Below are 68767 nucleotides of genomic sequence, written 5' to 3'. Positions count from 1 at the left end.
CATCCTCCAACAGAGATCGGATAAAATGATACCGGTGACCAATGTGCTTGGTCCTAGAATGAAAGGCGGAATTCTTAGCAAAATGTATAGCACTCTGACTGTCACTGTGTAACACACTTCTCTCTTGCTTCATCCAAAGCTCTTCCATCAATCCACAGAACCAAATCATCTCTTTGCTTGCCTGTAGCGGCCACATACTCTGCTTCTGTGGTAGACAAAGCAACGATCTTCTCAGAATCGAGAAATCCAATTCATCTTGTAGTTAGTGTTGTCAAATGGGCGGGCGGCGGCCCTAAAAACTTACAACCCTCACAAATTGAAATTTGGGCTGGCCGCCCTCATTAGTGTTGAGGGCGGGCCAAAACGGGCTAATAGAAAATATATGAAGTTTTGCCGCCGCCCCCATATAAATTTATATTAGAGAGTTAGGGGGGGCGGGTTAGCTTTTTTTACTCACTATAATCTTTGGGTGTGGTTAGCAAAAGACGACGAGGACTTCGGACTCAAACAAATTCAAGAAATAAAAACGTACATGTCCAATTAGTACAAGTGTACAACACATTTGAAAAGAACACTAGTGTGTCAGATGCTCAAACTTAGCCACCAACCCCCACCACATCCTAAACTTTCTTTTATTTGTGGACTACAGTTACGAAAGACTGTATGTCACATTGCACGTAACAATACTCTACTTCCGCTTCAATGAACCTACATAATGAATTTGTGGGCGTGCACCAAAAACATGTCGATCCACACGCCATCAACTTATCGTTCAATTCATCGCTTCAACCGAAAGGCTTTCATCCATGACAGTTGGGGACTATTGCTTGGAGGATGTCCAAAAAATACTCGGGAGAGTCGAGAGTGTAGCCCATAGAGGAGCACCACAGCAATTTTGTGAGATTGTTTTTGATATTTAAGTCTCGATGAGTTACCTACTCACCTCTCATAGTTTTGTCGGCTTGTCGCAATATTCCCAATCCACACTCCCCCTGTCAGAAACATAGAAAATTAGGTGCTCCCCATCAGCATCGAACACATAAAAACCAATATATAAAGAGGCTTGGTACAGAACAATTTAAAACAAACTAATATTCCTGTAATTTAGCAAAACCGGGCTAATATTAGGCCATTCAAATTTCTGAAAATGGTGTTGAGGAAGAATCCGTGAGCCGGGATAAACTATTTGGGCTTCCATGTTGAACAATTTTCACTCCTTACGGGTAAAGAATTATCGTTAAATAAAGCAAACGGATAATAAGATACATTCCGAAGTTTCGACAACATTAGAATTGATACACATAATAATATCTAGGAAGTACAAGTAACAAGTATCTCTAGTAAGTTAAATTTTATATGGTAGTACAACGATAAGACTACTCTATTCCATTTTCAGGATACCCTCTAACTTGATTTCAGAACTTTGTTGCTCCTCAATGGGTGACAAGTCCGACAAAAGGCTTACCAAAGCCTCGTCTGCAACTATTTGATGTTGCTGGGAAACAACAGGATGAGCTTCTACAAAATTATCTGATGGCTTGCTCAAAGAGACACTTTTGTAATAGAAAAATTTTGTAAGCAAAACACATTGGAATTGTAAGAAAGAACCTATCAATGGCAGACGATGTCCTATCAGCAGAGCGAAAAGCGTGCATATTAACCATAATAAGGGGTAACATGGGTACATACCATTTGGCTCGCCCAACATGAAGATAACCAAAGACTGCAGAAGTGCAAATACACAAAACTTCATGAGACTAGCGGTCTTCACTCAATATTGAAATATCGATCTTATCCCATACTACAATACAAACACTTAGACCCAAAATAGAGTGTTGATTTATGGTTACAAATACATGTATAATGTTTGGGATCCAACCATACAAAATGAGGAACAAATACATAGTTTAAGTCTCAAGTGGTTTATGGCCCCATCCACTGTCATGATTCAGCAATCAGGTCATGACTTCAAGGCATACCTGAACATGCAGCACAACGAGTCAACGACAATATACATGCCTTTTAAGAAAAATGTGGTATGTAACCAACTTGTTACAATAAACTTCATACACATTAACAAATAAGATAACTTGCATGCACCTTTTCGAGTTCAAGTGTTCTTCAAGTGAGTGACGGTGCTACTTTGGAAATGAAAGATAACCGCATAAGAAGAAAACTAATATATGGTTAGACAAGCTTGTAGACCTGAAAAGCTAATTGATCCGCCAAATTAAGTCAAAAGCCATAATGCACTCAAAGAATCTTGCGTGTAAAATACACCGATTTGAGCGACCAACGGATGGCATAAACCAATTGTATCACTACCAAATATGCAAAATTTACATTGCAAGTCTAAAAATGTGAAGGCAATCTCAAGTATCGGGACAAGGAAATTAAGCTACATAAGTACATAACTAAGCAAAATAACATAGAAATCATTGTACACCATCAACTATTCTTGAAAGGTAACACCGAAGTCACCGACCCACCATAGCACTACACAAATATATGACTGAATATGCAATGTGATACCTATACCACCACAATCAGCAAACATAAAATTAAACTTAGTAAGACATAGTAATACCTAAAGAATAATAATTATTATAAAAAGATATTGAAAAACTAATCGTGCCCCTTCCAATAAATGGCCTAGTCACTAGTCAGACCATTCATCTCCCCACTAAAAATTTATCCAAAATTACCAACAAGTCTGAATTATGAAAATGAAGCATGTACTTAATACTTGTTCGATAATGGAACACAAAATGTAACCAAAATTTTATTCCCCTTGTCCAAAATAGACATCGAGTTACAACTCGAGATCCTGCATCAGCTCTTCCATCACCTTCACACCATGATCTTGGAGCCTTTCTTCAGCTTGAAACCAATCCTTCAAGCACATCAAAGCCTCAATAGTCTCCGGCAACAAAGAGCTGCGGTACTTGCTGACCACCCTTGCACTAGTGCTAAAAGCTGATTCCGATGGAACTATAGAAACAGGTGAAGTTAGTAAATCTCGAGCCATTGCCCGCATTGGATGGATAAGTACCTTCCTGAGTTTTCCACCAATCCAAAACATTAAATGGTGGCTCTTTGTCGACTTTAATGACTGGCTGCTCCAAATAATGTTGCAAATCAGACTTGTTAGTATTACTAGAAGATGCTCTCCGCTGTAACAACAAGTCAAATACAATGTCATCATCATCACCAGAATTAGGTATCGGCTGATTCAAACCAAATTCAGTATTACCCATTTTCTTTTCATATTCTTCAAAGAGCTCAGCCAATTTGGTTTTATAAGTCTTCATTTTCAATTGATTAAATGTAAGTTCTGAGTTTGGTACAACTTGAGGCTCAGATTCATAATTCAGGTCCACACACAACTCAAGAATCGTAAACTTGTATCGGGGATCCATGCATGAAGGCAACCCAAGAACCAAAGGAACATCTTTCCAATATCTATCATATTTTTTTCTCATGCTAGTATACATAGGTTTGAAAGCAGGTTCACTATCACATTTTTTCAAGACCAACAAGATTTTACTCAACTGATAACAAAAGGCACTAGATGTAACATACCGACTCCCTGAAAACAACTTAGTCGCATCCTGGTAAACCTTGAAAAGATCTCTAATAGCAACATCATTTTTCCAATCAGCAAGAGTAGGAGTATTTGCATACTCCTCACCATAAAAGAAGAGATCAATAACTTTTTGGTACAGTATTGCATCTCTCAACATTATAAAGGTGGAATTCCACCGAGTCGGAATGTCAACGGGCAATCTTTTTGTCTTCATGTTCAAAGATTTACAGTTCTCAAAAAACTTTTCCAGTTTACCTTGAGAAGACTTGAGATGCTTCACACTCTCTCTAATGTTATTAAGGGACACCTCAACATGCTTTAATCCTGCTTTTACTATCAGATTCATGACATGTGTTGTACAACGAAGATGACACAGCTCTCTACTTAATGTAGCATCACCAAAAAATTTATCTTTCAACTGAGACGCATTATCCAAAGTTATAGTTCCTATCCTATCACATATCCCCCAACTCAACAAGTTGGCATACATTGCATCACTAATCGCTCTTCCAGTGTGAGGTGCAGGAAGCACGGGGAAGCTATAAGGACTCGTTTATGAAGTTTCCAGTCTTTAGTTATAAAGTGGGTAGTTATACACATATATCCTAGCTTCTGATTTGACGTCCACAAATCTGATGTTAAACAAGCTTTACCAGGAACACTTCTCAAGATATCTTTCAAAGCAATCCGTTCTTCTTGAAAACTCAACATCACATCACTTCTCATTGTTGAACGACAAGGAGGTTTAAACTGCAGACCAAATGCCATCTTAATCCATCTATGAAAGGTTGGTTTCTCAACTTTCACAAATGGTAATTCCTCAACGACAAAATACCTAACAGTTTCTCGATGGGCAATTATCTGATTAAACTTAAAGGAATAAACCACACCATTCTCAGTTCTACCAATTATTGTTTGACCCTTCTCAGTTGAAGTTCTAATAACACAAGATTCTGCATGCCTACGAAGGTGACTAGTCCCTCCCCTACCCCCAGTAGAAAGAGGAGTTTCACAAATTTTACAAACAACACTATATTAAACAGACCCATCAGGTTTTTTTACTTCACTACCATCGTCATTCTTATCAGCCTTAACATTAAAATGGTTCCAAACAGAAGATCTTGGGCGTTTTTTACTAATGGATACTGAAGTAACTGTACTAGTAGGGGGTTGAGAACCAACTGGCTCTACAGCAACTGAAGGTTCAACTGGAGATTCTACCTCAGAATCACAATCCAATATGTTATCCATCTAGTAAAGAAAATATAACAAGCTGAAGGAAGCAAACCTAAGGAAATAATAATTTGTAACGCAGCGTTGCAGCGTCAACTCTGCATTTAAAAACAAATGAGTATATAATAGAATATTAGTATTTATTTTGATCAATGAGAGAAGTAACTAATTTGAGGACAGTATTGAAAATCATTTTACCTTGACAAAGACACTTTGATGTGATTCAAGGACTTCTTATAGCTTGGTTCTCCACCACTACCAAAACAACAACCTGGACCATAAACAAAAAAATACAAAAAAGGGTAAGGAAAAGAAAACATATGAAGCTTAAACTTGACTTGATTGACTTGATTGGGCTGTAAAATCTTTGCCCACAACTTCAACAGTTACATAACTTCCTATAAAGATGGAATTTTGTTTAGAAATATTTAGTGAAAGATGCGAAAATCTAAAGTAAAGAGATATCTCTTTGCAAGTTATAAAAAGTAATTGTATTTATTGCTCCCCCAAAATAAAGGAACGTGAGAGATGAAGAAGCCCACAACTTCAACAGTTACATAACTTCCTATAAAGATGGAATTTCATTTAGAAAGATTTAGTGAAAGATGGAAATCTAAAGTAAAGAGATATCTCTTTGCAAGTTATAAAAAGTAATTGTATTTATTGCTCCCCCAAACTAAAGGAACGTGAGAGATGAATAATCGAGTGGCCAAGAAATACAAAAGTGGAAAATCTAACACAAAACAACAGGTGACAGAGAGACCATTGCCCGATCTCCCACTAGATATCATGGAAAACATCATGAGACGTCTATACTATGCAGATCACGTTTGTGCACTTGCAGTTTGTAAAGGACGGCGTTCAATGTATGGCGTTCCACCATTGCAAATTAATGTTATCAATTAATTAATGAGGTTTAAAACATAAAATAATTGAAGTATAAAAAGAATGAAAACTAATCTTGAGAGATTTAACCTGTCGGCAACCATGGTGAAAATGAGGGGCTGGGAAAATGAGGGGCTGGGAAAATAGGGTTTGTTGTTTATTACTTTTTATATTAAGTACAATGACAACTTTACCTAATTTCTAAAAGGGTAGATATTATAACCTAAGGGTATTTTAAGTAAAACAAAATTTTAATATGGTAATAAGGTAAATAGGTAATTATAGATGAGGGCTTACTGCGGGCCTGAATGAGGGCCTAATTAGGGTCGGGTTGTGGGTCGGGCTTAAGATTTGAAGTCTAGGTCCTTACCCTCCCCTCATATGTTTGAGGGCCGGGCCGGCCCTACCCTCAAATCAATGTGGGCTTTGTTTTGAGGGCTTTTTCAGCCCATGGGCCGGGTCGGGCGGAGGGCTTGAGGGCTGTTTTGACAGCACTAACTGCATTAGCACCTACTGTAAAGATATAACCAGTAGTGTTTCTTCTGCGATCTACCTCACCTGCAAAATCGTCATCCACATACCCTTATAGGTTCACAACACCCCTTCCATAACATAGGCATTTATCTGTAGTACCTCTCAGATATCTCAATATCCACTTCACGGCTTCCCAATGTTGCTTGCCAGGATTAGACATAAATCTACTGACAACTCCCACTGCTTGGGCTATATCCGGACGCGTGCAAACCATGACATACATAAGACTTCCAATGGCAGAGGCGTATAGTACCTTAGCCATGAAGTTGCTTTCCTCAACAGTCTTGGGAGAGTGTTCCTTAGACAACTTGAAGTGGACTGCCAAAGGTGTGCAAACTGGTTTCGCACCACCCATGTTGAACCTCTTCAATACCTTCTCAACATACTCAGCTTGAGACAACTCCAGAATACCTTTATGCCTATCTCTTCTGATCCTCATCCCTAGAATCTGTTTCGCTGCACCCAAGTCCTTCATAGAGAACTCACTTGCCAACTTCTCTTTCAATTTCCCAATTTCTGACATATCAGAACTCGCTACTAACATATCATCAACATATAGCAATAGGATGCGAAATTTGGAGTCGAACCTCTTGAAGTAGCAACAATGGTCGGCGTTGCACTTATAGTAGCCATTTCCTTGCATGAAGTTATCAAACTTCTGTACCCTTTGCCTAGGGGCTTGTTTCAAACCATATAAGCTCTTTCTGAGCCTGCATACCATATTCTCTTTACCCTTCTTGATGAAATCCTCCGATTGGTGCATGTAAATTTCCTCAACTAGGTCACCATGGAGGAAGGCGTTTTAACATCCAACCGCTCAAGATACAAATCTTCATTTGCAACAACAACTTAACACCGACCGAATAGTATTCGGGCCACCACTGGGGAGAATATCTCTGTAAAGTCAACGCCTGCTTTTTGCTAAAAACCCTTGACTACTAGCCTCGCTTTGTATCTCTGGGAACCATCGTGTTCCTCTTTGACTCTAAACACCTATTTGTTCTGTAGAGCCTTCTTGCCCATGGGTAGTTTGGCTAACTCCCACGTGCCATTAGAGATGAGGGACTTCATCTCATCTTGCATAGCAAGCTCCCACTTACTTGCATCACTCGCCTCCAATGCTTCATCATAGCATTAAGGCTCGCCACCATCAGTAAGTAGCAAGTAATTCACATAGGTGGAGGGTGGATATCTCGTATTCGGTACATGTGGCCTGGATGTCTTCCTTGGGGTACGAGGTGGAGATGGACTCGGTGGTGTAGTATCCTCATTATTCTCTGAGTCACTACAACTGTCATCCTCTGACTGTGGGGCTCCCACTATACCACGACTTACATCGAAGTCTTCCAACTCAACATACTCTATGCTGCTCTCTGTACCCGATTCCTTGGTTTGTGCTTCATCTCTTTCCTTGTACATCACCTTCTCATTAAACACAACATCTCTACTATGAATGATTTTCTGATTTTGATCATCCCAAAAGCGATACCCAAAATCATCACTGCCATAGCCGATGAAGGTGCATTTTAGTGACTTAGCATCAAGCTTGCTTCTAGCTTGGTCACTAATGTGGACATAGGACACACAACAAACACCTTTAAATGGGAAAAGTTCACATCCTTCCCGCTCCACACTTCCTCTGGAATCTTAAAGTCCAAAGGTATTAATGGTCCTCTATTGATCAGGTAAGCTGCTGTGCTAACACTTTCTGCCTGAGTAGGCTGGGCAAGCCTGCTAGTGTACGCATACACCTAGCTCTCTCTGTCAGTGTTCTATTCATTTGCTCTGCAACCCCATTCTGCTGAGGTGTCCCTGGCAAAGTCTTTTCCATCTTGATGCCATTGCCAGCACAATACTTCTTAAAACCTGAATCCTCATACTCTCCACCGTTGTTGGATCTCAGCTTCTTTACTTTCAAGCTTGTCTCATTCTCAACCATGGCCTTCCAAGTCTTGAACACTTCAAATACTTCTGACTTGTGTCTCAAGAAATAGACCCACACCTTCCTAGTATGGTCATTAATGAAAGTCACAAAATATAACTTTCCGCCAAGTGAAGAGACATTTGCTAGCCCTCAGACATTTGTATGAATCAACTCAAGCCTTCTAGCTTTCGGAGTCTGATCCATTCTCTGAAAACTCACCCGCTTCTGCTTTCCAAATACGCAGTTCTCACAGAAGTCAATTTTAGTAGACTGTAACTTTGGGAGTTTACCAGAAGAGTGAAGGATTTTCATTCCTTTCTCACTCATGTGACCAAGTCTGCGGTGCCAAACATTCGGATCCTCTTTGCCATGTACCACGGCAATCGACTCACACCCATGTGTAGTCATGTAGAGAGTACAATCTTTTTTACCATTTGCAACAATTATTGAACCCTTCGAGACCTTCCAAGTGTTACTGGTGAAGACTGTAACAAATCCTTCACTTGCCAAATGCCCCACAGAAATCAAATTCTTCCTCAAATCCGGAACGTGTCTGACGTCCCTCAATAACCATGATGAGCCATTCATCTTGACATGCACGTCACCCTTGCCGACAATGTCACAAGGTTGTTCATCGCCGAGAAAGACTATTCCAAGGTCACCTTCGGCGTAGTTCTCAAAGAACTCTCGATGTGAGATAGCATGAAAAGATGTGTCGGAATCAAGTACCCAAGACTTCTTCTTTTGCTCCATCGAACATATCAAGGCATCATCTACCATCTCAACAACATTAACTTCTTGATTCTTTTTCTTGTTCTTATTAATGTTGTTGTTGTTTCTTGGTGCCGGGCAATTGGGACTATAGTGGTTAGGCCTACCACAGTTGTAGCATACAACTTCACTTAAGTCTCGAGGTTTGTGTTCAACGGCTTTGCAATTGGGGGGCTTGAGATTTCGATCTCCCCCTCCACTTTTTTTTACTACGACTCCTGTTTGACTTTCTTCCCCTACTTTCAGTGCTCAATGCCGACCCTAAAGTTTGACCCGAAGATGAAGGACAATCCTGTCTTCGGATTTCCTCGGTTAGTACCATACTAACTACGTGCTCAAACTTCAACTTGGTCATTCCTGCAGAGCTACTAATAGCCGCCATAGTCGCCTTCCAACTTGGAGGCAATTGTCCAAGTATCGCCAAAGCTAGCACCTCATCACTAAATGTAATCTCAACCGACTCCAATTGGTCCTTAGTTTGGTTGAATTCATTTAGGTGATCCTTGAAGGAGGTCCCCTTCAACATTCTCATACTAAATAGCTTGGTGATCAAATAGACTTTGTTCGCGGCCGAGGGTTGTTCATACATCGTAGTAAGTGCCTCCATGAGTGACTTCGCTGTCTTCTCGGTTTTAATATTGAAGGCTAGTGATTTTGAGAGACTCAATCGGATTGTGGCCAATGCCTTTCTATCTTGCAAATCCCATTTGTCTTGCGGAATCTCATCATGCTTCCCACTTATCAATGTTTTCATCAAATCCTTTTGATAGAGTACGTCCTCGATTTGCATCTTCCAATAGCTGAAATTTGTTATGTCAAACTTCTCTATCTTGTAGCTTTCCTTTTCGGTTGTCATGACTTCCACTTGAACCAACACAATGGTGGAGACTCTCTCAGAGGAATTTCTTCAAACACCTAGCTCTCAATGTTAAAGGTGGATTCTTTCCTCACACACCTTGTTCCAATAATTCAAAACTGAGCTCCGATACCACTTGTTGGGAGAATTCACTAGAAAGTCACACCTCAATATAGCTACTTTCTATCCCAAATGATTTTAACTTGGAGATCACACCAAGAAAATCACCCACTCAAAACTTTGGTAGTTATCACAACAAACTCAAACAAGCAAAGCCACTAATTTATCATCACCCATAACAAGCAAACAATAAATAAGGAAGTAAATAATGCAAAGAGACACAAAGATTTAGGTAATTTGGTAAATGTTACCTACATCCACACAAAGAGGAGTTTCCTTTATAGTAAAGATTGGAGAGTTTACAAGAGGTAACAAGAATCAAGAACAAGAGGCCTCACTCAAACCTTAGCTCAATAGAGCTCCCACAATACTCAAGAAATGAATCTCTCAAAAGTTGTCTCAAAATCCTATTCTATTTCCTTTATATAGGTACACATAGAAAAATGTGAGAAAATGGGCTTTGGGCTGAAATTTTGAAAATCAGTGAAAATTTCGGAAGGCATGAGCGCAGGTCGCGCCTCGGCCAAGGCTAATCCGAGCATGGGTCGCGCCCATCTCCAGTAACTTCAGCGCGGGTTGCACTCCCCTCTCCAAGCAGAAAAATCATGAACGCGGCATACGGACACCGGAGCAAAGCTCGACGGTTCCACAACCCAACAAATATATGGTAGCTTTTATGTCAAAAGGAACTCTTGTAGATGCTCTCAAGTTCCAAGCACTCCAAATAAACTGTGCTATACAAAGTAGACCTACTTTTACATATGGGTAATTTCCCAATTAGTAACCCATAATGTCAATGTGTTCCCAAGTAGTAACCCATTTCCAATTTTGACTTTTCAACGCGGTTTTTGACAATTTTGCCCTTCAAATAAAAACAAAATACTTTTCTCTCTCCTTTTACAATATCTCACCTCTTACACTTTTCTCTCTCCTTGTCCCCATGATGTTGACGTATTTGAGTTTGTTTTTAAAAAAACAGTACTATCTCTCCTCTTACACTTTTCTCTCTCCTCTTCCACTCAATCATTGATTTTTGAGTGTTTTTTTTTAAATTTCTTAACTAATTAAAATGACTAAAAATATAATAGATAAAAATAATTAATAAATAATAAAACAATAAATTTAACACAATCCATCTTCATTCATATAACAAAATTCATATTCCTTGCAAAATAATAAAAGATACCTCATAATAAAATTAACAAAATATATATTCCATTAAAATGATAAAATTTATATTATTTTCAAATTTATTACATCAATCCAACAAAATCGAAATTCTAAGTCATGAAGTAGTTTCATCAGTAGATGGGATAATTTTTAGTCAATGTACAACGCACATCAGTAAAGTTGCTAATATACAATGCACATGAGTTTGTCAGTCCCTCACTTATAAGATGAAAATAGACAAATGAATTTGGCGGGAAAACTATTAAGCAGGAATAATTGAGCGGAAAAACTGTTAGCGAGAAAACAAATATGATGAGTAAAGTTCTTCGATATACGATTGCATGTGAGTTTGTCAGTCTCTCACTTGTAGGACAATGATGTCATCATAAACCCAAACCCACTGTTCTTTTCCTCTTAATGGCATCCACTTCTTCCTATATGTATCCATCATCGTTTCCTTTGTGTACCAATGCATGCAAAAGTCATATGCACATATCTTACCGTCATCGATTGCCTTCATAGCATGGCTACAAGGAAGACCAACCTGCTGAAAGAAACCGTAAATGCAAGTCTTCTCCAAAAGGTCTACGGTGCCAGTACAATCCACTGATTGCATAGAGTAATCACTTGCCCTTACCACTGTGAAAGGTCTACTCGTATATCTCGACGAGATGAGCACATCCTCGGCTGATTTGGTCAGTTTTGTCTTCAGCTTTGACGCCATCACCCGGTAGTCATAGAAATGTTTCATTATGTTCAACCTGATACCATTGACAAAATGAGATGTCACTTGCATAGCTCTCTCTGGAAGTATCATATTATTCCAGCTCTATGTGATTTGTGTAACAAATGCCATACCTTCTCCTTTTAGCAAAAGCACAACACCACGACTCTTTTGGAATCTTAACAATCTTTGCATAACATTTGTTGTCATAACAATACATTTGGCTCATTAGTCTTACAAATTCTGCTTGTTCGTAAGCTTCAGCTGCTCTCTTCACCTTCCCTTTTGTCTATTGCTTAGTCACACAGTTTGAAATGTGTTGTGCACAAAAGCAATGAACCACATTAGGAAGTATTTTAGGCACGACCTAAAGAATGCTTGCATGCCTATCAGAGAGAAGAACAAAATTTAGCTTAGTCCCAACAACAAGGTCTCTCAACTTTTCCAGAAACCAATCCCATTGGTCATAGTTTTCCTTCGGGACTATAGCAAATGCAATTGGAAGCACGTGGTTATCACCATCCGCCGCGATAGCAGTTAGTATAACTGACTTGTACCTACCTGTCATGAAAGTGCCATCAATCATAATCCATGGGCGAAGATATCTTTTTGTAAGCTTTCGGACGGTGGCCAGAGCTAGCTAACAAACAAACGTTCAAACTTGTGGTCATGGGCGGACGACGTTAATAGCTCGGTGAAACAATCTGAATGCACTATTTTAAGTTCTTTACAATAAGGGTTTATTAGTGAAAACCCCCCATTTTATGACATGCTTTTGTGTTTACCCCCAAATTTTGAATCATCACAAAAGTCCCCACTCGATCCCGGCCCCGTTCGGAAATCATCCATATTTGCTCTATTGGCTAAAATGCCCTTGGGGGTAAACACAAATGTATGTCACCAAATGATCATATCCCAAATGAAATTTCAAAATCTTTTAACATCAAAATTCGATAATTGAGTCGACTCGGGACCAAAGACAATCACTTAGTTTTCCAATAGTGATTCCAAAGTGTAGGTCATCAAAAAGCTACCAATTAGGGCTACCAATTATTAGGCGGGCACAACCTTAGGGCCGGCTCACGGTGAAGCGGGGAGGTACCGGAGTTTCTTTGAACGCTTTATTCACATCATTACTTTCGTGATTGATGGCCTAGTATGCTTACTTCATTGGTTTCACGTCCCAAGAAGGTGGTATACTTGAAGGTTCTTCTTGCGACCTTAACAAGAACCGGTTGATCTCCTCTTATGTTACTTCTGCTTAGTTTAGTTAGTCACGGTGTCTACTCATTCTAGCTTACTTAATTATAAGTGATGAATTAGTCACTCTTTCACGTTAATTTGCTTACTTAATTATGTTAGTGGGTTGGAATGATGTTACCATAAGCCTAAAGCGGCTTTAAAATCTGTATTTATTTGTTATATTTCTTGGTCTAGGTTTGAAATCAACATGCATATAATGCCAGTAAGATCTGCTTGAGCAAAATCAACTAGTGTATTCAAGGGTAAATTCCCATGCCTCGGGGTTATAAGGCGTAGGCAAAAGATACTCCAGATTATACTTGAAGTCATTTCATTGGCCTATTTATTTGGAAATGGTGCAAACGATATGAAAATGATTGTTCAGGTTTATAGTTATTCTCCCAATAATAGGAACTCAATTATATATCACACAAAATTTATGGTGCATATGGACATATGGTGATGAACGCTTTGGAATCACTATTGGAAAACCGAGTGATCAGGCCGGTTTCTTTGGTTTTGGGTTTTAATTGGGGGAAGATGATGTCGACTCAATTATCGGAATTTTGATGTTAAAAGATTTTGAAATTTCATTTGGGATATGATCATTTGGTGACATACATTTGTGTTTACCCCAAGGGCATTTTAGCCAATAGAGCAAATATGGATGATTTACGAACGGGGCCAAAGACGGAGAGGGGGGACTTTTTGATGATTCAAAATTTGGGGGTAAACACAAAAAGTATGTCATAAAATGGGGGGTTTTCACTAATAAACCCTTACAATAATTTGGCAACATTTGGTACGACTCACTGAAGTATTCCCTTATCTGCATGAAAAAAAGCCAAACTAACATAGGTTAGTAGTTGCTATTGTTGTTTCGTTCATCTTGATGATATAGCTAAGGTCTGTTACCTTTATGTATTGCAATTTCTTTTTTCCAAGCAACTTTATATCGACACATTTGTATGCGGTGTGCACTCTTCACCTCAACTGCAAATGTTTCGGAGCCATATCAATATTGTCCCTAAGTTTTGATTTCACAACTTCTAAAACCCATTTTGCAATTGCTTGATGTTGTGAATATATTCCTTAGTATGTAGCTCGCTCACAGTTTAACAAATTACAACGTAGAGAAACTTAAAAATAAAATAAAATAAGAATAATAAAATTAACGAAGTTGGTTCCAAAACCATAAAAGTTACTGACATATGTTTTAAAAGTAACTACTAGATACATACAATAGATCCAAGAGATACTTGACCCAAATTGTACTTAAGAACTACGAGTTCAACATTCAACCAATATCACTGATTACAGGTAAATAAATTACAACTTAGAGAAACTTAATAAAAAAGAATAATAACAAAATAATCATCGATATCACTATTTTAGTACCTAAAATATTAAAAGTTACTGACAGATGCTTTAAAAGTAACTACCTAAATATGTACATTAGATCTAAGAGATACTTAGCACAAAATGTACTAAAAGAAACATGAGTTCTGCCTTTAACCAATATCATCGATCACAGGTTAATAAATTACAACTTAGAGAAACTTACTTGAAAAATATAAAAAAATAAAAATAAATAACTTACATCATTTGAGTACCCAAAATCATAAAAATTGCTGATAGATGTTTCAAAAGTAACTACTAAATATGTGCATTATATCAAAGAGATATTTAGCTCAAAATGTACTAAAAAAACACAAGTTCAGCATTCAACCAATATCATCAATCACAAATCAATAAATTAAAATTTGTAGAAACTTAATTGAAAAAAAATATAAAATAAAATTATCACCACCATTTCAGTATCCAAAATAATAAAAGTTGTTGAAAGATATTTCAAAAGTAACTACTAAATATGTGCACTAAATCCAAAAGATACATACCCAGCCCTAGCCTAAAATGTACTAAAAAAACATGAGTTCAACATTCAACCAATATCATTTGGAGAAACTTAATAAAGAAAAAATAATATAAAATAAAATAATAGTCACCATTTCAGTACCCAAAATCATAAAAGTTGGTGAGATATGTTTCAAAAGTAACTATCATATATGTACATAAGGTCCAAAATATACTTAGCCCAAAATGTACTTAAATAACACGAGTTCGACATTCAACTAGTATTTTCTATATGTGACAAATATATTTATTATTTTATAACTCGATCACAAATCAATAAATTAAAACTCAGAGATATTTATGCTAAAAAAACAAGCATTTTAAAAAATATATATATATTTGGTATGTAAGAAATAATATTTATAAGTGACAAACAGATTCGTCATTATGTAGCTGATATATTGTTTGAAAGTAACTACAAAATTCATACATTATAGGCAAGAAATTTTTTACACAAAATGTATTGAAAAAAAACACAAGTTCGTTTTTCAGGTTCTTCTAAAACACCTGCTCCACAATCAAATATCCAACACTATTGTCAATTCAACTTATCACATTGGAATTTTTTCTCCATTAGATAATTTACCTTTCAATTTTGAACGTCTTCAAACTACTAAATGAAAAAAGAGAGATTGGGAATACCTTTTGACAAAGTTGTTACTTGACAACTTACCTTTCTTACGTCTTAGAACTATGATAAGGTTTTAGCGTATCCAAACACACAAAGGTAAAACCTTTTTCATTTGTTGTACAACTTTTAAGTGTAGCTAAACTAAATGATGAGTTTTACATCTTGTTGAACTGATTTTTTCATATCTCTAACAAAAATGGATTTTTGTAGATTAATGATGAAGATACAAGCAACCAAACTAAAATATGAAGTTGATATTTGTTTATTCCGTGTGAATTATATATGAACAAAAACTTTAAAATGGATAATATAATTGGTTGTAAGAGATAAATGTAGGATAATGAAAATGGTAAATGGGGAAAAGTGAATAACAAGAGAATTGAAGGATTAAGAAAAAAAAAATTGAAAAAAAAATATAAGAAATTATGTGGAAATGAGTCGAGTAATAAGAAATGTAAGAAGAAAATGAGATATCTTCTTTGTTTTCCCCCCTTAACTATTTTCCCCTTAATTATTCCCTCCCCAACTATTTTCCCCAATTTATTATGTCTTTTGTCACCTTACAAGTGAGAGACTCCATTGACTCACATGCAATGTATATCGCGCAATTTTACTAGTGTTAATTGTTTTATCGCTAACATTTTTCCACTCAATTATTTCCCCTTCAACATTTTCCGCCAAATTCAGGTTGTCTATTTTCATCTTATAAGTGAGGGACCGACAAACTCATCAAGGCGTTGTATATCGACAACTTCCATTGTTATACATTGACTAATTATTATTTCATCTACTGATGAAACTACTTCATGATTTAGAATTTCGGTTTTGTTGGATTTTGATGTAATAAATTTGAAAAGAATATGAATTTTATCATTTTAATGGAATATATCTTTTGTTCATTTTATTATGAGGTATCTTTTATTATTTTGCAAAGAATATGAATTTTGTTATTTGAATGAAGATGGATTGTGTTAAATTTATTGTTTTATTATTTATTAATTATTTTTATATATTATATTTTTAGTCATTTTAATTACTTAAGAAATAAAAAAAAAATACTAAAAAATCAATGATTGAGTGTAAGAGGAGAGAGAGTACTGTTTTGTTTAAAAACAAAACTCAAATACGTCAACATCATGGGACAATGAGAGAGAAAAGTGTAAGAGGTGAGAGAAAAGTGTTTTGTTTTTATTTAAAGGGCAAAATTGTCAAAAACCGCGTTGAAAAGTCAAAATTGGAAGTGAGTTACTACTTGGGAACACATTGACATTATGGATTACTAATTGGGAAATTACCCTTTACATATTGTATTTCTAAGGTGCAAAGGTTATAATTCCCCTTGCGCGTGCCAAAGAATCTGCGTTTTGTTTTTGTACATAATCTTGCTACTGTCTAAAGTAGCGGCCGCTCCATGAATTAATAAACTTTAGCACAAAACAAAATACAAAATTACACTTGACAAACGATAATCATATTTTTATGAAGTATACAGAATCAATTTTCTGTACTTTCTTATTTGTTAGGGCATCTCCAATGGAGGGTGTAAACCGTATAGAGTGTAAAGTTTACACTCTAAACATAAAAAAACTATTTCCAATGGAAGGTGTAAACCGTAGATAATAGACTATTAACTAATAGAATGGGTGGGGAATTCCCCATCCGGCTATTAGTTGATAAATAGCTCGGGCGACACTCAACATGACGTTTCAATAAACTTTATTTCCGCACGTCACTCAAACACACGTGTGTCTTGCATAAAAAAAAACCTGGAGAGAGAATAAAGCAAATGGAGAATTCATCTTCTTCCTCAACCCGTCAAGACAGAAAAGCATCAAGTAAAAACTGAACCAAACCCTGACTTAAACTAGAAGAGCGTGGTTAGTTTACTGAGATGGGAAGTGTGGATAGCTATATCTGTTTTCCGATGCTTCAAAATGCTAGAAATTTGAAAAACAGAAAGAGTTCATTCCATTTGTGATTGTGATGGTCACTTGATATCCCTTTACTTCATCAAACTTGATCTTCTTTGGAATAAAGAATGCTACCAACCTATAAAACAAGACATTCTAGTGGCTAAGATGAAAATGATACCATCAAGAGTCGTATAAAAAGCAAAAATTGAGAACTAATTATACTAAACACGGATGTTCTTTGTTTGTCTATTTGGATTTTTTTCCCCCCAATTGGAGAGGAACTCCAAACAATTGCAAGACAATCCATCATCTGAGACCTTATATGTGCTCTTTGGCAAGAATCGGAAAGAACCCAACTCTTTTTAGTCCAAAAACAAGAGATGGGGCTGACTGATTTTGGTGGGGGCGACATATAAGACGACGTCTACAACCAAAATTAAGTGAGACGTCATTTAGAGTGACGTCCGTTTTCAAAATAACAACTTCTAAATTTTATCGCATTGGAGCTGTTCGAATGTGTAAATTTTCACACCATCTATTAGTGTAGACTGACAGTTATAAAATCCTAGTGGCTCCAACGTGGAGCAGATGTGGAGGTGTAAATATCCACCCCCATTGGAGATGCCCTTAGCAATTGGGATTAGTTATTATTATCTTTAACATCGAATGATGTGTCCCACTCTGCAACGCATAACTAGTAGAAGGTTACTTTGGTCACTGGGTGATCGAAAGTTACTACTTCGAGACATTGTCTTTGGAAGCGAGTAGATTCAAAATAGGTCCTGGCATTGATCTTCACATTTGGCTACTGAATTCCGAGGCAAGATTGCCTTTGAATGTGTATTTTTTATTTTGAGTTTTTGAAACACTATGTATCACACTCACTTTACTCTATATTCAGCCAGTACCATATCAACTGAAATTAACTGGTTCTATTATGAAGTACAGAGCAAGGACCAATATATCGCCGATATATATTGGTATTTTGGTACACTGATATCGATATTTCCAATATATATCCACCGAATATAGAACCTTTTTTCCGATATATATCGAAATTTATGATATAAAACTTTATATCACCGATATAATCAATATATCCGATATTTATAATATATATCAGTTGACTTTTTAACCATTTTTTAATATAAATCCGATATTTCCAATATATTTTCGATATATTTTCGATATTATATTTCCGATATTTTAAATAGTTTGGACTGGTCACCAAAAAAATAGATATATCCGATATATATTGGTTTTTACGTACACCGATATATTCATCGATATCGATATTTTAGGCCTTGGTACAGAATAGTTAAAATCAACTGAAATCAATTGGTCAAAAGTCGTTTTAGTTCTCATGGCTCTATTATGAAGTACAGAGTAGTTAAAAACAGACCCTTAATCAAACTAGTAGGGTTGGTCATCAAGCTACTCGTGTCGAGCATTAGGGTGCTCAAGCTCGGTTTGTGTATCTCTCGAGTTGAGCGCAAGTTTTGTTTGAGTTTTATTTCATGCTTAAGCTCGAATCATCGAGTATTCGAGTAGCTCAACGAGTCTAGATTCCTATTTTTCTAGACTACAAATTTGAATTCGATCATAGGCTCTAGAACTTGATTTGACTTGTATTATGTATAGATTCGACTTCAACCACAAATTAGAGATAATTGAACACAAATAGACTATAAATTTTACCTCAAGACCAAAATAACTTGCTAAACTCATTTAAATAAAATACTAAAATGCAACTACAATTTACTAATACCACAATAACCACTATCAAACAACTGTTTCAAGGTGTGCACGTTACAAATACAATCAATATGTGTTGAGTAATTATAATCTAACAAATCAGCATAAATAATTATCCCAAATAAGTGTTAACATAACTACGTAAAATGCGAACTGGGAGTATCTCGCGAGCATCTCGAGTTCGAGCTTGAGTTTTAAAATGTGCTCAAACTCGACTCATTTTATTGAATGAGCGAGTTTGAGACGAGCCTTCGATGAGCCGAGCTACTCATGAACAGCTCGACTCGATGACTAGCCCTACAATCCCGTAGTACCAAGTGGGTGTGAGCATGTAATCTAAGTGGCGAATATTAAACTTTATTTCTATTACAAACAGTCGCACATTGCAATATTCAACTCCCCTTCGCTTGATTAGTACACAACGTGTGAAGGTGTGTTTAGTATACTAAAAGGTTTTACCTGCAGTGTATCCTTATCCTGGTCAACTGTATGTGTCTTTAGCAGATGCTAAAACTAGATTATAGTTGACATTACGAATTCCAGAGTTCAGAAACCACCTCATTTTCCTTCCATTTATATCACTCTTGTATAAGAGTATCGTCACCTTTCCCAAATCTCTCAATCATTTCTTTCTTCCTTGACGAGATGAACAACACCATTAACGCTGGTGGAGTGCTCTCAGAAAGGATCAATGGCGTTGGCTATTTCTTTGGAGTGACAGTTGGCATCATCGGCCTCATCGCTACAATGGCCCTTGCCTCTTTTTTCTGCAATCGCGTCCTCACGAGACCATCCCCGCCTCAACAGAGCTCTAGAGACGCACAAAGTAATTTATCCATAGCAGTTGAAATAGGCCTTGATGAGACCACACTCCAGAGCTATCCTACTCTTCTCTATTCAGAAGCTAAGTTCAAAAACAAAGAAACTACTTCATGTTGCTCCATTTGCTTGTCCGATTACAAGGACACTGACGTACTCCGCGTCCTACCTGACTGTGGACATGTGTTCCATGGGAGGTGTGTGGACCCTTGGTTGCGACTGCATCCCACATGTCCTGTCTGTCGAAAATCTCCATTACCGACCCCCCTCTCAACTCCTTTGGTCGACGTAGTCCCCTTGGCATACCAGCAGGTATGAAAAACTTGTACAAGGATAGGAACCTGAAGAACTAGGTTAATATATGTTCAATTTTTTCCATCTGTAAATTAGCAATCCCATAAGGGCACCATCTTTTTGTAAAGCTCTCTATATCGAAAATTTACATATTATGAAGTTCAGATTTACTAAATCGACCAACTGCTAGATTCTAAGGCAAAATCATCAGGGGTAGACTATTTGGCCACGTAGAATATGCTAGATTGCTTGTCAATATGTTCAAAGGAGAAGCCACATCAGTTCTAGAAGGACCAGATCAATTAATAAAATAAGAAAAGTAAAATTAGTAGTCTAGACTCTACACCCTTTTGTTCTGAAAGAAAGTTCGATGGTAGACTTGTCTTACATAAGGTATAGAAAGTCCTGGGGAGCGATACTAAGACAAAAACATTTGGAGAAAAAAACAAGAACATAAAAAACTAATTGATCGTTAAAGTATTTATACACTTGTGATTTAGGATTACTAGTCCTCTTTCTACCCATAATTCCTTCTTTTGTGCTACATTATTATTTTCAAAGTAGAATTATTATTTATTTGGAATTTAGAATATTTAAGTATTTTCTATTTAGAGTTTAATTAGCTTTAGAAGTGTAGGTTAGATATAGAAGTTTAGGTTTCTTGGTTATTAAGTATGACTTATCTATGTAAGGAGGCCATTATAGTTTAGTGCAGGATTTCAATTATCAAACTATCAAATCTCCAAAATTTAATATATTTTTCTCTCACAACTTCTACTATTCTTTTATTCAATCTTCTTCCTCCTTAAATCAACCCTCCCTTTTGAAGATCTCCGCATTTTTTCTTCTAAATCTCGTTCATTCTGCATCAACTTGTTTTTCTCTTAGTTGGTTTAAGCAGTAACCACTCAACAAGTGTGTTGTTATTTTGTACCTCCTCTGGATGAAATACTCTTGAATATTGCTGAGGAGGACAAAGCACGGAAGGTCTATGTAAGAGCTCCAAACCTTTAATATAGGTTGGGGTCACCTTAACCCTAAGCTTCATTCAAAAATAAAAATAAATGATACACTTGTTTGAAGAACAATTAAATACCTTTCTCCGCCAGTTCAGTTAAGATATAGTTTACTTTGTACACAAATCCAACAATTACCAACTAAACAACTCTAGACAAACCACATGTTTAGAGGACAAGCATCAGGAACTGTATACAAACAAATCTTGCTACAGTCAAAGCGAGATGGCAGGTTTGTACAAATGGAAATAGAATGTAAAATATGGTATTCGTAATGTCAAAGTGAACTCTCGAAGATGCTCTCGAGTTCCAGTCACTTCAGATAAACCGTGCAAAGCAATCCTTAACTTCAGATACAATGAAAACCATGTTGAGCAGAGTTTCCATGATGCAAATATTATACCTGTGGAAGACACGGTTCCAACTTCCCTTGGAGAAACCGAAGTATCTGTTGAAATGAACATGTTTGTTTGCCTCTTGATTTAGTACATAATCTTGCTACAGTCAAAAGTCGTCTGAGCTCTTTTGAATTGTAACTATTTTCAACATCTGGGTCTATCATTCTAGACACAGAATGTGCTAAATCAGGCCCTTGAACCCATAGTACTAAGTCAGTACCTTCTTTCTCAGATTGACCAGTGATTAGCTCAAGAATAAGCACACCAAGCTGGAAGACGACATCTTTGCCTTCTTGATCAATGCAACCTGCAAGGAGAAGGATTGAGAATGAAGAATTGCTATGAGATACACAGGGGGGATCACTTGGATGAATTACTGCGAGTGACAGCAAGGACTGTGCAAATATTACCCCTGGCACGTGAGTTGAGCGATGAGGCAATATGGCTTTCAGTAGAACAAAGAAGGCCCACTTCAGAAATCTGTGACAAGCTAGGAGCTGTTATTTTTCGAGAACTAATGTTATTGGCAGCAAAATGTTTCTTTTAAACAATACATCAGCTGGAACCTTCAGTCATTCAAATGTTCAAAACCTATGGTGCACACACAAATGAGCCTCACCTTGGCGACAAACTTCTCGTCCAACAACACATTACTTGAATTGATGGACACATGAGACATGGGTGGCTCACAGAAAAATTGCAGATACTCCTGCAGATTACATAAGGCAACAGCAAAGATATTATGGATCACAACGTGCTCAAACATGGACTCTTTTCTTCAGATAATGAAGTTGCAGTTCCTAATCACAGAACTTACTGGTCATCAGTCATTACAACAGAAGTATCAATATTAAAAATTTCAACATTAGGAAACACACTTAATACCAGAAATAACAAAGTTAGAAACATAATGAATAAATAGTAGCGCTTCCTGTATTGTAACTCCATTAAAAGGTTAGCAAATGTCATAAGGGAAGTCTAGACAATTAACTTCCAAATTCAAGTCATTTTGCATACAGTTAAAAGTGCTCAAAAGTCAAAAAGATCAATCTAAATCTCCTATTTTTTTTTGCTAATGTGGTGTTCACCGCACTTCGGGTGGTCCTAGTAGCCTCCGTCCTGCCCGCCCACCAGGAATTTCTCAGGGTAAGCCAGGGAGTTGGCTATTGCTCCCGCCTCTTAATTAGTCACTTTCCGTAACAACTTGTTTGGGATACTTAAACAGGCTCCGCAGATGTGCATTTACTGGAAAGTGTAGACTGCCATATGGGTGCACCTAACAGGCTAAAAGCTTAAATAATCTCACAAGTGGCCCAACAACTTGGTAATATTAAATAAACAAGCAATCCACTGTTAATATATAATTATATTGCATCGAAAAAAAAAAGTTAATATATAATTATACGAGATATTTAGTATGTATTTTATTGGAGAACCGGAGGTCCGGATGGAGAAGAAACAATAATGTTGCTTACATCAATAACTAGTGAAGTGTTCTGTAAAAACCTGGTTCAGGTAATTTTACTCATCCCAGTTCATCAGAATTTTAAGTTTCCCTTTCAAAACTAATTTCAGCATTTAATTGTAACTCAAATAGGTTTATTGACTTCCAATAATACAACAAAGTTCTGGAAATGTAGCACAGGCAGTAAAGAAAAACACTTTTAGACTCCAACAAGTCAGTGTTAGACAGCATCAAGTACTAAATAGAGTTTCTACATATGAACTTCACTACCATAAAAGACACTATACACTATCGTTTTTGGGAAGGCAAGTCTTCCGCATACACCTAAGCAAGCAGGCATTTCAGAGAACATGTGCATTAAGATAATATTGCGAGTCAACCACCTACCAAAGCAGCTGCTACACCTATGGCGATTTCCATCCTAGTCCTCCAACTCAAGGGAGTCTTGAGTGGGTCTGCCCAAAATCCACTCCATCAGATTCTTTACCATATGTTGAATATATAACAGCAAGGTTCATGTTTGGAACAATACCATTAAGGTGATCCTTTAAGCTTCCATTTTCTGAGTTCTCAAACACGAGAAACCTAGAAATGTTGAAAAGTATACACTATATTAGAAATTTTAGAAAAGCAACATGCACAAGGCAAAAGCATTTCAGATTTTCAGACTGGATTCACTACCAATGAAGGCCAAAAATGGTATGTTTTAATCTGATGTTTTTTTAATCAAATGATCCTAAAAAATGTCATATTCTTTCAATGATAATTTTGACAATATACACCAAAATCCAAAATAATTGAAAATATCACACTTTAAAACTCATTTTTCCCGATTCCATGGAAGTAAATATAATTCCGGAAATTATAAAACCTTGGCTTCCGAAGCGAACTCATACGTAAATGAGGGGTTGGAGGCATCGCTTGCATTCTCAATTTCAAACACATACAAATGACTGGCATCCAATTCAACGTCTCTGACCCCTCACTTGCGCAGCGTAGCTTTTGTTATAAAGTAAAAAGAAATAAAAGTTAACCTCTCAGGTCCCATTGAAAAGCCTCTAAGTGCAACCAGGTGGCGATGGTGCAAATCAGCCAAGAGTTTCACTTCTCTATAGAAGACATGATGAAAATCTTTCATTTCTTTCACAATAGCGACAAAACCATCTTGAAATTGAGCTTTGTAAACAGCACCATGGATATGATTACCGATGATTCTGCTGAATCCTCCAGTTGCTCTCTTTATCTCCTCGTACGAGAAGCGCCTAAAGAAAGGCAATGAGCCTAGAAGAGATAGGTACAACAAAGTTAAATGACCAAGATTTGAAGTGTTAGATCTAATAAGAGAGTGAGTGAAAACTGAAAAGAGATGATGACCTGTCTTGCGAGTGAAGTCGATGTGATCGGAAGACGAAGAGCATGAACTAAGAAAACGACGATGCATGTTCCCAAGATGATTACTATTCCAATTCTTCACTGTTGTTTGTTTTGCAGGTTTTCAGATAATATAAAATCATAAACACTCCATCAGTTCAACTTTTACTTTCGTCTTTGTAAAAAGCTTGAAAAGATGAAAATTCAAACTGTGAAAAAAGAAGATGGCGCTCGTTGCTGGGCTTCTGGGTCTAGTCCGGCCCAGATATCATCTGTTTTCAACTTCATTATGGGAGAAATGATGGCCTTCTCTTTTTTTCGACTAGTAATTTGTACTCAATCACTCTTGATGGTATGTAAAAACCAATGAAATCATATATCAATATACTCAGAATACACTCAATATACGTACCATTGTATCAATTACCAAATAGTCAATACACAGTGAATATACCATAAAACAAAACAGTAAAAATACAAAATATTTTTCTCCATAGCCGCCACATCCCCCCACCAGTCTAACTGTTGTTCGCTTTGAGTAGTTAGCACTAACTTCCATATTCATATTCTCATCCTCAAAAATCGCAATTGTTTGTGGTTCAAACCCACTACTCTTTGGAAATGCGATGGTAACCAGTCCTCCACCACTTTGCCATCAATATCACCATTAACAAAGGGTAGTTGTAATTTAAATTTTCTTATATTTTTGTTTTATGATATTTCCTCTTAACCTTTTTTTTTTTTTCATCTCATTTTGATTGATTTTGTCCTTGATTTAGTTTTCTATTCAACTCATCCTCTCATTGTTTGCGGAATTCATCCTCTCATTGTTTGCGGAATTCATCGACAAGGTAATTAACTAATCATTTGGTTTATCTTTATTTGTTTCTATTTTGTTTCTCTCAAGTCTCAACTGCCTTTTGTTAATTTAATAGTAGAGAACAAGTTTTTAAGTTATCTTTTGGCATATACATGAAGTAGGGGTGCAAACGGATAGGTTCGGATGAAAATTTATACCGATATCCGAATCCGACGGATATTAAAAAATTTATCCAAATCCGATTTCGGATATCCGAAACGGATATCGGATAATATCCGATCCGAAAATTAAAATTAATTAAAATTTTATTTGCTTTAAATAATTCATTTTACCACTATAAAAACTAGTATAATAATAAATATATATATTTGTTATTTATTATTATTATTTTATTATTATAGTTTTATATTATTAGTTTATGATTTTATATAATATTTTATACAATAAAAAATAAATAAATAAATTATATATAATAACTATTAATTTTTTAAATCGGATCGGATATTATCGGATGTGGATATGGCAGTATCCGAATCCGTATCCGAAACCAGTTCGGACATAAAAAAAATATTCGAATTTGAATCCGAATCCAAAATTTTTGGATAATATCCAATTTTTCGAATATGAATTCGAATCGAATTCGAATATTTGGATATCCACTTGCACCCCTAACATGAAGCATAAAGTATTATTTAAGGTATGGGTGTAATACGGGGCGGGCTGCATTAACATGTACTAGCAAGCCATGGACCCAATAGAACTCTAAAAAGCAGGGCAACATAACAATGTATAGAGCAAGTCGACCTACTTTGTACCAAGTGAAATTCAAACTTTCAAACAAAAACTTGTGTCCAATGAAAATATATAGAGCAAATCATATGTATTCTCTAACCATGACGCCCAAGTGCCCAACTAGAAGCATCTAGTCATCAAGGCATTAGTTTCAAACACGAAGGTAAATGGGGCAGAGAAATTGTAGATAAAAAAAAGGTAAGAAAGAGTTGCCTAACCTGTTTTGTATTCCTGAAGCACAGTACAGACTTCCCTTCCACCTGCCCAGTACGAAGAAGATGCCTAGTAGTCCACCTATAGGGAAAACCAAACCTTAAAAGTCAACAAATAATGATAAATTGCAAAGAGATGGCCACGTGTCCTCGTAAAGTCAGTATAGCGCGTCATAAAGAACAATGAAGGCCAGTGCTCTATTGCACCGTAATATATGTAAAATATTAATTCCATGACTAACTTAGTGCAAGCTGTGAATGAAACATAACTTATGTACCTGTGCACTTAGGAAATGTGTCGAAGTCAATTACATTGTCTCAAAGTCCACATTTCATTACTTATGAGACATATATCTCAACATCCAAAAATCAAAGAACAATAATAAAGAATCCCACTTGTCATGTTATGGTTCTGTACTGTAATGACCCGGAATTTTACCTACGGATAAACTGGTCATTTTATGTGTTAGTTCAGTGCCACTCAAAGTAATTGCGTATTATATGGTGAGGTTTAACATTTATCATTTGGTGGGTTTGGTTAATTGATATGTGTTTTTCATTGATGGTTAATTTTATGTTGGGCCTATTGTATTTTGGGCCATTATTTATATTACTAGTTTAAATTATGTGGGCTGAGAACTGTTTTGGGCATATCTCTGGGCTTCTTATATTATTGGGTATGTTTTATATTTTTGGCCCGTATTATTAGTTGGCATGCACGGCTACTTTTGGATGAGGATTATGGGGAGAACGACACCTATTAAAAAAGGGGAGAAAAGAGGAGCTGAGGAAAAATGGACGCCTCTTTTTTTTTTCCCATCACCTTACCTTAGATTAATTATCACTTCTTAGTTAAACAATCACACGTATAATACATCTAGATACTAAGAAGAACTCCTAGAAGAATGGGATTGCTCGGATTCATGAGAGTGTTTTGATGGCTGAAATACATGAAGGGGAAGGTTAGGTCCAGTAGAGTAGATTGTTACCTGTCTTTGTTTTAGCTAGTGAGGGGATTGGATTGTTGTGGAAATAGCTTGCAGAAGGAAACAAAAGAGGGGAACATGCTCAATAGTAACAGAAAGGGGAGGATATGGACGAAAAAGAAAAGTCAGGGGATGAAGAAGCCAAAAAGAACCATGGCAGCATCAATTTTCACCACCTTATTTGAAAGTAAAGGTTTTTTATATGGATCTTTGTTTTGTTAATTAGGAAGTAAAGCATGTATGGATCTGATCAAAAAGGAGAAAGGGGGTCTTAAATAGTGAGTTTCTGGAATATTAGTATTGGAATGAACTTTGGTGCTGTACATACTTGTCTTGATGCTCATTTGATAAGGCAAATTCTTGAGTGGGCCAGTCACAAAGAACAAGTGCAGTTCTACTTGCGGCGTCTCAAAGGGATTTTGAGGGGTTCTTAATAGACATTAAGAATTCACACTTAAATCTTATCAGGTAACCTCTATCTTTTAGTAGTAGAACACATATAGCCATAAGCCATCAGGTGGTATGCAACTATAGAACTTACAACACGTACAGCTTAGGAATCAGATGATAACTCACCATATAATTTATAAATTAGAAAAACCGTTGGTCTTGTATGTATTTTGTTTCCATCTGCATGTTATTCCTATAACTAATCTATGATTGAATTTAATATAATCCCTTTAGATATTGTATGCATATGGAGATTTTTTGGTTTTGGAGTCTAGTAAGATGATATATTATTGCTCGTTAAGAGTTTTAGAATACATGATGTCTCAGTCTGCCAGGCCGCGCAAAGCCAATTATAAGCCGTATTCCAGACCATTAGCTAGTCAGTGACAGGCCGCTACAGGCCACTGGCAAGGCTGCACCATGTCACAATAGGCTATCTGGTTAAGCCTTTACAGGCCACAGGCCAAGCCACTGCAGGCCATTTCCGGCCAGACTGCTATACTCTTACCTATTTAATTAATTATCGTTTGATTTTCTCGTGTAACTATATTTTAGTAGAATAGTAAGGAACTAATATTATTTTGGTGGTATTGAGATTTTGTTCGTTTGCTTGAGAATTCGGGAAAAACCTTGAACGAGTAGAAGGGACATACAAGGTAGAATACCGATTTAAGGTTGGGAATCGGTTAATTAGTGGATGTTATATAATTAGAATATGAGTGCGGAATCCATACCACCTTCCTCATCGGAAATGACTTAATTCATTCCTATAGAACTACCTTATCAATAGGAGAACTATGATTGACTTGATCCCTAAATGGGTACATAAGCAGCCACCCGGCTCAGCCGCTTTCATAGGAAAACCCACACCCTTTGTAACAAGGAAACCGGTTATTCTATCTATGTTACTACTATTTAATTTGGTTTTAACATATGATTCTACATGTTAAGCACGATCTTAATCTCGTAGTACGTAATATCTAACAATAGTTATTAATGTTGATTGTTTAAGTGTGTTCTTAAATATTTGTTCAATTAAGTTAGTACACGGGGGATTTTATAAGAAAAATGGTAAGCCAAACATTGCGAGGTAGCTGAAAGGTAAGCTGTTAAATAAATCTTGTCAGCTGTTAATAAATTTAATTCACATTGATTATTATATACTGGCTAACCATCTAATGTTGCGTGTTAGAGAGTGTTCACAGGGACGAACATGCTCTTTATAAGACAGAGAAGGCATACGTGCTTGTTAAGAAAATTTTAACATGCAGCGCATTCTGATTGCTACAGCGGTTCCTTTAGCTATGTCTTTTAGTTCTAAATTGATTTCTTTTAAGTTGTTTTGTATTAATTTAGTTATAATGTTAGTTGTTTGTAATTATAAATCCATATTAGAATGAATTCATTATTTAGAAATTATGATGTTAATTAGCGTCCAAGGGTGAAAGACCAATCTAGGGTAAAAGATCGGTTTCGAGCGCTGTAGCTACTTGATTTAATTGACATTTGTCGAGATGGTTAATTAGCCGGTGCCACGAATCAATATATCTTTTAGTAGTTGGATTACGGCTGAGGTATTTTTTTATATATTAAATGGAAGTATATTATTTGAATTTCAGGTTACGACAGATTTTAAATTTATGAAATGTTGGAAATAAAGATGTAATTCTGTCAAATTTTTTTTGAATGCGATGTTCAAAAGGTGTTTTGTATTTTAGTTCTAGTTGGTCTCATGTAAGTCAAATCCGCTCACGTCTTGGTTTATTAGACGGTTGAATATTTGGATCGAGTTATTTTATCTAAATATTCAATTGTTTGAAAAATTGGGACGCTACATGTATACTTAATTAACACATGTTAAGACTCAACTAGATTTTCTACTACATAATTTTGGCTTAAAAAAAAATATTTTGATTAGAAAAAATTATTCTAAACAGATCCAATAATAAATGATGAAAATATATACAAGTAGGTTGCACTAGTATATGAGTATACAACTGTACTTAAGCTGCATAACTTTAATCAAAACAAAAAAGAAAGTATTGTGTATAGGAAAACCAAAGCTTACTAACATAGGAGTCACACCTTCATAAGGGTGGAATTTGAGCCGAGGGTTCGAGAGCTCGGCTTGGGCTCGGCTCGTTTAAGTTCGGTTCGAGCTCGCTCGTTTACTATATGAGCCGAGCTCGAGTTCAAATAAAAGCTCGTGTAACAAATAAACTTAATGAAGTTCAGCTCGTTTAGTTCAAATAGCATATTTATAGTGTAAAATAACCGAGGGCTCGGAGTTCGAATAACATATTTAAGCTCGGCTCATTTAAGTTCGGCTCGAGCTCGCTCGTTTACTATATGAGCCGAGCTCGAGCTCAATTTAAAGCTCGTGTAATTAGCGAGCCGAGCTTGAGCATGGTAAAGCTCGGCTTGTTTACCTCGAATTCCACCCTTACACCTTCACATCCAACTTTATATATAATTAACCGACTGCGAGCAAGCATACAATAGTACTACACACGTGGAGACAATTCTAACAGGCACAAAAGTACTCTGGAGTTGATTCCATACTCACACAAGGTGACTCTATAAAAGATACTTTGTGTCAGGTCGCCCAGCTAGATGACAACATAATCATATATTTCCTGTTCTAGTTTGAATCACACAAAAGGACTCTTAATTTCAAATGAAATGAAGTAGTACCAAGTAAATTGTATATTCAAGATAAAAATTGCACCTTCATGCAACAAAGTTAGAGCATTCCCAATGCATGTCAATGTTATTCATATCCATGTAGGCTCAATTTCTCCTATTTTTCACCGTTTTGGTGAAAAGCAAGATGAAGCTGTCCAATGCAAAGGTGAATATTAATTTCGGACGGGATATTTGATTCCGTCTGAATGTAAAAATCGAAAAAACGCGTCGGACGGAATGAAACGTTACGCGAGACGGAATAAAACATTATGTCCGAAAAAAAAATTGATTTTTCTTAAAAAAAACATACGAGACGGAATCCAATTTTCCATCCGAAGTTCACAATTCAGCTACTATCTCGGTTGAAGGTTTCACCATCGTTTTGACTTGGGAAAATAGTCACATTAATATTCACCTTTGCATTGGGCAAATGTTTTGAACCATAAAAAGGTGAATAGTCACATTCCCACTATATCCCACGTGCATTGGGAATGCTCTTAAGCCCACAAGATGCTAACTGGATCAATATTACCAGTGTGAAACCAAGACCGGGACTGAAATCAATTGCCATGGGGCCATAAACCATGTAACATAGTAACATAGGACCTGGAATCTCAAAGAAATTGGACATACACATTCAAGTTTAAAATTGTCAAATGAATATTGGCTTACTTTCAGTTCCACATAAATAAGAATAAACAGATAAAGAAGCATGCAGAGATAAAGAAGCATGCAGTACGTACTTTGCAAAAGGATTGGGTGGGGGCAAGGTACCTGTTGATGGTTTGGAGATGCCCTTCCACCAATCTCGTACATCTCCCAGTGTGTGTACTTCATTGTTTTCACAGGGAAAAGCCCATATCTACACCTACAATAGTTTGTTGAACTGTCACTATTCATTCGGAAGTGAAACAGGATTTGGTCATTCATAACATAACATAACATAGCATAGAAACCGATAGAATTTTGTTAATCTAATCCGTTTACCTTGCATGTTTCGGATGGGGGCCAGCTCCAACATGGTTATATCTTAAGTTAGGGTTGCTTTAGCATCCCTCATAAAACTCGTGCCAAAAGAAAAAAACAGATAAAAAAAAGCAATGAAACTAAGGTATTATCACTAACCAAACGAATATCATAATCATTAAAAGCAATATCCTATAGAATATAAGAAAATCAATTTGGATTATCAAGAAAAACATGCGTGAATTATAATTTTCAGCAACAAAAATTGGTTAATGGCAAATCCTAGTCTGTTCGGTGATCTCAAATCTGTACCTAACAAGTAGAAACTAAAGCTAAGAAACCACACAATCTCAGCTCCTGTATAATTAGAAACTGAAATAAAAAACTTGAACGTAAACATATATATCGCAAGAAAAATATGTGGAACTCATGTCAGAAAGCTTTGCTGCAATTAGGAGAGATGAAAGAAGTTTCACATTGTGAGGCCTAAAGTAATATGCCAATGACTTTATATTTATAGAGGTCCTCCAATTTTTGTTCACTCGAATACAATCAAACTTGGGCTCATATTCAGTCACAATGGCGACTAAATCTCATTCCACCAAATGGCTTTAATTCATCCACCAAGATGAATGAGAAATCAGCCCATCACCTGCAGCAAGACCAGTCCCTACTTTGTCAATTCACGTACACTTAATGCTATCAAAACCTAAACAATAAATGCTTAGGGCATCTCCAATGGGGGGTGTAAAATTACACCTCCATCTAGGCTCTACGTAGGTGCCATTAGGATTTTACACCTCTAATTGTATAGTATTGTATAGCTTATAAATATCCACACTCTATACTCTCCAATGGAAGAGTGTAAAAAAAAATAGATTTTAAACTCGGACGTCACTCCAAGTGACGTCCCTCTTTAATTTAAACTGGGACGTCACTTGGAACGTCACTTGGAGTGACGTCCGAGTTAAAAAATTACTTTAGAATTAGAAAGGGACGTTACTCCAAGTGACGTCCGAAAATTATTTCACTTAGACGTCAGTTCGAGTGTCACCCGGGTTTTTTATTAACTAATAGCGAGAGGGGGAATTCCCCACCCTCTCTATTAGCTAATACACTATTACCTACGGTATAACACCCCCATTGGAGAGAGTTTTTTTATATTTGGAGTGTAAAATTTCCACTCTATACGGTTTACACCCCCGATTAGTGTGTAAAATTTCCTCTCTATCCACTCTAATACTATATATTGGACACCTATAACACACATCTAGCTTGATTAAAAAAACTGAAGTTCACCTAATTAGGGGCAACACTTAATTAGATCTAGTCCAAACTATATATATACAAAGGTACAAGCGAGATCTATAACATGCAATGATTTCATGTCTATCTTAATTCACCGAGTCGTAATGTATCATAGTAAAAGAAAACAAGTAAGATAATAGTCCATTATTCTAAACTAGCTTCACAAGGGATTGAAAAATGAGAAGAGATCACCTGCGGAAAGTGAAGAAAAAAAAACCCCCCCTTCACAGTCAAGTACATGATGAAACCAAAAGTCTTCCCTCGCAGTCTAGGCTATTTAGCAAAACAAAGGAGAAGGGTCTAGGCCATTTAGCAAAAAAAACTTCAACATAATTTGCTTGTGCAAACAAAGGTAAAGTCATAACCCTTGGTTGCAGCAAGAGTGCACTCCTATCTAAAGGGGCAATGCAAGAACAAGTTACTATATTCTCTAACAACATATATTACACAACGATCATATTGGATATAATTATTACCTCCATGAATTAGATCATCAACCATCATCGTCCACCCAAGCACGAATGTCCAAAAGAAAATCTTCAATTTTAAAGAATCTGATTTTAGAGGGGGGATCAGACTTACCACGTAAAACAGAAAATGGTTAATGACTTCACTCTGCTTGGATGTGCGTCATATTGATACAACAATAAAGAATGAAGCATTCACCTTGATGTTCAACCAATTAGCTTAATTAAATTTCATTGGAACTCCTATGCAATGATGTACTCTAAATAGAATTTGCCCAAGAATCAACTAAATTTCATTTTTTAACATAGCAAGGATTTACTAATAACACAATAATCACGTTATACAATTGCATCAGCAAGCACAAAGCCAAATCCGAATTGTAGTTCTCAAGTTTTGATTACCATTTACTGATCTGTCAAGTGTTCGATTTCCTAAACTGAATTCATGCCCACCTAAAGCAACAACAACTTGGGGGCAGAATCCATATAAGATTTAAACAATTGTGACCCTTACAAAGGATCTAATAAACCAGGAAGTTGTTCTTAAGTACTTGGGTTAATTAAATATGTGAACATGGTTTGCAAGTGAGTTCCTTAGCAACCACTAGTTGAGTATCTCAAAAGTAGTAAGTTTTACCACTGCCAAACCCAAAACAAAAATATGTAGCAGTAATTGAAAGCTTTAAAATTATTCCATGAGCTATTGGTGGAGGATATTACTTTGAAGATACTAAAATCAAAATAGTATCAAGATACTAGATTCAAGCATATAAGCTAACAAAAAAAGGTACCTTCAAACCAAGCAAAAACGTAATAGTATCGATATACCAATCAACTGCATAGAATCAACAACGACCTTGACAGCGATATAAGCATTTTAGATATGCACTAACGGAACGACCCACTTTTGTGAAACTAAAGTTTCCATAAAAACACCAACTTTTCGATCAAAACGTTCAAATTAGGGATAACTAGGTTCAAATTTAATATCAAAATGTTAAAAAATGAGACTGATAATAAGACGATAAAATACTCACTACTTTGCAACAAGTCTGGCAAAAACTGAACCAGTATTAAGTGATGTTGATGTAGATTGTGGGAGTTTAGTTTAATGAGTTGAAGTTCATCCAAAATCTTAAGTTGGAAAAAAAAAAATGGTTGATGGCTAAAAACAAGAACTTCTAACTTCTCCTATTCATGTTCTAGACTCTAAAATGGTTGAAACAAATTGTCTAGGAAGATAGAACTAACATTGAAAACATTGAAGTTGGTTACTTGGATTAAAACATGAAATGAAAAGAGGAAGACAAAGAGATGACTTTGTTAACAAGTTTGTCATCAATCAAACTTGTTTCTAAACTTTCCTTGTCATTTCAATCAAAAGAAAACAAGTTACAACACTATTGAAATGACAAGAAAAGTTTAGAAACAACACTATAAGAAAGCTGACTTTTAGCCACGGACCAAAACCGTAGGTAAAGGGCTTTAGCACGGCTATTGGCTGTTGCAATTCAGTGGGGTTCAAACGTAATGGCCGTGGGAATAGCCGTAGCAACTACAATAGTTCTTGACCGTGGCATAAGCTATGGCAAGTGCCATTGAGAAGGACCGTGGCATAATCCGTAGCAATTATTTTTGTGAGAGATAAAAGCTGTGGCATAATCCGTAGTAAAAGTATCCTCGCCACACACATTTTTTTGCATTATCTACGGACATTGGCCGTGGCTAAAACGTTTTAGAATTAAAAAAAAATGAAAAAAAAAATATATATACTAGTTTTATCAACTTTTGCCTTTCAATCCAACTAATAATCCATCCATCCTAATAACAATATTACAAAGAAACCACATTTCCAATCAAAATTCCTTTGTCGAAAAACAGATAAAGAGATGAATATTCATACAAGTAAAAAACAAAAAAAAAGTCTGTAGCATTTATTACCACAAGCTCAATATAAGATGAATTTTCCAAATATTTTTCAATATATTTCATCACCCCGCACAAATAATAATGCTTTAGTTCACCTCGTGCATGTTTCTCCGTTACGTTTTATCATTCTCTTGCACTTGAATACTTTCGAAAATGATTTGAAGTCCTAGCTTCACAGAACTCTAGCTTTATTAATAACCTTTTCATGAGCATCCACCTGCACAAATACCTATATACAAATGAATCACAAGAAAATGATATTAAAGTCAAAATCCCATAAGTCTAAAAGTTAGAACCTAGCTAAATGGAAAAAAACTGTAGCACATAGCAAGAGCATTTCTATGTGCTATAATTAAAACTTAAATTACCATCTTACTTTGTTTCCACTAACTTGGGCTTGACATCTACTCTGCATAACTCGTTGAACTTGGGCTGCTCTACATTGCAATCAAACCAATGACACGAGGAGCACGGGGTACAACAAATACATGCCTTAGTCCTAGCTGACGAAAAAGGTTGTAAACCTGTACATACAAGTAAAGAATTACCCGATTATAGAAAGAAATGAATGACACGAAATCATACTTCCAGATAAAAAATATATAAATACTTAGTTCTGTAGTGATAAATGAAATTTTTACCTTTGTCAAAGACATCCTCTGGAACAATGTAAGGAGAGGGGTTCAGAAAAGGGGCTAGATCTATGTACATATCCAAGTCATCTCGACTAAATGTCATCTATGGACAACCCCTTACTAGAGGCCGGTTTGACAAACTCGCCGAAGTTGTGCCTGGATTTGAGACGATTCATCAGTATTTGCCAACGAATGAAAAGCAATAAGTAAGAGAAAAGATAGAGTCCGAGCTATCAATTACCTTATTGGTACCGACCCCGCTCCAAGATCACAGGCCGAAGGACTATGCTGAAAGTCTATCTTAGATTGAAGTACCAACAAGTGACTGCATTATGAACCAGTTATTTGAATAATTTTTAAAATGTAAGTAATCAAACAATATAATATAGTTCATGCATTTTTTTTAACTAAAATGCAAATTGAATGCGGAACAAAGAAACGTAATTAAAGATGTTCTACCTTCGAAGAATGAGTCCAATTACGAGTGCCTCTCCATTTCGTCCATGATCTACCACCTGGAAGCAAGCAAACATGAAACATGCATTACAGAAAAGCACGAAGGAAGTCTTTTTGTGATGTGAAACAAGGAAGGATGCGAAACTCACCGGGAAACCATTGTGCTTGTTGTTCCGCAAAATAGAAACCAAATCCGCAACTTTAACAACACGAGGAAAGGAGACTACCTTTTCAACATGGAAAATATATCCAAAGTAAGATATACAAGTACATTCAACAAATTAAGAAAGACGTAATAGATGCAGTCTGAAATGAGAGTGGATCAACCTTTTGTCTCTTGCATGCTTCCCTGGCTGTCATCTTTCGCATGTGGTATTTAGGTTGAACTCGAGCAATGGTATGCCCCTCAAGTGGGCCTGTTCTTCATATAAACCTTCGATAAAAGCATCGACAACGACCTGCTGCAGTAAAAGATATAGCACATTTTATTATGGCATTTGCTAGTAATGACTAATAAGTAACAATGGAAGATTATGTAGATTAGTCAGTATGTACTTTCGATAGAAGAACAATCATGATAAGAGGAAGTAGTTTCAAGTTATTTGTGATTTTAACCATAATGACACAAAGTGACACGTACTGTCATCCTCATTGAACCCCCAAGAAAAGAAGCAGCACCAAGTAAAGCATACCTGTAAGTTTGAACAGTTTTAGCCATATGCAAAATACTTCGGATGAAAGAAGACTGATATATAATATCTGCACTTAACTTTAACATTTCCAAATGATATAAGGGCTTATCACCCAGTGAAGTTAAAAATAAAGGAAACAAAAAGTAACTTACTAGCTACCACATTATAACCTAAAGATCTGACAGTTTCTGTGTGTAAGTAGGATGTTTGACTTTCAGTTATTGTTGATGAAGGGATAAAAACCTAGGTAAAATGTGGCTCAACTAAACCCCAATCAACAGATGGACAAACTAGATACCAGCCTAAACCAGCAGACCAAACCAGATTATACCCTGCGGCGGATATAGATTCGCCCATATTTTGGTTGCAGATTGATCATAGCATAATGTAAATGTTGAGACGCAAGCACAACGATAACGTCATGCTGGCCTAAATGGGACAAAGATCTCAGTTCCATAAAAGAAATTGAACATGTTAATGAGTGCATATCTCAATTGAGTGCACAATGATATTTATATGTCCCTTTCACATTTAATTCTATAGCCCTCTCTATCCTATCGTAAAAATAACCAACAAATTGAGTTTTGAATTAATGATTCAATAACTCTATTGCTATTCACACTGACATACTTCCAGAGTGTAAGAAACTAATATATCAATCCCATTCTAACAATTCTAAAGAATAACGGCTCACGTTCCCTCTTCAATGTTGAGGTCTTGTAAAAGTTAACCACAAACATGCCAACAAGGCGTCCATACGTTGACCCTATCATTATTCCGGGAACAAACTGACCAGCTGGAACAGCTGTACCAAATGTTACTACTGCCAAAGTATAAAACGTAACCTGGAAACAAGCCACCAGTCAACAAAATCAATCAACTCATGCACAGGAAATATGCCTCATATCAAGTAATTAGACTGACATAAGGGTAAACAGATGCATACCAAAAATGTTAGTAAGCTTTGGGCACTGTACTCGTGAAATGTTTTTGCACTAAATAGATTACGTATCGCATCATTCTGCAACAATGACATATATTCCCTCAGAAATATAGTATGAGAGAGGCAAACAGCCAAAGGCCATTAACGAAAAAATGGCAAGCAAAATGTAGTCTATAACTCTATACAAAGAATATATGAATGAAGGTTGTTAGAAACTTAAGAAGACCTTTGTATTGAAAAAGATAGTCGCCAGATCATTGCCCCATCCTTAGAACAGTAAAACTGCAAATAGCATAACAAAAAGAACCTGCTCATGTTTCATTTTGCAATGTTTTCCAGGTATGTGGAAGAAGTGTACCTTGTGTCAATAATCAAGGGAACATGGGTGCCTTTCTGGAGAAATTCTATGTTCTTGTGAAGGAAATCTCTAGCTGATTTTCATTTTGCAGAATAACCCTGTAGTCAATCCCCTTTACTCTGCATGACCAAAATAATGTCAATCACATATCTTGCAAATTTGCCTCATTCTGCAGAAGACACACAAAATATAAAAGCGTAGAAAGCAAGTTAGAATTGTAAATGAAACCATAATTACTGTTTGAAGGGAAGTTTATGAGTGCCAACCCTATCTCTCCATTTTTCCTCCAATATATAGCTGAGCTTGGACGAGATTCAGCTACATGATTGAAAAGATAGAAATGGAGGAATGTATAACAAGGATAAACAGTAAAGATTAGACAAACTACCTGCTTAAAGGCATTGCTAAGTTGCCGCTCAAGATCGTGCAACTTCTTTTTCTTCTCTAAAAACTCCTTGTCCTCCTTAACCAATGTTCTGGGACATTAGTACTGTTTATCTCAATTCCAGTTTCGCTGTTCAATACTTCATCAGCAGTCACTTGAGTTCTAGTTGAGATACAAACATGGAATTTCCACTCTCAGGAATAGTATCTTCACTTTTGGTTGCTTTGACAAAGTCTGATGTAAAGACTAGAGAATCCATACGACTCCTAGCTCTTGGCAGTGGGGGTGGCTGCACATAGCAACAGTCTACCTTGTTTAGTTAGCCTTCAACTAATCTTACTTGTTTTGTTGTGAATAAGACAATGCGGAAACAACGTTACTCACAACAAATAGATCAATTCTACGCAAAGATCAATCCTTCTCACTAGACAAGACTTCAATACCCTCCAAGCAATATCCCAACACTTCTCAATATCAAATAAACAAGCATATAAAGTAAAACAATTAATGTAAAGGAAGAACAAACCACAAGACGAGATATATCGTGGTTCGACAATTTACCTACGTCCACACTGCGAGTTCTAAACTTTACTAGATGTCCGGAGTAACAGATTACAAGTCTCTCAATTCACTCACAAAGAATGAACACTTAACTCACAAAGAATTGCTCACTTACAATCTCTTTTTTTCTTGGTTTTGGTTAAGTTAGGCTTCTACAGAAAAAACCTATATTTATACTATTTCAGAAAACTTCCGAAATAAGTCAAATTCGTGCTGAAATACGGTGGAGCGCGACTCGCGCCCTTGTCTAGGCAAGAGGGAGCACAAGGTGCGCTGAAGACTCTGGATGTCGACCAAGGCATGAGCGCGACTCGCGCCCTTGTCAAGGCAAGAGGGAGCGTAGGGTGCGCTCTATATGAGAAAAGCAAAAAATCACCCTTTTTCTCTACATTCTCTACCTCGGTGAGGTTTTAACACATAAAATTGAGCCGAACACATCCAGCAAGAACACATTTAATAGGAACACATCCAGCAAGGAAGACTCGCAGTCAACTGCCCCGAAGGGCATACCCACAAATGGCTCATTCAAGCATGTAGGATTTGGAGCAAGTCCAAACAGTGTTGGAACTTAACTCCGGTGACAACCTTTATCAACATATCAGCAGGATTGTTATGGGTGTCCACATTCTCAAGTGCTACATCACCATCCTCAATGACATCCCGTATAAAGTGATAACGAACATCAATATGCTTGGTCCGAGCATGATGAACCTGGTTCTTCACCAAATGAATAGCACTCTGACTATCATAATACAAAGCAACACTGTTCTGCTCAATACCCATATACTCGAAGCCGACTATCATAATACAAAGCAACACTATTATCCAGAAGACCTCGAAGCCATAATGCCTCTTTCACTACCTCTGCCACTGCCATATACTCTGCCTCAGTAGTAGATAGAGCAACTGTAGCCTATAGCATAGACCTCCAACTAACTGGTGCACCATGCATCATAAACACATAACCAGTAGTCGATCGTCATCTATCTAGATCACTTGCATAATCTGAATCCACATACCCACTGACATAATAAGTGCCTCCACCATAAACTAATCCCACATCCAAGGTACCCTTCAAGTACCATTTCACTGCCTCCCAATGCTGCTTCCCAGGATTTGCCATATACCTGCTTACAACACTAACTGTCTGTGAAATGTCTGGGCATGTGCACACCATAGTATACATCAAACTGCCCATGACACTTGCATAAGGAACATTAGCCATATGCTTTTGTTCCTCCACCAAACTAGGAGAGAAATTAGCTGAAAGCCTGAAATGTCCAGCTAAAGGTGTGGAAACCGACTTTGCATTCTCCATACCAAATCGAGAAATTACTTTCTGAAGGTATTTCTTCTGAGATACAACTATCCGTTGCTTCTTCCTATCTCTGTCAATCTCCATGTCCAGTATCTTCTTGGCTCCACCTAAGTATTTCATCTCAAACTTAGAGCTAAGTTGAGATTTCAACTTGTCTATCTCCACCATGCTTTTGGAAGCAATAAGCATGTCATCCACATAAAGTAGGAGATAGATGAAGTCATTACTATGAAGTCTACGAAAGTAAACACAACAGTCATACTTACTTCGGGTGTACTCATGTTGCATCATGAATGCGTCAAAGTGCTTGTACCATTGCTTGAGCGATTTCTTTAACCCATATAGTGACCGATTCAATTTGCATATATGATCTTCTTTCTCAGCAATAACAAACCCTTCAGGTTGTCTCATATAGATCTCTTCCTCCAAGTCCCTATGCAAGAAATCAGTTTTCACATCAAGTTGCTCTAACTCCAAGTCGAAGTGAGCAACTAAACTCAATAACACACGAATAGAAGTATGTTTGGCCACCGGGGAAAATACCTCATTGTAGTCGACTCCTTCCTTCTGGGAGAAACCCTTTGCTACTACTCTTGCCTTGTACCCAGTACTGTCGGACTCAGGAAGGACCTCTTTCTTTCTGAACACCCATTTACTGCCGATAGTCCTTTTTCCCTTTGGCAATAAAACTAGGTCCCATGTGTAATTTTTATCAAGAGACTCTATCTCTTCTTGCATAGCAACCAACCAATCTCTGTAATGAGCATCTCTAACAGCTTCTTTGAAACTATCTGGCTCATCATCTTCGATATTCAGTGCATATGCCACTAAATCCACCTGACCATATAGTGTTTCACCGGCTTCTCGTGCCCATACTTGTGCACTTCTTTAATTTGTCTCTTTGGCCTAGGGTCAGCCAATACAAGTTACAGATGCTCTTGCTCTTCTTCCTGTTGATGTGTGGTTCCATGATTTGGTATCTCATCATGAACCAACCAGTCATCTGTTGCATTAGACAACTCAAGCTCAGTGGCTTGAACTTTTATAGACTCACCATTCTGCCCAGCTTTTTCCGGCTTACTGAAAGATAACACGGAAGTCTCATCAAAGGTAACATCTCTGCTGACCAGGAACTTGTGGTCTTCTAGACACCACAATCTGTATCATTTTACCCCATTTGTGAAGCCTAAGAATATGGCTTTCTTAGCTCTAGGATCTAGTTTGCTCTCCCTCGATCACATGGTAGTAAGCAGTCGATCCAAATACTCACAAAATACTATAATCAGTTGGGTTACCTGACCACACCTCATAAGGTGTCTTGCAATCTATAGCAGGAACTGGTGACCTATTATACAGGTAACACGCCATGGACACTACATCTGCCCAATACTCTTTGCCTAGACTGGCATTAGACAACAAACATCTCGCTATTTCAAGCAAGGTTCTATTCATCCTCTCTGCCATTCCATTCTGCTGTGGCGTGCCCCTGATTGTCTAGTGTCTGACAATTCCCTATTGCCCACAAAACTCTTGGAAAGGCCCATAGGTATATTTAGTACCATTATCAGACCGTAGTGTCTTTACCTTCCTATCTGTGTGATTCTCAACCCTTGCCTTCCACTTCTTAAATGTCTCAAACACTTCATCTTTTGTTTTCATCATATACATCCACACATAGTGGGTATGATCATCAATGAATGAGACATAATAGCGCTTACCTTCTTTTGAAGCCACTCTGGAGGGTCCCCAAACATCCGTATGCACATAGTCAAGGATGCATATTGTCGTGTGCTTGCTTGACTTGAACTTGACTCTGCACTGCTTTCCATAGACGCAATGCTCACAGAACCCCATACTTGGCTTCTTCAAGTCCTTCAAGAACCCTCGCTTGTACAACTCAGACAAACCCTTTTCACTTATATGCCCTAGTCGCATATGCCACATCTTAGTGCACTCAGAATCATTACTACATGCAACCACTGCTACATCACCTATTACCGTACTACCCATCAAAGTATACAAGGTTCCATGTCTTTGACCCTTCATAACAGTTAAAGAGTCACTGACAATCTTTAGGACTCCACCTTCGCCCACAAACTTGTGGCCTTTGGAATCCAAGGTACCAAGAGAAATAAGGTTTTTCTTTAGCTCAGGAACATGCCTCACATCAGTTAAAGTCCTCACTATACCATCATGCATCTTGACCCGTATATTTCCAATTCCTACCATTTTACAAGCAACGTCATTACCCATCAAAACGGAACCACCATTAATACTCTCATAAGAAGTAAACCACTTTCTATTCGGTCAGATATGGTAGGAACATCCAGAATCAAGAATCCACCTTTTGGCCATATAGCCTTGTGTGGACACACAGAGGCTCAATTCGTCCCCTTCAGAGCCTGAAGCATAACTTGCCTCAATTTTTGCCTTACCTTTCTTCTTGCCATCTCTCTTGTTCTCTTTCTTCGGGTGAGAATAATTACTTGCGTAATGTTCATTTTCATCGCAATTGTAGCACTTCACATGTGTCAAAGGCTTCTTTGACTTGGATCTAGACTTCTCATTGCCACTAGCCCCTGACCTATATCAATGCTATTCTCTACACGTGCCTTCTTCATCAACTCATAAGAAAGAAGAGCACTCTGAACTTCGTCAAGATCAATGTCTTCTCTGTTCATAAATATAGTCATTCGATGCTCATAGCTTTATGGCAAGGAGAATATTAAACATGACGCTTGATCCTCATCATCCATCTTCATGCCCACATTCAAATAATCTGCTAGGTGTCGATGGAACTCACTAACGTGCTCTTGCATCGTTGAACCATCCACCATCATGTACGGATAAAGACGCTTCTTAAGGTACATCTTGTTCATCATGCTCTTGGTCATATACCTAGACTCTAGTTTGAGCCAAATACCGGCAGCGGTATTTTCTCCCATCACACTATACATGACCTCATTAGCAAGACATAACCGGATTGATGAACAAGCCTGAAGATCGAACTCTTCCCAATCATCATTACTCATACTCGCCGCCTTAGATTTAATCCCCTTTAAAGCCTTGTGCAAACCTTGTTGGATGAGGATGTCCTTTACTTGGACTTGCCAAATCCCAAAGTTATTCTTCCCATTAAACTTTTCTACTTCAAACCTTGCGTTTGACATCTTGGGAGACATCTTTCAAGTTACACACAATAACCCAAAAAACAATTTCACTTCGGAATTTAATCGAACACCTTGTCTACACAAATTTCGAGCACTAAACTCAAAATCTTAGGTCGTAAACCTACGCTCTGATACCAATTGTTGTAAATAGGATAATGCAGAAACAACATTACCCATAACAAATAGATCAATCCTACACAAAGATCAATCCTTCTCACTAGACAAGACTTCAACACCCTTCAACCAATATCCCAATACTTCTCAATATGAAATAAACAAGCATATTAATGTAAAGGAAGAACAAGCCACAAGACGAGATATATCGTGGTTTGGCAATTTGCCTACGTCCACACTGCGAGTTCTAAGTTTTACTAGATGTCCGGAGTAACAGATTACAAGTCTCTCAATTCACTCACAAAGAATGAACACTCAACTCACAAAGAATTGCTCACTTATAATCTCTCTTTTCTTGGTTTTGGTTAAGTTAGGTTTCTACAGAAAAAATCTATATTTATACTATTTCAGAAAACTTTTGAAATAAGTCAAATTCGTGCTGAAATACGATGGAGTGTGATCCGTGCCCTTGTCAAGGCAAGAGGGAGTGCAAGGTGCGCTGAAGACTCTGGATGTCGACCAAGGCATGAGCACGACCCGCGCCCTTGTCAAGGTAAGAAGGAGCGCAGGGTGTGCCCTATATGAGAAAAGCAAAAAATCACCCTTTTTCTCTACATGTTCAAACTTCAAAGTAAATGACATGAACACTTCAATACAATAAAAATGAAAAGAAGCTGGATGGTTTAGTCAGCTGCTATTCAAGCTAAAATTTCTGGATTAGACCAGTCACTAGTATAAAAAAGGGTTTTTGTGACTGTTTTAAAATATTATTTGTGACTGTTATGTTCGAAACGGTTACAAATGGCAGAAAAGGATTTTTGTGATTGTTTCTAGATGGTCTTTTGTCACCAGCATAGTGAAAAACGTGACAAGTAGTTTTTTTTGTTTTCCACTAACGCACAATTGTATACCCAGCCATTATTTGTCACTGCCTAACCAAATTAGTAACAATTGGTCTTCACAGGCTCACGACCAAGGCCCATGAAAATTAGTCAAGTTGCTTCCCCACGATCACCACTCTCTCAAAACTCTCTCCAAAAGAAACAGGCATCTCAGTATCTATCTCAAACTTTAATTTGACCTCGTAGAGGATGTTCGATCATTCTCTCTCTCATTCTTAGTATGCCTCAATTCGTTAATAAGTCTTTTGTTTTCTAATCCCGAATCAAAGAAGCAGCATCTTTCGATTTCCGTGAAGGGGTTTGATGGTAAGTTACTTAAGATGATTTTGCTTTCTAGGTTTCTTTAAATTGTGAATTGAAAACTGATCTTGGTTATTTTTTCTATGAAATGGATTGCTTTTGGTTATGCACTGAAAAGTTAATTTACTGTTTTGAGATTTTTGAACTGATGAGGTGAAAACACAACGCATTTAAGGAGAAATTTGAGTAGAAATACGTACGTCTCACTACTTCGATGTAGTAAGATATTTTTTGTTTTCTTTTGCTTCTCTGGATTTAACCTGTTTCTAATGCTCACAATCTATCTACGCAAAGTTAATTATTGCTGATAGTTATTATAAGTTCTCAGGCTTATTTCGATGTTGATGAATTCTTTGCTCATAATAGTTAATCAGTAACTTGATTTCTAAATTAAAATTTATTCAATTTCTTTTCCACTATTCACAATAGTTCATCAGTAACTTGATTCAGGGATAAATTTTTTTATGTAGATCAGATGAGGTTTTTTTTTGGAACAATAGTGTATACTTGAGAAGAATGTAAAGATGGGGGACAAGATCGAAAGGGATAAGAGAAGTGTCTCATTTAAAGGTGAGCCCTTTATTCTGTTCATCCTCATTTGTGTGTCGCTGCTCTAACTTCGAGATGGAGGATGAGAAAAAGGTAAGAGAGCTGTCAAGTTGATTGCTTTGTATCGACCAATCGAACCAGGTTAGTTATTCTAGGGATTTTTTTCCCTTTTAATTTGCTAGCTCTAACTCAAGGTGTATGTGTATGTGTATGTGTTTGTAAATTTGAGGATTTTGGTCATTTTATCTTTTCTTTATTTAAGTTCAACAATTATATTTCCCCAGTTGCTGCTGAGTGTTCCGAGTATATGTATATATGTCAATATTACTTGTCTGCTAATGTAGAATACTCTCTTCAGCTTCTTGAGAAAGCACTCAATGAATCTGAGGACTTGGATTCTGCCATCAAGAGTTTGAATGAACTTCGTCTAGGTTCTGTTGAGAGAGACTCAACATCTGCTGCAGTCAATACTAATCTACCAACACAAGGTACAGAAAGGATCCATGCAAGTTGGTCTAACTAACTGTGTTATATATTTTATTCCCTTTTTAATGTAAGCTAGTCTGGTTGCTAAGCGACATAGTTTTAAATCTGGATATTCAAGCCACTATTCTCTAAAAGTTTTCTATTTTGGATTTTGTCAGTAACTTCTGGTTATATATTGTGAAAATTGTCCATCTTTAAAACCTCACAAGTGAATAAGCCTTGACTTCCTTGGCTATTTAGTCCAGGACCCACCAACAATTTCAAGATGAAGGAAATTAGGATGGCGCTCATTAAACAAAAAAATAGGGATTGAAATAGTCCCCAATAGTTTACATGTGGGCTTTCCTCTTGGTTATACCGTATATTTATTTAAAGAATATTACTATCCTTTGCTTTGTATGAAGACTCGTACCTTTTGATTTATGGAATTAATGGTTACTGATAGTGATAATAAAAAAGAGTTTTTCATCCTTCAAAAAAGAGAGAAGAGACGTGAGTATGAATTATCATGCTGAAATTGTTTCTTTTATTCTTGAGGGGGAAAATAAGAAAAACCATTATCTTATGTGAAGGGAAACATAAGGCCATTAGCTCACAATATGCCATGGTAAATTGCACTTTCAATAAGCAAAACCTTGTTAAGTAGGCTACTCTAAAGTAGATTCTCTCTTGATTATTCTTTGCTTATTTGAGAATCGCAACCCTCATGGTGCGACATCTGCAGGTATAGAATATAATGGAGAAAATGTTGTACCTTCTGAAGATTTACGAGTCAACAATCTCCCAAAAAATGGTGCGGAGTGGGTTCAACGTTTGTGAATGAAATGACAAGCGCCTTTAACATAGATGATGCAAAAGCCCGTGCCTCAAGGGTGCTGGAGATTTTGGAGAAGTCTATCGGACCAGTCGGTGGTCTTTGCGGGTGACGATTTGCACAAGGTGAGGACTAATTGTTGACATTGTGATCCCAACTTTAAATACAAATGCAGTAGATGGTGGTTTAGTTTTAGAGCATCTTGAACTTATGATCTCTTTCTTTCTGCTAGGAAAATATGATGCTAAAGAAACAAATGGATCGAAGATCTGATTCACGAAAACTACATTCTCAAACATGGGACTAAACTTGTACCAGTTCAGAATTTTAGTGTGTAGTGTTGGTGATATTGTGTTGTGAATAGAACAATGCGGAAACAACGTTATCCACAACATGTTGTCTTTTAATTTTCAACTATAGTATGGACTATAGATATCTCTGAATTGATTCAATCTTTCAGGTTAGGGAACAAGGTATTTGGTAGGAAGAAGAAGGGCATGTGCGTGTGGCCGGTGTCTTGTTGAAGGTATATTTTCTTTAACATTTTCTTAGTTCACTGAAATTATTCGTTGTTTTCTCTATATTTTGAAATTCGCACTTGTTAATCTATTTGATTCAAACAAGAATCTTATAAAATGGTTCAAGGTATTGCCTTGTAATTTCTACACTATAGACGTTTTGATTTGTGCTCACTAATTGTTTTACTTATAGGAGGGATTGAATATCATAAGCGAGTTGTGGAGGGAGCTATACTAAGGGTAGTCGTGGGGTACTCCGGAGTATTGTAGTCATGTTAGATGTGTACTACACTAAGAAGCAAGAATACGAGTTTGTTGGCTTCATCCAAGAACGTGTTAAAGACTATGCTCAAAACGAACGATAAGTGTGTTTAAAGTCATGTGACGACTCTGGTGGGCTAGGATGATTTTTTTTTTTTAACTTTTGGGATGTTTCATTTTGATTTTTATTTAAACACATGTAACAATTATCTAAGTCTTGTTTGGATTTGATTGGTTCAATGGAATTAGTGTTTGTGAATGATATTTGGAAATTTAATTGATTATATTTTTTAAGATTTTTTAAAAGGTATATAGGCATTCGGTAGAGATATGGAGTGCAGAACCAATTCAGTGAATTTTTGTATTTTTTTTTGTAAAAAATTTAACCATTTGTCACGGTTTTGTGAAAATAGCTATATAAGGGTTACTTTTGATGACTGTTATGGATAACGTTTATCACTACTAAGTAAAAATCGTCACTAAAAGGTGGTTATATTATGACTGTTTTCAACTTTTTTGTGACTGTTCTTCAAAGAGTATTTGTTACGGTTTTGGTAAAAAAAAAATGACCCCATTTGGTTACGGTTTTGGAAAAAAAAACAGTGATAAAAGACTTTTTGTCACTCTTTTTAACAGTGATATAAAGCCTTTTTTGTTGTAGTGAGTTCATTGACGGCCTCACCATAGTCTTGGATAAATCAACCAAGGAAAACATATTACTATAAGAAAGTCTTTCGTAACTGAGTAACTGACATGAGCCAATTCTTGAACATCTAACTAACATAAAAGAAATAGAACCAAAATTCGTGAAAGGAAACAACATTTGGTACTTTTCCCATGTATGGATCAACAATATCAAAACGTTTGCATAAAAGGGGTGACGGTCTCCACTGATATTCGTCCCGCTTAGGATACATCTTGCTCCGTATCTGTTCCTCAACTTTAGAAACTTTTGCTTCCTACATACAATCATTTTTGATAAAAAGTGAATGAAGATCCAAAGTCCGGACTTGCAAATCTTTGTAAAATGTACACCTATAGCAAAATACCTACCTCTAGACCACTAGAAGTGAATTGCAGACTTGTAGATGCTGACATCTTCGCCAACTGCTGGCTAGGAAATAATACATTTGATGAATCCTACTTTCCTTTCTCAATTGCCTCAGCTGTAGCCTCAAAGTCCAGTCTCTCACGTGCACGAGTAGATTTTGACATCTTACTATTTCCTCCAGACTCGGTAGAGTGAAATCCTCCTTGGTACTTCTCCTTAAGAAACTGCTCAAACCTTTCTTGCTTTGTAGGATCAGCTTTGAAAGGTTTTACACGTTTTGGAGTATCATTTTATACATATGCCATGGGGAAAATTAGAAAGTGTTAAATCCCAAATTCAACTTTCTAGAAGAATAAACCCACAGAGAACGTATCTAAAAAATATGGTGATTGCATCCGAGCAAACAGTGGAATTGAACCTGCCCACAAAGTTACTACTTTAAGGTAAATTTCAAAGGAAAAACAAACAGAAGAGATGCGCCACTCACAAGTGATGAAGTGACTGGCCTACAGAAAATTCTCATCTCCACATCACGGACTAGTTGGAATTTTGTGGATTCCAAGAAGAACCTCTAGAAAACTCAAACCTCTTGAGCTACGAACAATTCTCACCTTCAAGAAACTATCAAGAGATTCAGTGTTCGTTGGAAGAAAAAAAATGGATAAGTATCAAAGTAACACAGCTATAGGTAATAACTTACCAAACACTTGAATTGCATACACTATCTTATTCAACTCGGGAACTAAATCTGCATATTCTTGTGCTTCAAGGGACAGGTGAGGTTTCCCTCACTTTATAACCTGCAAAAACCAATCAGTTCCGCCTTTTCCCTCCTCCTTATTATCTGGGCTTGGGACTAGCAACACAAATATCTAGTTTGCGTTGGCGGAGCTAAAAAGGGGTTAGATTAGTACAGTGAATCCCGCCACCTGAAAAAGTAAACAAACAACCACACAATTGCAAGTACCGCATATAGCACAACCAAAATATCTATAAAACAAGCTCATCCAACATATAACACAACCACAATATCCATAAAACAAAATAACACATCGGAAGTATCCATAACAAAACAACATATCCAAAAAGCAAAGTAACACGTCCAAAATCCTGACTTGACTAATACAAAATAAAATACTTCCAAGTCCAAGATGAAAATGACACTATGTGTCTACTAAAAGAGGAGAAATAGCCTTTAACAACAAGAATTTTCCATCCCCCAAGTTTTAGGGGAGAAACTACAGAAATTCCTTAGGCCAAATAACATATCTTTAGTTAAAAGTTCAAAACTTGACTATTAAGGGTCATACGTATTTGTAAAGTGATTATATATAAAGTGTATCCTTAGTCATATTGATACATCATCGTTTCATTATCTATATGATTTTAGAATCAATTTTTTTTTTATGTTTTCCATTGAATAGGATAAGATTTGAAAATCAACGTTCCCCTTTGAACTCTAACATGACCTTTAATTTGAGGAATAAAAAACTCAAAGTATAAATTTGAAGCATCACAACAATGATGTTGTCGGAGTTGGAGGTCATGGTATGAATTTATACTTTGCTCATTTTTTTTTATTCCTCAAATTAAAATCTCCAAGTACATATATATACAAGTGAAACATTGACTAAGCATCTAAGAAAAAAACATATAAAATAAAGACTTGCTGCCAAACTTTGTCGTTGGGGTGTACCACTTTTTTTAAGTGTGGCATTTCTACGTACATATCACCCCGATCAACTTCTTCCACCGACACACCTTGTTCCTTTGCAATTTTACGGCGATAAACTTGTGCTGGTGTCCTCCCCCCACAGTTTGGTTCAATTTGCATTGCACGGTTCTGAACATTTCTCGCACGTAATGGCTACATAAAATACACAAATTAAGTTACAGTTTGCTTTGCATCTTATAAGCTAGTAAGGACAGGGCATATCGTATAGTATATCGTTAGAACCCAGTACCTTAAATTCATTTAAATGACAATGATTCACAAAAGCTTTCCAATCCTCCAAAGGGATTTCATCTGGTGCCTTCATTTTCACAATTTCTGGATCCTTACCAGCAACATATTTCTTTTTCAGTTCACCCTTGTGGCTCCTCCAAGCGGCCATGACTTTATCCCGAACATACTTACAGTCTACCCCCTTGTCTTCGTCACCATTAACAAATACAAAAGTGTCATTCAAGCTTTTAATGATGTTGTTATAGTGAGTTCCTTTACTAAGTTTCATCATAGTTGGCCAATCCTTATAGAAGCATGGGATCTCACGGTCCGTAAGGCGAGCAGCTTCACTAGATAATCTATTGACAAATTCTTCAGGAAAATCAGGCTGGTTATAGATATTTAGCCAAAGTTAAATTCTCTACCCTTCTTCCAAATGATCGAATATAGGTAGAGTAGGACCCACCTGATAATGCAAAAACTGATGATGTTATACAAGGATGAAATGGAAATAATTAACTTAATCAGATAATCATGAATTATGAACTAATTACCAGTGTTAGTGTTGGGGGAGTCCTCTAGTGGGTGAGCTGGATCTGGGGATGTGCTACTAGCCATAGTACAGAGCAACAACTAAACTTTGCAAATTAAACAAGCACTTGCAAATTAATGATCAATACAATAAGGATTAACATACAAATAACAAAAAATGAATTCATAAATTAGTTAAAATGTGAAACACTAATTTAAAAACTTGAACCCTTTGATAAGTGCTCAAAAAGTGCAATTTAACCCTCGATTATGCCTCTTGTTTAGCCATCTTAGTGGACTAATAGTGTTTGTAAGTTATGTTTTATGATTCCACAGGTGAAAAAGAGAGTTTTGTGGAATATTAGAGAAAAAAGTGTAAAACGGAGCAATTTGGAGCATTAAGGATCACATGGGAAGCCCGTGGACAATCATGGAGAAGGCCAAGGAATTGAAGCTATTAAAGATGCAACTTGGACCTATTTTAAAGTCTATTTGGAAGCCCAAGGCCAAAGGATTCGTTGCTTGGACTAAAGCTCGCAAAAGAGAATAGAAGGATAGAGCAGAAGAGACAAAATAGACTTCTGCATCTGGGACGCATGGATCGAGCGTCCAGATGCATTGCATGCGTCTGAGACGCATGAATCGAAAACGAAGCCAATTCCTTCTCAGTTTTGGAGATGAAGTTGAACTCTGAAAGAAGTCTATTTGTATTAGGAAACAAATGACGGTTTGGAATGCTTCTAGAACTCATTGTAACCCCTATAAATAGAGGACCTAAGTGCCTCATGTAATTTGCCAATTCACTTATACTCTTGTCTCCAGAACTTGAGGCAGAGAGAGATTAATAATAAAAGATTTGGTTTTAACTAGTTGAGTCTTAATAAATTAGTCTTTATAGTCTTATGTTCTTCGACTCTTCTTCTTCTCGTTCTTCGTGTTCTTCCTTCTTTATGGAAAGCTAATCTTCTCCTTCAAGGGAGGAGATGAAGCCGATGCTTAAGGTTTTATGATTCTTCTGGTTCATGGTGTTCTTTAATCAGGTTAGTTCTTTATGTTTTTAGTTATTAGTTCCATTGCCCACACCAGGGGATGGAAGTATAGAATAGGGTTTATGTTTTGCAAATCATGCTAGTGTTCTTTACTTTTCTTATAGTAGTATAGTTCTTTAGAGTTAGGGAAGTATTCTTTGTGTTGCTTTAGGGGTAGCTCAGGGAGTGGTTGCCTAGGGGAAGTATTCTTTGTGTTTGCCTTAAGTGGTGATTCATTGAATGGCTGCCCTATTAGGAAATACTCCTTGATGTTGCTCTCGGTAATACATTGAATAGCTGCCCGAGCTTACATAAAAGGAAAGAAGATATTAATAGCATAAACATAAGAACAACCTTAAGTAGAGTTAATTGTTAACGATGTTTCGTCTAAGAGGGCATCGGCACTCGCTCGATTGCCTAATTGTAGTCTACTTGTAAGAACAACCATGAAGCAAGAGGGCATTGGTGGATTCTAATATCTTGAATTCCCCCTCTTATAAATTCTCAATAGTTTAGTTTAGCATTAGAATCTAAAATCTCTACAATCATAGTTTTTAATCCCTTAAACCCCCTTTCCAGTCCTGTCCTTCTCATAACATACACTTAAAAGTGGAACGATACCCTACTCATTCTTTACTTATTGAGGGATAATTAGGTTTTGATACGCTTCTATTTTGTTCAACGACCATCATCTATCTACATCATCCATATACCATCTCATCTACACATTTGACAAAAGGAAGCTTGTCACCCTCCATGATGTATCTACAAATAAACAAGAATCACACAAGTTCAAACTATATATATACAAGATAAATAGCATGATCCATTCATGAATACACCTATCCCAAGCCCTCATCTCAAGCAAAAATGTCTGACCAAATTAACAAAATCTCTAAACATGAATTATTTTACTGGACATAAATCTATATTTAAAACCTAAGCAATAATTGTAATGAAAAAGAAAAATATTTGTAAATGATAAAGCAAAGGAGACAATAACAAAACAAATTAAAGATCAATGTAAATCCATTTTTTTAAAAGGAATATGTGTGCAATATATATGCTCCAACTAAGAAAACTAAAACTCAGCCATCCAGGGAGGTCACATTGATTGAAAACAAATATATATTAAGAGAGCATATCCAAATGAGCTATACTAAAATTAAATAAATCTATTTTACATAGTTGTTTTATTCACACATACAACCAATAACAAAATACATTTAATAATTTGGCAACTCACCTTTGTAGTAAGTAAAACGCCTAGAAGAGAACCCTATGAGCACTGAGGCGTCACCTTCTTGAGCTGAAAAAAGCATAACAAATAAATATGTTTCTAGCAATATATTTCAAAGCAACAAAGAATCTGTATTTTAATAGTTATATATTATGACTATACAGTTCAAAGTTCAAACCAAAAAAGTAAGTGGCAAACCAAGCAAAATTTGTGTTTTGGCACATACATGACGACAATACAAACACAATAAAAATATTGTCGATACTCCCAATTTCAAAAACACACAAATTAAACCTCGAATTGAATTCATAGTGAAACTTATCCCCTCAAACCCAGCAAATAATGTTTTGTAAAGCATATACAACTATTAAAAATTGATTTTTCCAAAATAGAAAAATAATAAAATTAAAGGACAATAGGTTAAAACCAAAGAGAAAGAAGCAACAGAGCAATTAGGAGATGAAAAACAATGAAACCATTTTAAAACTACTCAAAAAACAATCTTTTATAATTGCATCTCTTCGATAAGGAAATTGTAGCAGAAACACCTACCAAAAAACCTTAAAAACAACCTATTCTACTTCAAAATAATACCCTATTCTAGCTCAATTTCACTTGAATAATGTTACAGACAAACAATCACACCCATTAACAAAAATCTTATCGTTTTAATAATTTGGTTTGGTGAATATTAACTTGTTGATAGTTTGGCGATGGAAAATCCTATTTAAAGTTGAGATAGAAAATTAATGTTATTTAAAGTTCTAATAATAGTTTGTTGTGTTTTGGAAATGACATCCTCCTTAGATAATTTATAATACTCAAGCGTAACTATCAACAAACACTTTGTCAGAACCTTCAGGGAGTATTAAAAATTAAAAATTGTCACATGTTAAAGATCAACCATACCAATTCTTCAAGTGAAACCAGAATATTGACTGGATTTAAGCTCTCACATGAGCACCAGTTGTAACACACTAACACTTAAAAGTTGATGCCTACTTTAAACTTTTAGTTTCTTCTCCTTGTTATATGTACAATATTATTTAATAAATGGAGAGGAGAAATAGTAAAGATAGTATATGGATGGAACCAATATCCTAAGTTCCAGACTAGGTCGGCCACTCTTGGCCAGTCTTCATTACCTCTTAAGGTGCTAAGGTGAGCAGTGCATAGCAAAATAACTCTACAAAGTTACAGTACAAAAGAATCCCAGTTGGAATCTACATTTTGTCACTTGGAAGCAAAATTATTAAATTTCACAGAAAGGGGCTGGAGAGTGAATTTGATTTTGATTACCGATAGTTTGGCAATGATGATGATCGAAGTCAACGAAGATCAAGAGTTCAATGCCTACTCAGACGTCTTTTGAGTTGCTAAGAATTTTGAAACAACAAAAAAAGGAACACCCTTTACTCAATTTCCATCCAAAAAAAAAAAAAAACCAACCTTTAATAAAACAAAAACTTAAAAAATAAAACTTTAAACATTACCTTTGATGAGAGAGAGAGGTGATGGTGACGAGCTATTAGAAAGATCACATACCATTAAGATATGATCTGACGGTCCAAACCGTGGGAATACCAACGGTTATGACTGTGGAGAAAGGCAGCTAAATAGTGTCACGTCATTCTATAACTATTATAAGTATTCCAACAGCTACCAACCGTAGGAAATGATTCTACAGCTTGGAGCCGTGGCAAATGTTCCGGGTCATTCGTGGCTAAAGGCCCATTTTCTTGTAGTGCACGTTTGATTGATGACAATATTGAAAACAAGTATTGAAAGCAATGAAAGACTTTGAAGTAAAAGAAATCAATAAGTTGAACAAATGAAAATAACAAGACAAGAAATAAAATTGCAATAAAATAAATCTATCTAAGAAAACATGATAACACTACACCATAACACCTTTTTTGTGACAGGTGCCTTTCTAGATTTGTGACACCAATAAAGCGTCATAAAAGTTGTGATGGCAAATTGCCGTCATTATTGTTGTTTGGCGTCACAATAAATCAAAAAATATAGTTTAGTTTATTTTTGAAATTCGTAGAAAATAAAGTGACGGCAAAGAGGCATCAGTTTAACAAATATCCCAAGGCACGTGTTTGGCGTGTGCGACAAGATGAGGCGTCAGCTACCCACCTCTGCGATTTCTCCTCGACTTAAAATTTTTTGACCTGTGAGAGAGAAACCACTCCCCCCCTCAAACTCCTTTGATCTCTTCTCCACTTTCTCAATCTATTCGAATTCCACCACCTTTTCGTTCATCTTTTCCAAATTTTGATGAAAGCGGACTAAAGGAGGTAGTTTGTTCATCTCAAATTCTTCTTCTTAAACAAAGGTGCCATCTTTCCAATAATTTAGTGTTAGTTTCTATGGAGATTAGTTTTGTTTTTCGCGATTTTGGTTTTTGGGTTTGCAAATCTTGATTTCGTTTTCTAGTGTTTATAATTTCTTGTTGAATGAATTTGTTTATAATAGTTTCCAAGTTTGACTTACTGCACTACTATTGTGAAAGTTATACTTGTCAGTTTTTTAGAATTTTCATTTCATTTCATTTTTGTGAAGTGGGTGTCTTTCACTTCATTTAGAATTTTGATTGAGTTGGTTAGTTTAAACTTAAACGTTGGCTTGCAGAACAGAAGGTAAAAGTTTCATCTGTCCTTATGTCCTGATACAGATACACCCATAGTTAAGTATCTAAGCTAGGCACTCTCCTCTAAGATACTAAGTTAGATGCTTTTATATGCTTGTTGGTTTGTTGGTTTCAGTTGAATTAATTTTGGTTGTAAATTTATTAGGTTGAGGAATTAAAGCATTATTGCCCATTTCGATCTTGTTGTATTTTCTCTACTGAAGTTGGTTGTTTTGCTTATAATATTGAAATTGTTGAGTTAATTTTGTATCCTGCTGAAAGATTAGAGATTTGTGTGTCCAATTATCATCTGTATGCTTGTCTTCTATCCCCAGCTTAAAGAGTAGAGATTATACAGGGCATGCATGAATGTTGCTCTTATTTTAACATCTGCTACTCCTTTTAATGTTTTACTTTAGTTTCATTTTGTACTGCCCTATATTCTTTAGTGGCTTATGCATTGAACACTTGGGAAAGTAATTATGGATATGTGTTTGGATAACATCTATTAATTCACTTATGTATATCACCAAATGTGCCCGTTGTTTGGGCTTTAAGGCTACAATGACAATTTTCAGAGAAAATGTTGGGCTTCTTGGACTGAGTCGAGTTGTGGTGATTTCAGCTGGTTTCATGATATATTTTTTTCTTTCCTAGGTTGGTTTTAAGGTAGGTTACATTGATACACTGTATTAGACACGGATACGAATTGTCGGACACGGCAAAATATCAAAATTCAAGGTAAATGACATGCAATATGTGTCTGACACAGACACGTGGATATTGGATTTGGTATGTAGAAGTTTATTTGATTATTGGATATCGGAGGATATATGGATATAGGATATGTTTAGGTGGGTTGTTAATTTGATCTTGGAGCAATAGAAATGTCAGTAAGGTCTATGTTTATTTAAAAGAATTAGTTTAACTATTCTTCATTGAATTTGAGTAGAGTTTTATGCTAATTGAAGTGGCTCACCTAAGAACTGTCATTTAGTTTCATTTGGGTTTGAGTTCACTAGTACTTTGCTAGGGAGTGTTGTGGCACATTTGATTAGATTAATTAATCTTTTTCCAAGAGGTGTTGTCTGGATATGAATATATGGTTGTATCCCCTACATTATCATTAATTAATTTATTCTTCCCATGGTCTATCATATGCAATCTCAATGTTATGACTTAATTGTTCTTGTTTGGAAGGTACAAACCAAAGAGCATACCAAACATAATTTAGATATCATCGGCAAGTGTCTTAGGATAATATATATCCTATTAATGATGGTTTGCTTCCATTTCATTAAGTTATACAAGTTGTGTTCTCTTTGTACTTGTAGGACCCAAAAGAGGGGTTTTGTGGATGCAATTTGGTGATCGTTATGCCCAAGGCTACTGGCCATTTATTTTCTTCTCTTACTTGGCTGCTAGTACTTCCCTAATTTAACGGGGTGGTGAGGTTGTAAACTCATAACCAGATGGTGAACACTTTAGCAATTGCATTGGCATTGTATGTAATGTGTGAACTTTATTAGGAGGTGCTTAATTGTTAAATTTATGTGTGCCCTCTTTTTCATATGGTATCATTTCATTTCCATCCTATTCATTGTAGTTCTATAATTTTCTAAAATAATTTTTGAAGGCCACCTTTACCTAGCACTAAACATATTATACTATGCCTATATACAGGATATGCAAGGACAACTTGGTTAACTTCCTTAAATTGCATTGGCATAGTATATATATATATAGGTTAGTTAGTGTTACCCCGACCCCCACCCCCACATAGATGGGACATTAGGGTCCCCCCCCCCAAACACACAAAAAAAACACGGTCAACCCAAGTTGATTTTTTTTTGTGTGTACTTGGGGGGACCCTAATTTCCCCATCTAGTAGGGGGGAAATCCTAATTGGCTCATCTAGGGGAGGGGGGGTAATACTGTTAATCCTATATATATATAAGCTCGGTTTAGAATTGAAGTTATATCATGCCATGTGGCCAGGTTTGCAAATCTGTTTCGTAATTCAATAGCAACAAGTTATATTTGTTTAAATAAGGTTTAGGTTGCAGGTGGTATGGGCAAGTCATCGTGTCTTGTCTAAGGAAATCTAGAGAGTGTGCATATCTAATTCTATTTTTAGTGGCATCAAAGCAGTTAGTTGAGCGCATGGAAAGACTAATTGTGACGGGTTACTATAGTGGTATTACCACATCCTAGGTCCATAAGTTTGACTTGGTGAAAATATTTTGCATTGCATACTTGAGTGCATTTTGGCTTTATTGTCTCTAATCATTTACTTATGTTTATGTTTTTCTTCTTTGGTTGGAACCATAATTAACTCATTGCCAATTAAATTCTGTTTCAGCTATTACGTTCCGCTATGAGAAGGGAAGGATCATCTGCCAATAGTCTTGGTAACTCCTAAATATTTTGTTTTTGTACTTCAGGTGAGTTTGAAACCTTTTTTGTCACATCATTTCAAACATATCTTTAATGCCATTTTGAATATCGCATTCATTTTTTCAGATGGAGTTGGATGCTTTGCTGCTTCAAGTAAACACCGAAAGGTAGTTTCACTAGCCTGCATTATTGCTAGTGTTACGTTACTACTGTTGTTATTTCTATAAGTTTTCTCATTGTGATATTATGATTTTAGACTATGGCTTATTATATTTACAAGTGTTCTGCACGTTGCACCGACCTGCGATATGCAACTCATCATTGCCTTCAGTACCCTGCTACAGAAAAGTTTTCCTTTTCTTTTGTAATACCTGAGTCTCTCGCACTCTTTGTACCATAGGGAGACTATACCAGATTTACTTCAACCTTTGCGATTGGAATTTGAAAGGAAATGTGGTTGCACAGTCATTCTATTTTACCTACTGCAAAACAGTCAGTATGGTGTAAGACATTTTACCTACTCCTAAGTGCATCTGATGGGTTTTCAGTTCCAGACATACCATACTATACCTGTCCCTATACAGGTATAGTACTAGCTTAGACATTTAGCTTAGGCACAACCCACCGCCTATACCTGTCCCTATACAATTTCTATGCATAGCCTTCTTTAGCTTCTTGCTAGTGGGGTAAGGGTCTATGGCTTTGGTCTATATTATTGTATGCATTTCTATGGCATCAATAAATCTTACTAACAAAACACAGCATACTATAGCCCATTTTGTTTAATTCTAGAATTCTTGCTTTGAAAGAAAGGTGAGTAGTTCGAAATTGAACTGTTACTTTTTTAATTACTTATGATCTTGTTGTCTTGGTAACTAGATCACATCATTTATGTTATTCATGGATACATTTTACATATAATCTAATAATTTATATGCTGTACTATTGATAAGAGTTGGGTGTTTTTTTTTCCGCTCTCGTGGATCAATGATAATTTTAGAAATTTTAAATTAGCATAATTGTTCCTTATAAGTTGGATAGTGTTGTAGTAAACAAACATTGAAAGGTGCATCTTCTTTGACACAACGATTAATATTTTTTCAAAGGAAGTTGTAGCTGAGTTTAATTTCTGTGTAGGTGAAGGTTAGAGTGCATAGTCTCTTATTAGACAAGAAGTAAACTTGATTCTCTTGTGATGCAGTTGATGACTTAAAGCTTGATTCTCCTGTGGTTGGAAGCCGAGGTTTAGGAGTGCTGAAAAGGTTCTACTCTTAACAGTCCAAATGCTAGTAAACTTCATTTTTTTTTGTGAAATCATGCATGTGGAAGAGCATATTATGTTGCGATTGCACGGTTAGTGAAAATTGTGTATATTGACTAATCAATAGCTTGTTTTAGTGGTTCCTTAATTAGCTTGTATTGACTAAGGTCTAGTTGAAATGAATTTTTTTTCTTTTTATGAAGGAAAAATACACATCACAAGATCTCAGATGCCCGGCTTGGTCCAGGTGTGTGTATGTTTTTGAGACCGCCAAGAGAATCGCCAAGGACCCCATGCTCTTGTTTCTTAGGATGTGATATTGAGTTGTTGTATAGGGATTATATTGAAATAGTATGTTGGTAGATTCCGCTATATCCATACATTTATATCTTTTAATCTACATGTTATTCATTATTTAGTGATATATATACTTAGTCAAATTTTGGTGATGGTTATTACTAAGATTTTCCTTGTGTATAATTGCTTGTTTGGGGTTTATGTGGTTGTATTTATGCAAAGGCGATTTCAGGAAAAAAAATATAAATATAAGAATGGAAACCAAAACAAATATTATTTTTTTCAAATAAATAATAATTTGTGACGCCTGACAAATTTCGAAGCATTTAAAAAAAGACAAATTTATGATAAAAGAGGCGTTAATTTGTTTTGTTGAGTTATAGCTTAGCTTTTTAGGGCGATTCAAAAGTTCAATAGTGATGGCATAGAGGCGTTAGTAATTTACATTTAGTGACGGCGTATAGGTGTTAGTAATGCACATTTAGTGACGGCATACAGGCGTTAGTAATACACATTTAGTGACAAAAGACCGATAAATATGTGAATTGAATGACGCATAATGGCGCCACAAAAATTTTCGACACCAACAAGATTAAATTCCAAATACAGAAGCGCCACAATAAATATTTCTGACGCCTCCTAGCCGTCACAAAAGTGCTGTTTTGTTGTAGTGTAAAATGATCTCAATCCTTGGTTTGTCAAGCCAAGGGTTGGATAATGCTTTCTCTCTACACTTTTTACTTATATACTCATACTTTTATAATTACAAATTTGCCCTCTTCCTTTAGATGTACGACACCTCACACACTTGCTTTTTACTTTCCCTTTTTGCTTTCTCTTTTCTTCTTGAGCAAGCTAGGGTTAAGCAAGACTATTTTTGAGATAAGGCCATCATCTTCAGTCTTTTGAGCTAAGGATAGGAACTTCAGTCTTTTGGGTTGGAGTCCTTGACCGTTGACTTTGACTTTGACTTTTCAGCACTTTCTCATATAAGCTCAGGTCTTCATAACAAGTGTTAATAGAGCTCCTTTTGGCGCTAAAGTGCATCTTTTATGATAAGTAGTCTGAAAAGACCTGTAACCTACAAAATGCAGTAAAATCTATGAGTTGTCTGTTTATTAAGCATAAGAATGGCCGTAATGCAGTAATGTGAAGGGATAAATATGCACATTTGGGGTCTGATCAACTACCCCCAAACAACATTTTGTTTGTCCTCAAGTAAAGACGAGAGAGAAAAACTAAGATCACAAATATGTGATTTATTATCCAAATCTCGTTTCGCGGAGTGTGATTGTATTGACCATATGCAATAAAACCTTAAATCACTAGGAATTCCCTAGTGGACGAGCTTAAGCCTCGTGATAGTTTTCTAGAGAAGGTACTCACAAACTTACTCTATCTAGTGATAAGAGCCCAAAAATATAGTTTTAATCCCATAATAATATTATATTTAGACTAATTATGTTTATAATAAATAAGAGTTAGATCGCTTGTTTACTTCTACATGTATATGTGTCTTGTGAGTCAACTATGTGAAGAAATATGTCACTTTTTGAAAAGAGAAATGAGCAAAAATTGGTTCTAAGTAGTTCTATGCTTAAAGCCCAAGTTTCAAGGAGAAAAACTTTTTAAAGCCGGTACCAAAACCGAAAAGTCAAAAAGTCAATGCGCAAGAAATAGAACATAAAAGTCAACTGAACTTCTGCAGGCCCTATCTTTGGACCCAGACCTCAAAAGTGGGAATATTATATGTCAAAATGACTGGCTCAGAAAGAGCTTTCTAATGGTCTAGGCCTTGATCCAATTAGAGCAGTAAAAGTGGATGAAAAAGTTGTTGCAGTAATTTATAGCAGAGAAACTCTTTTTGGACTTAAGTAATTAGGTTTTGGGTTTGATTTAGTGGCCCAAAACATAGCTCCAAAGCCCATGCATGAAATTGTAAACCTAGCACTCTCCTATATAAAGAGGACTAAGGCAAAACTCTAACAACTCACTTACCTTTTCTCTTTAGTCTAACCTAGCTTATGTTTTATTAGCCTAGCAACCATTAATACAATTCAAGTTATTTTCAATACAAGTATTCCTTTAAATTATGTCTTTTTATTCTTCTCATTATTTATTCCATGATAATCTAATGAACCATAGCTAAACCTCCATTAGAGGGGTTTGATTGCAGCTTTGATAAAGACTTGAAATGTTAGTATAGAATAGTTGTATTTAAGAGCTTCAAGTCTAGGGTTTTCTATTTAGCAATAAGTAAAATAACCCTAGACTAGAGGGTAGTTCATTCACCATAAGAATGGGTTTCAACTTCCTCTCATGCTAATTATTAGTTGGCTAGAGATACCATGAATAATTAGGGATAAAAAGACCTAACTTTTATGTTAAACCTTGTGTGAAAACATAAATATTATGGTTGTAACAAACTCTATACTAGCATATTAGGGATAAATCAAGGTGGATTCCAAATCTCCCTAATTCCTTCTTCATATTCACATCTTAATATTTATTTGCCCTAATTTAATTTATAATATATTATATGGGGAGGGATAGAGCCACATGTACTGTAGCCACATTATAGGCACAGTGAATCCCGACCTTTCATCTGGTGCAATCCAACGGATGTGACAAAAACTTGACCGAAGCAATCACGAGTTCTAAATGACGAAATATGGGAGGGTATTTTCGGAAACAAAATTTGACCAAAGCGAAAAATAGAATTTGCTTTCCAATTTCACCGATCTCTCTCCTCTCTTCCTCCCTGGTTATTCTGACTCTCTCCAAAATCTATCAACACCTCCACTCCAAAATCTATCAACACCTCTTTGGTTATTCTGTAATTTCTGTGCTATAAAGCTGATATGCTGTAATTCTCATCCTTCTTAGTTTCTCTTTTTCTTCCACGTCAGACTCACTCTCACTTGAAGATTGCGACAATTTGGGTCTTGAATCAGGTCCTGATTTGAATCTGTGATCATAATCCTCCCCATCTGGATTCTGAGTAAAATGCTTTTGTTCAAGAGTAGAAACTGCCTTTACCAGTAACACATCCCTCGTATTGGAATGTCCCACATTGAAATTCACTTTTCTTGGGATGGATACTTTCCATGTAGATGATAACTTTTTCTCTTTTCTAAACGTAATCTTTCTTAGTGTGCTACCATGAACTAAGAACTGAGCCCTTGAAGAAAATATTTGGTTCACAAAAGAAGGCTGCGAAGTAGCAATATATGCAGAATGTTATAGTACGGAAGCTCCTTTAGTATAACCACACTGAGCAAACAAGCTAACAAATTTTTTTCTTTTATTTGTTTGACCATTTGTAGAGATACCAAACAAACATGGCCTAAATTTTCATTTCAGCACATGGAGATGAATGAGTCCTGTCTTAAACTCATTGGCAATGTTCTATTGATTGGAAGGTAAAATTGTTGGTGACTGCAGAAGTTTTTCTGTTCAGATGCAGCTGTTAAGTTTGCTCTGAAGAGAATATCACAAGATTACCAAATAAACCAATATTGCTCTGACAGGTTTTACTTATAAGTGCTCTGACAGGTTTTGAGCTGCAAAATATATACAAGCTCTCACAAGTTAAGAGATCAGATTCTTGCTCATATTAATAACTGCCAAATAACAACTTGCCACATAATTTAGGACGAGACATTACCATGTGTCTGTTGTTGTCACTGGTGCTATTTTAAAGTAGCAAAATTCAAGTCTAAATGTCAGTTTATCTTGCGTTTTTATTTTTTTATCTTTACACATTTTAGCTAATAACATCGGCTTCTGTAACAACTCTGATGTTGGTGTAGCATCATCTCCTATCATCTGTTAATAATGCCAAAATTTTCTGTGAATAACTTACTAGGATAGCCACTTCCTACTTAGTATGTATTGGATCCCTACTCCAAAAGTTAATAATTTTAACTTAATTATAGTGAAATGTTTTCATAATCATGTGATAGTTTTACAGAAATGAAAAGGAATCAATCTAATCAATGAGATGGAAATTGGACATATAACGGAGCTATACAAGACCTAGGCGACTTGCTGTATACCATAGCAGACAGAGCAACCAGCTCTATTGGCACTAAAACTCTAACAATCACTTGAACAATTATATTATACTTTATATACCATCATATTCTCATAGGGAAACCTATAATGCAGCATACCTGGTCATTGATGCCAGTTTTTGGTGTCACCTCACAGTCCACGCCATAATGACTAAAAAATCTTTCTGGCACCATATTACCACCGGCCTGCTCCTTAAAAATTGCCTTCATGCATGTCCAAATCACAAAGCTCTTTTCCATCTTGTGACCTCAGAGAGAATAACTTCGAAGGAATTTCGGTGTTCTTGAAAATGACGTAAAAAATATTGAATTTCGTTGTTCCTTAAAACTCTAAACGTTGACAGTGAACCAAATGAAGGTAGCTGTCCTATAATCCCATTATTCCCCAAGTCTAAGACCTCCAAGTTCCTAAACAACTTGATCAAATCTTCAGAAAAGAAATCCCCATCGATTTTATTATGACTCAAATTCAGATACTGAACTGTATTTGCCAATCCCAAGATCTTCTCCAAATCAATCGAAAGCTAGCCATAAAACCCATTATAGCTCAAGTCAACCTGTTCCACATAAACCAATAACAAACCTATTCCACAACAATCAGCTTCAAAATACAAGCTCTGACAGGTTAAAACTAATGCTCTAACAGTCACAAACCTATCACAATGTAACAGTCACAAGCTCAAACACAAGATTGTTTTGAGTTGCAAAATATATACAAGCTCTGACAGGTTAAAACCAATGCTCTAACAGTCACAAACTTCCCCATAACACTATAATAGCCACAAGCTCAAACACAAGATTTCATTGCCATAAAAAACAAGTGAACTACAAGCACAAGCTCCAACACTCAACACTCTAATACAAAAACATACAAGCTTCAAACAATTTCAATCATCTTCGCCTCGTCCTCTTCTTCATTCTCCTCCTCGTCTTCGTTCTTCTCTTCGTCCTCGTCCTCTAACTCTACATCTACTACTGTAAAGCAAAAAGAATGGAAAACGTCAAGTTTTAAAGGCAATTGCGATAAGATAGGATATTACGAATTAAGCTTAAGGAGGCAATATTATACTTACTTGGGCCCTTCTTTCTGTTTGGATTTTCAGGACAATTTCGTCTGTCATGAAAATCCTAAAACTAACATAACATAACAATATCTACACAAAAAACCTGAATTTGAATTAAAATCCTAAAACTAACAGTATCTACATGAAAACCTAAATGAAAGAATCTGAATTTTTAAGTTGAGTCTTCATAACTTTTATAAAATCACTGAGCTCATAAACAGGGATGATGAAGCTGATTTTTTTTGAAAACTGAACTATTCTGATAAGACAAAACAACTAACATCACTCTCTTTAAGCATTTACCTTTAAGACCCAAAATGCCAAATGAATCTCCTTTATGGATTGCACACAAAAATTTTTGTTTTCGCTTTCTCAAAAATTACAGCACATCAGCTTTATAGCATAGAAATTACAAAATAACCAGAGAGGTGTTGATAGATTTTGGAGTGGAGGTGTTGATAGATTTTGGAGAGAGTCAAAATAACCAGAGAGAAGGAGAGAGATCGGTGAAATTGGAGAGCAAATTATATTTTTCGTTTCGATCAAATTTTGTTTCCGAAAATACCCTCCCATATTTCGTCATTTAGAACTCGCGATTGCTTCGGTCAAGTTTTTGTCACATCCGTTGGATTGCACCAGATGAAAGGCCGGGATTCACTGTGCCTATAATGTGGCTACAATATCTGTGGCTCTATCCCTCCCCATTATATCTCCGAATATAGATTTGTGGAGAACAAAATGATTCAGGAATACCCTTGAATGAGTAAATAGAAGAAATCTGCAAACAACCTGCTTCCAAAATATTGTTTTCCATGAGAATTTCAAGGAAGTTGCAGTCCGCACACACACAAATCAGAGAGATAAGATGATGCTTGAAGAACAATAGCCGTCGGATAGATGACCCATGTTTTTTAGATGGTTGCCATTTGACCGTTGGATCATTCTCTTAGATCTAAAAAGAAGACATGAGACATCATGTGAGGGCAAAAATGCCATTAAAATTTTCTGGATGGGAGGGATGATGTGGATTTTACACATGTGAAAAAGATAATTGCCACATAGGAAAAGAATTTGACACGTCGACATTCTGGTGCCAGAATTTTGAGTCCCAACCGGAGCTACTTGCGTGTTACAAGTACATGGTTTAAACTGCCTAAACTAAACTTCAGGGTCTTCGCTAATAATCTTGTCCAAGTTGAAGGTTCCAAAATGTTTTTTTTCCTACATTAACATGAGTTATGAACATTCATTGTTCATATGTTCATACCTATTTGGGGTATGAACAAATGTATGATCAGTAAAAACACCTATTGGAGTATAAACAATCACTGTTTATACCTCAATATGAACTATGAACAATTATTGTTCATACCTATTTGGGGTATGAATAATCAATGTTCATACCTCAACATAATGTATGATCAATAAGAACACTTATTGGAGTATGAACAATCACTGTTCATACCCATTTGGTCCGGGTATGAACAATCACTGTTCATACATCAACATGAGCTATGAACAATTATTGTTCATACCTATTTGGGGTATGAACAATCAATGTTCATACCTCAATATAATGTATGATCAATAAAAAACACTAATTATATTGGAGTATAAACAATCATTGTTCATGCCTATTTGGGATATGAACAATCACTGTTCATACATCAACATGAGCTGTGAACAATCATTGTTCATACATATTTGGGGTGTGAACAATCAATGTTCATACCTCAACATAATGTATGATCAGTAAGAACACCCATTGGAGTATGAACAATCATTGTTTATACCTCAACATGAGTTATGAACAATCATTACATCAGCATAAGGTATGAACACTCATTGTTCATAGCAAAACGACAAAAAGGGTAAAATTGGAAAATATTTATTTCAAATCCGGGCCATTAGTCCTTAAGGGTTATTTTCACTCAAAAATTGGTTTTTCGGATTATTTTCACCCGAAAATTTGTCCTTGAGAGTGATTAAAAAAAATCGTTGGTTTTGAGAGTGATTTTCACTTGAAAATGGCCCTTGGGACCAATTTTTTGTAAAGATAATCACATAATTATGACATGAATACAAGGGTTATCACCTAATTTTCTCTATTCTCCACCAAGAAATAGATACAATCTTGACATTTGGTTTTGAAATAGCAGATGATAAACTGAAACTATATTTGAATAGTACACCCCACCATAACATAGTTCTCACTCGTCAGGATGAGCTATACTCGATTCTGTCTCGTACCATCTCATATCAAGAAATGTGGCTCAACCCCTTGGTTTTAATCTAGTTGAGTATAAAACCTTTCCTATCGGCCAATACCACATAACCCCCTTGTTTTCCAATAAGAGGGCAAATCCAGTCTGATTTTTATTTTCTATTTTATTTTATTACCCGTTTTACCCTTTTTATATATTCATCGTCATTTCGACCAAGAAGAACGCCGATTCATCTGCTTGGATAACATGATTTGACCTCCTTTGTTTCTCTATTGACGAAAGAAGGTTCAACGTTGAAGATATTCACCTATTTTAAATCTTCTTTGCGATTTTGATTTTGACCATGAAAATTTAAAAGTTAAATTGCTGAAAATATTGGTTCGTTAGTGATATTGACTATGTAAAAATACATTTACATAAATTCATCAATTTGTTTGCTAGAACAATGATTATTATTTATCAGTTTTTCTTTGTTACTTTTTCCAAATGCAGACATGGATGGGACTGCACTTTTTGCTATTATGTACGAGACACAAATTATGAGTGTCCGTGTCGGGACTAATGGTATAATTGCTGATTTGAAGCGTACGATTTCTAAAAAGTGGTCAGAGCTTACTCTATTGTCTATAGAACTGTCGTTTGTAAGGGATTCAAAGCATATTGTGATAGATACTAACTTGAGCTTCAATCCCTTATTTGCCTCAATTTGGTTAAAGGTTTTGATACATTCTTGATAACAACATCGTTAAGAGGATTTTTTTGCTTTGTGTGACGCTGGTTATAGTTTCAAAGTCTCTCTTCAGGCTTCTTCTTGTACTTCTAGAGATTTGGTTGCTAGTTCTTCTATGTCTTCTGTTATATATGATGAAAAATATGTTAATGTCGCTTCTTTGCCTATTTTGACTGGTGTGGGACAGAAATTTCCTGGTGGTGCTGCTAATTTTCGTGTTGAGCTTTTAAGTCATTATCTTGTTAATCATTACAGAGTTCTTAGTAAGAAGAATGATCTCGATAGAGTTATGGCTGAGTGTTATTTGAAGACTGAAACTGGGTGTCAATGGAGAGTTCACACATCCAAGAAGTATAAGATGTCGAAGTTCTTTGAAATAAAGACAATGGAAGCAAAACACACATGTGGAGCTGGATTTGTTGACGTTAACAATCCCTCAGTGAATAGTAAACTTGTAAAGAGTACGTATTGTTTTAGATATGGTGAGAGACAAGCCTTTGATTAAGCCAGGTGAAATCACTGACCATTTTCTAAGGGTATATGGTGTGACCTTGAATTATTACTTTGTACATACCGGCATAGATCT

General features: G+C 36.2%; 2 protein-coding genes, 2 long non-coding RNA genes and 2 pseudogenes across 6 annotated transcripts; 2 read left to right on the top strand and 4 right to left on the bottom strand.

The window, feature by feature from the left end:
- Positions 1-101: 101 nt before the first annotated feature.
- Positions 102-4837, bottom strand: LOC147486096 (zinc finger BED domain-containing protein RICESLEEPER 2-like). The gene is made up of 7 exons (XM_086573645.1): positions 4632-4837; positions 4215-4571; positions 3053-4125; positions 2817-2991; positions 1466-1553; positions 944-992; positions 102-205 (listed from the first exon to the last, which is right to left on the bottom strand). The coding sequence occupies exons 1-7, from the start codon at positions 4835-4837 to the stop codon at positions 102-104; spliced, it is 2052 nt and encodes a 683-aa protein (XP_086429771.1).
- A 16607-nt stretch (positions 4838-21444) lies between these two features.
- Positions 21445-25308, bottom strand: LOC147486095 (putative receptor-like protein kinase At1g49730). Its single transcript, XM_086570302.1, has 7 exons — positions 24625-25308; positions 24285-24531; positions 23783-23835; positions 23638-23705; positions 22405-22494; positions 22196-22265; positions 21445-22092 (listed from the first exon to the last, which is right to left on the bottom strand). The coding sequence occupies exons 1-7, from the start codon at positions 24689-24691 to the stop codon at positions 21785-21787; spliced, it is 903 nt and encodes a 300-aa protein (XP_086426428.1). The 5' UTR covers positions 24692-25308; the 3' UTR covers positions 21445-21784.
- Positions 25309-25359: 51 nt separating this feature from the next.
- Positions 25360-29598, top strand: LOC147486094 (uncharacterized). Its single transcript, XR_015200918.1, has 2 exons — positions 25360-27899; positions 29501-29598. It is a non-coding gene; the product is annotated as an uncharacterized LOC147486094 (long non-coding RNA).
- A 5558-nt stretch (positions 29599-35156) lies between these two features.
- LOC147486093 (chloride channel protein CLC-d-like) lies at positions 35157-38964 on the bottom strand (annotated as a pseudogene). Its single transcript, XR_015202752.1, has 13 exons — positions 38885-38964; positions 38709-38796; positions 38189-38244; positions 37966-38040; positions 37714-37864; positions 36883-37019; positions 36655-36788; positions 36477-36554; positions 36331-36386; positions 36113-36196; positions 35878-36027; positions 35613-35760; positions 35157-35465 (listed from the first exon to the last, which is right to left on the bottom strand). The product of XR_015202752.1 is annotated as a chloride channel protein CLC-d-like (transcript).
- Positions 38965-45594: 6630 nt separating this feature from the next.
- LOC147486092 (uncharacterized) lies at positions 45595-47031 on the top strand (annotated as a pseudogene). The gene is made up of 4 exons (XR_015202751.1): positions 45595-45640; positions 45747-45760; positions 45978-46107; positions 46830-47031. The product of XR_015202751.1 is annotated as an uncharacterized LOC147486092 (transcript).
- Positions 47032-60832: 13801 nt separating this feature from the next.
- Positions 60833-66823, bottom strand: LOC147486091 (uncharacterized). Its single transcript, XR_015202650.1, has 3 exons — positions 65530-66823; positions 64262-65137; positions 60833-61167 (listed from the first exon to the last, which is right to left on the bottom strand). It is a non-coding gene; the product is annotated as an uncharacterized LOC147486091 (long non-coding RNA).
- Positions 66824-68767: the final 1944 nt, after the last annotated feature.

This window comes from Coptis chinensis, chromosome 7 (genome assembly GCF_015680905.1).
Source record: "Coptis chinensis isolate HL-2020 chromosome 7, ASM1568090v1, whole genome shotgun sequence".
NCBI lineage: Eukaryota > Viridiplantae > Streptophyta > Magnoliopsida > Ranunculales > Ranunculaceae > Coptis > Coptis chinensis.
Note: the sequence above shows the minus strand (reverse complement) of the source record. Positions and strands in the feature narration are given on the sequence as shown.

What these genes read in the sequence shown, in the direction of transcription:
- LOC147486096 (XM_086573645.1), bottom strand. Translation starts at nt 4,837, where the DNA reads ATGGATAACATATTGGATTGTGATTCTGAGGTAGAATCTCCAGTTGAA. An exon ending in GCTTGTTTAACATCAGATTT is followed by an intron (nt 4,126 to 4,214) that starts GTGGACGTCAAA and finishes GAGTCCTTATAG; the next exon opens with CTTCCCCGTGCTTCCTGCAC. An exon ending in AGCCGACAAAACTATGAGAG is followed by an intron (nt 206 to 943) that starts GTGAGTAGGTAA and finishes TGTCTACCACAG; the next exon opens with AAGCAGAGTATGTGGCCGCT.
- LOC147486095 (XM_086570302.1), bottom strand. Translation starts at nt 24,691, where the DNA reads ATGCATCGTCGTTTTCTTAGTTCATGCTCTTCGTCTTCCGATCACATC. An exon ending in CGACTTCACTCGCAAGACAG is followed by an intron (nt 24,532 to 24,624) that starts GTCATCATCTCT and finishes TATCTCTTCTAG; the next exon opens with GCTCATTGCCTTTCTTTAGG. An exon ending in TTTTCAATGGGACCTGAGAG is followed by an intron (nt 23,836 to 24,284) that starts GTTAACTTTTAT and finishes CAACATTTCTAG; the next exon opens with GTTTCTCGTGTTTGAGAACT.